The sequence below is a fragment of the Rhamphochromis sp. 'chilingali' genome (genome assembly GCF_963969265.1).
Source record: "Rhamphochromis sp. 'chilingali' genome assembly, chromosome: 6".
In the NCBI taxonomy this organism is placed as follows: Eukaryota; Metazoa; Chordata; class Actinopteri; order Cichliformes; family Cichlidae; genus Rhamphochromis; species Rhamphochromis sp. 'chilingali'.
The window spans coordinates 13,899,597-13,968,320 of NC_137933.1; the positions used below are offsets into that span (position 1 = coordinate 13,899,597).

At 40.3% G+C, this 68,724-nt stretch overlaps 5 protein-coding genes and 2 long non-coding RNA genes across 8 annotated transcripts; 4 read left to right on the top strand and 3 right to left on the bottom strand.

Annotated features, from left to right (window-relative positions):
- Positions 1–405: 405 nt before the first annotated feature.
- Positions 406–7,333, top strand: rlbp1a (retinaldehyde binding protein 1a). Its single transcript, XM_080884889.1, has 8 exons — positions 406–777; positions 1,126–1,166; positions 1,598–1,726; positions 1,821–2,025; positions 3,230–3,408; positions 3,492–3,650; positions 5,636–5,746; positions 5,838–7,333. Exons 2-8 carry the CDS (start codon positions 1,158–1,160, stop codon positions 5,982–5,984), a joined length of 939 nt encoding a protein of 312 aa, XP_080741015.1. The 5' UTR covers positions 406–777; positions 1,126–1,157; the 3' UTR covers positions 5,985–7,333.
- A 3,967-nt stretch (positions 7,334–11,300) lies between these two features.
- LOC308398166 (monoacylglycerol lipase ABHD2) lies at positions 11,301–29,300 on the bottom strand. Its single transcript, XM_080884632.1, has 11 exons — positions 29,127–29,300; positions 28,067–28,144; positions 27,192–27,407; positions 24,337–24,512; positions 21,262–21,429; positions 20,196–20,379; positions 18,407–18,499; positions 17,701–17,802; positions 17,465–17,534; positions 17,277–17,361; positions 11,301–13,811 (listed from the first exon to the last, which is right to left on the bottom strand). The coding sequence occupies exons 3-11, from the start codon at positions 27,398–27,400 to the stop codon at positions 13,603–13,605; spliced, it is 1,296 nt and encodes a 431-aa protein (XP_080740758.1). The 5' UTR covers positions 27,401–27,407; positions 28,067–28,144; positions 29,127–29,300; the 3' UTR covers positions 11,301–13,602.
- Positions 29,301–31,913: 2,613 nt separating this feature from the next.
- Positions 31,914–41,555, top strand: LOC308398623 (lactadherin-like). Of its 2 annotated transcripts, none has more exons than XM_080885372.1 (10): positions 31,914–32,172; positions 34,156–34,281; positions 34,362–34,493; positions 37,265–37,378; positions 37,570–37,751; positions 37,839–37,994; positions 38,727–38,871; positions 39,561–39,763; positions 40,243–40,395; positions 40,804–41,555. In XM_080885372.1, exons 1-10 carry the CDS (start codon positions 32,097–32,099, stop codon positions 40,945–40,947), a joined length of 1,431 nt encoding a protein of 476 aa, XP_080741498.1. In that variant the 5' UTR covers positions 31,914–32,096; the 3' UTR covers positions 40,948–41,555. The 2 variants fall into 2 exon arrangements, with proteins under 2 accessions (XP_080741498.1, XP_080741499.1); XM_080885373.1 differs by having other exon boundaries at positions 39,579–39,763.
- A 1,882-nt stretch (positions 41,556–43,437) lies between these two features.
- On the bottom strand, positions 43,438–46,058 carry LOC308398376. The gene is made up of 4 exons (XR_013971945.1): positions 45,561–46,058; positions 44,808–44,889; positions 44,455–44,634; positions 43,438–43,968 (listed from the first exon to the last, which is right to left on the bottom strand). It is a non-coding gene; the product is annotated as an uncharacterized lncRNA (long non-coding RNA).
- Positions 46,059–46,488: 430 nt separating this feature from the next.
- LOC308398738 (hyaluronan and proteoglycan link protein 3-like) lies at positions 46,489–51,273 on the top strand. The gene is made up of 7 exons (XM_080885520.1): positions 46,489–46,591; positions 46,720–46,775; positions 47,428–47,589; positions 47,668–47,890; positions 47,986–48,131; positions 49,304–49,606; positions 50,037–51,273. The coding sequence occupies exons 1-7, from the start codon at positions 46,536–46,538 to the stop codon at positions 50,330–50,332; spliced, it is 1,242 nt and encodes a 413-aa protein (XP_080741646.1). The 5' UTR covers positions 46,489–46,535; the 3' UTR covers positions 50,333–51,273.
- A 1,559-nt stretch (positions 51,274–52,832) lies between these two features.
- Positions 52,833–53,888, bottom strand: LOC308398607. The gene is made up of 3 exons (XR_013971974.1): positions 53,751–53,888; positions 53,046–53,223; positions 52,833–52,970 (listed from the first exon to the last, which is right to left on the bottom strand). It is a non-coding gene; the product is annotated as an uncharacterized lncRNA (long non-coding RNA).
- A 7,917-nt stretch (positions 53,889–61,805) lies between these two features.
- Positions 61,806–64,147, top strand: mibp2 (muscle-specific beta 1 integrin binding protein 2). The gene is made up of 8 exons (XM_080885096.1): positions 61,806–62,063; positions 62,457–62,547; positions 62,749–62,797; positions 63,022–63,211; positions 63,300–63,371; positions 63,465–63,571; positions 63,678–63,768; positions 63,857–64,147. Exons 1-7 carry the CDS (start codon positions 62,038–62,040, stop codon positions 63,761–63,763), a joined length of 621 nt encoding a protein of 206 aa, XP_080741222.1. The 5' UTR covers positions 61,806–62,037; the 3' UTR covers positions 63,764–63,768; positions 63,857–64,147.
- Positions 64,148–68,724: the final 4,577 nt, after the last annotated feature.

The following is a 68,724-nucleotide window of genomic DNA, read 5'->3' on the forward strand; positions in this document are numbered from 1 at the left end:
TGTGCATAAAGGAATAGCTAATGGTCCTCTCGCTCATATGACATTTCCTCCTTTCATGTCACATGTGCTGGGTTAACAGCACATGTGACATGAAAGGTGGGATTTCTCCTACATCAGTGATAGTGAAATGCATATTTCATGAGAATGTGGAAATAAGTGCTAATAAGAACTGTTGTGGAAGGTTTGGTCCAGGGTACGGTGGTCCTAAGGTGCAAAACAAAAAACACACCACTTTGTTTAATTCATGTGTTTTCTCAATGAAAGGGTTTCTTTTATTCTGATTTTGAGGGCAGCGCAGTGGTCACCTCACAGCAAGAAGTTCCTAAGCTTGATTCCTAAAGCCAGACCAGGCTCCAGCCCCCCCACAGTGCTGATTTAGATCAGCAGAAGAAAACGGATGGATGGCTCTTTTGTATATTTCTATGTACATCAAGAGCAAAAAAAGAAAAGAAGCCGAGTCATATACCTGTTCAATAAATCTTTTTTCATACAATTAAAATAAAAAATAAAAAATAAAATTTCACTTTTTAATTTCATTTAAAACAAATTCTATTCTTTGTCTTGCATGTTTCATTTTGGCACCATGGGACTCCATCCCAGCTCACGCTTTGCATCGCAGTTTGCATCATCTAGATTAGCCACCTGTCGTAATCCACTGTGTCATTTTAATCCTACTTTGAGTGTTTTTTCTTCCAGTAACTCCTCCCCTCGTGGTCCTCTCTGTCCCTGCTGTCTCCTCTGCCACTCGCTGTAGGTCTCTGATCCTGTCTGCTCGAGGTAAGGCTGCTCAGCTCTAAATCATTCGATAGACAGATAAACACAGACAAATAACATATGAGCACTTTGAGGATATATGTATCATATTTTGTGTAGTAACTAAAAATCACATTAAAAACAAAATATTTTCAATTAAAAAAATGCTTTCAGTCAAGCTGCTTAATGAGCAATACAATGTATTAAAGACCCACCTCTTCATTTTGAATGCTATTGCGTCCTCCTGGTGATGTTGTATTTGTGTAGTTCTCAGATTATGTCATACATCATTAATTGAAAGAGCGTCTGCATTGTTTCTTTTTGGTGTAATGTGGTCACCTTCTGTTTGTGCCAAATCTTCTTCCTCCACAGTTTTAGCGTCGCTGCTGTGAGACGCTGCAATCATGGCTACTGTAAGTTCAATTTCTCTGCAACAGTCCAGAGTGCTCCAGTGTCACTTTATCTCTGTTTACGGCAGTTAGGTCAGTTTCTGGCCTCAGTTCAGTGGTTCAGTGTGGGCTAAAAGCATTAGAGGGCTTTGAGGTCTAACTGTCAGCACATGATGCTGCTTAGTATTGTTATTGTGCCAGTAAATGCTGGCTCTGGGATGGGTCCTTAAGCTGTTTTTAAGAAATGGCCTTAGAAGTCCTTTCTGCAATCATGTGAAGCAGATTAACCAGACGTTCGCTGGCATGCATCGTATGGAGTCCGGAGGTCCTTGGACCCATTTTTTGCACAATTAATGCATACTTTTATTTTTATTTGAAAACTACTGAAGCCTGAAACGATGAGGTAAAACACAAACAATAAAGGAGGATTTTAACGTGGATTTTTTGTCATGCAGACTGGTACTTTTCGCATGGTGTCAGAGGAGGAGCAAGCAATGAGGTCAAAGCTGGAGCATTTGACAGTGAAGGATCATGGGCCTGTGTTTGGGCTGTGCCACAAACTGCCTGGACACACTGTGCAAAAGGTAAAGTAAGCATAGTTTCTAATGGCAGCAAATACACGAGTCATATATATGGTCCTTGGATGGCTCAGGGTTCGTGCTGATGTTACCCTTCCAGGCGAAGGATGAGCTGAATGAGACAGATGAGAGACGGGCATCATCACTGAAGGACCTGCGGGCCTTGATGAAAGAGAGGGCAGCCGATGGAGACGGCCTGGCCAAGCTGATCCTGGAGCGCTTTGGGGACAAACCCGACTCTTTGTTCCTGCGCTTCCTCAGAGCTCGCAAGTTTGATGTCGACAGGGCCCACGAGCTCATGAAAGGTGATTTCCAACCTACTAAATACAACTTTATGAGAAGCACTTTATTTCATTGAGTAGAGAGACAAAAAAGAGAGTTTTTTCCTTGCATCATTTTGGCACCCAAGCGCTTCAGTAATTGATGGTGAGGCCTCTTTTGTGCTCCTCGTATGCATGAATCCCAGGCCATCGCTGAGGCAGGGGGGCATGTGTTCATTAATTGGGAGCTTTGAGATTCTTCTGAGTGAGCTGACAAAGCTGTTCTTTGTGTGTCCAAATGGGACGGCAGGTTTGCTTCACTTGTGAGTCCGCCGCGTTCTGCTGGGAACTTCTGCTGCTCTGGGAGCGGGTTAAGATTAAAAAGAGCAATTCGACAATAGTGAGGACACCTTATGACTTGCCCTGCACACACAAAAACCTCTTAATCTTTTTTTCAATCCTCCGAATGATCAGAATGCTGTTTCCTAACCAGATTGGGTCAAAATGATGCCCATTTATTATTCCAATAATATAATAATGTAATATTCCATTAAACCTTGAGCTGATCTTAAACCTAGTAACCTTAACTCAAGCATCGGCATAATTCTGGAACCAGAATTTCTGAATCTTGGTGCTGCTGTTGTTGGAATACTCCATCCCCACAAAAACAAAAATAAACACCTGCACATTCATCAATATAGAAAAGTTGTTCCGTGTGAGACTGGAATCCATGCACATCCAGATGGACTGTCTTTCCCTCTCTGTCTCTCTCTCTCATAAACACATTTACTGTGGGTTAATTGGTGCCTTGCTTAGATGGACTGGAGCCCCACTGACACAGGACTATCATTGTGTGTGGGTGCATCAGAAATATGCAGTGCTGTGTACACTGTGGGGTTGTGAGTTATTAGTATCCAGTGAGAGAATTCAATTCAATTCAGTTTTATTTACATAGCACCAAATCACAACAACAGTCACCTCAAGGCACTTTATATTGTAAGGTAAAGACCCTACAAACCCAACAATCCAATAATCCCCTTTGAGCAAGCACTTGGTGACAGTGGGAAAGAAAAACTTCCTTTTAACAGGATAAAACCTCCGCCAGAACCAGGCACAGGGACGAGCAGCCATCTACCACGACCGACTGGTGGTGATGGGAGTAAAACGGGAAAGACGCGCCGTGAAAGAGAGATGGGGATTAATAATAACTAATGAGAATGCAGCTGATCTGTTGGTTGTGGTTCTCCAGGTTACGTACGCTTCAGGAAGGAGTATCCTGAGCTTTTTGAGAACCTGACCCCCGAGGCAGTCCGCAGCACAGTCGAAGCGGGATACCCAGTGGTTCTGCCCAGCAGAGACAAGTATGGCCGCGTGGTCCTGCTCTTTAACATCGACAACTGGGACCTGGAGGAGATCACCTTCGATGAGGTACCCGAAAAGCAGCCCTGCACAGCTGCAGCTCAGTCATCCAAGTGTACTCTGTGAAATATATGTCCTTTTGCGTGTAATAGGTGTTGAGGGCATACTGCGTGATCCTAGAGAAGCTGCTCGAGAATGACGAGACCCAGATCAATGGATTTGTGCTGATTGAGAACTTCAAAGGCTTCACAATGCAGCATGCCTCAGGAATCAAGCCAGCTGAGCTCAAGAAGATGGTGGACATGCTGCAGGTTAGGGCTGAGCGAAATGGCCTAAAATCCAAATCACAGTATAACATCACTGCCTCTTGGTGTTCTTTTACGTTCTTTTAATGTAGCTTTTCATTGTTACGCTGATGACCTGCAGCTTTATGTTCCTCTAACCATTGGAAATTGTGCTGAAGTCTCTAAACTAGAATCTTGTGTATCTGCAATTAGGGGCTCGTTATCGGATAATTTCTTGCTCCTAAATACTGATAAGACAGAGTTTACATGAGACTCGAAGGAGAGCACCATGTTGAACCACATGCCCAAGTTTTTTACAGCAGAGGTTCTTGTCCATGCATTTGTGTCTTCACGTATTGATTATTGTAACGGGCTTCCAAAGAAAAGTTTCAGAGGTCTACAGATGGTGCAAAATGCAGCTGCTCGTATTTTAACAAGAACTGGGAAATTTGAGCACATTACCCCTGTACTGAGAGCTCTTCACTGGCTACCTTGTCAGGTTCGAGCAGATTTTAAGATCCTGCTGCCCACCTACAAGGCTTTAAATGGATTGGCACCTTCATACCTCTCCGACCTTTTACACCTTGATGTTCGATCCCGTGCTCTACGATCTCAGGCCTTCTAAAGGTTCCTAGAGACAGAAAAAAGACAGTTGGAGAGCGTGCTTTTTCTTTTCGTGCCCCATTCTTGTGGAACAACCTCCCTCAAGATATTAGCCAGGCACGCTCTGTGGAGGTTTTTAAAACTAAGTTGAAGACACATTTGTTCACCCTATCTTACATGTCTTAATTCTATGTCTTTTAGTTTTTAAATTCTTACTATTTTTAACTTGTATTGTGTTTTTACTTATACTGCTATTTATTGCTTTTATTTATTCATCTTTTTAGTTTCAAATAGCTGTACAGCACTTTGTTTGAAAGCGCTTTATAAATAAAGTTATTATTATTATTATTAATTTGAAGCATGTGCCGTAACGATATATATCGCGATATATTCTCTTCTTCTGTATACCGTATTTTCCGCACTATAAGGCACATTTAAAATCCTTTCATTTTCTCAAAAATCGACAGTGTGCCTTATAATCCGGAATAATCCCCAGAATAATCTGGGTCCAAAACACCATCTGTTTCAGGTCCCAAAGTCAAAGGAACACTGCGGCATCACTGAGTTAAAAACTGTCTAAATTCTTTCATCTTTAATAAAATGATCAGTGTTGCTGCTTTACCAGGTGTAACAATTAAGTTTAACATCCAGGCATCCATGAAAACAGAATTTATTAAATTTAACAGAGTTAGACGTTAGCAGGAAGTCAGCTCGCTAGTTTCCACCTAAACATGATATTTTGACTGAGAGATTTCTAAAAGACTTAAAACGTACAGCTCTGCTATCACTTCCAACATAAATGAAGACAGAAAACGAAACAGCAGTGACTTTTTTAGGGTTACTGAAGTTGGGCTAGCTGGTATATAATGATGTGTTATGTGATCGCTAGCAACACAGCTATGTTAGCATAAACACAGTGAAGCTGGAGGATGAATGCTATCTTTTTTCCACTCAATAAAAGTTAATGCGAGGGTTCCCGATGACTAGGGACAAATGCAATCGCATGACAGGATGCTGTAAACGGACCAAACTTCAGTCAGGAGAACAACTGAAATAATCAGATGGGAATAGAGCAGCTGCAAGAGAATTCAGCATTAATAAATCAATGGTATGGAAGTGGAGGAAGCGTAGCTTTTGGCTTATTACTGTCGCCCGGCATAATTTGCAGATGATATTGCTTGCAGCCGCTGCAATGCTTTCAACCAAAACAGGCGCAGCTTGATGACTCCGTCAACATGCGCTATCATGGTAGAGCGCCTAGTCAAAATCTCTAACATTGACCAAATTCATATAATTTCTACTGTATACCGTTTATATCGCCCACCCCAACTGCAGGCCCAAACAGACTCAGAATGAAAGCTGATGTGGAGCCTCAAACTAGTTTTTGGCTCTTTTGTGTTTTTCTGCAGGACTCGTTCCCAGCCCGTTTCAAGGCAGTTCACGTTATTCACCAGCCTTGGTACTTCACCACTACCTACAACGTGGTTAAACCCTTCATGAAGAGCAAGCTGCTGGAGAGGGTAAAGATAAGGGACACAACTGACAGCAGCTATATTTTTTTGGTTTTAAATCTAAGCTACATCTTTAAATGCTGATTCTAACTTCCCTCAGGTCTTTGTTCATGGTGATGAATTGGACAACTACCTCAAAGAATTCGATGCAGACATCCTGCCTTCAGACTTCGGTGGAAAAGCACCGGTGGCCGACTACCAGCCCATCGCCACAAAGCTTTTTGGCTCTGAAGACACCGCTCTCTGAAGAAACAATCCTCCCATTTCAAACCCAAGAGTAGAGCCTTTTACCTGAAGTGCTTTTTGTGTGATCAGATCAGATATGTGGTCTGTATTAAGGCTAGATTTTTACTTTTTTTAAAAAAAAAAAAATTCAGGCAGTACATAGACGTATGTAGGGTTAGAAGCAGGGGATGTTTTGTGTTATATAAATGGAAAAGGTAAAGGATGTTGTTTAGATATATGAAGGAGAGAATAACTGATAGTAATCACTTGTTACTTTACATTGACATGTACTGACATTCCTCTCATGTATGACATGTATGAGTGGAGGAAGAATGACAGAGCTGGTCAAGACCAGACTGATTTGTGTTTGGTGTGCTTTGCCTCATAGATCAATCTGCTGTACACAGAACAACCTTTTGCTTACGACCCCGTGATACAGATTTCAACATAGCAAAGTCTCGAGGGGTGAATTTGAGATTGATATCCAGAGGGAAAACTAATAAGGCATGTTTTAGAATAAAGGGCCTCCTGATGCAGTGCCTTAAATAGGAACAGTTGCTTGCCTCAGTGGCCTTGTTTCAACATATCATGTGAGGCGTGATGTACCAAGAAGATGCATTCTGGAGGTTGCACTGGATTGAAAAATGTCAAATAAAATCTTTTTTGTGCATCTTTTTTTTTTTAAATTAATGACCATTTTTATCATTTGTTCTATATTTTAACCAGCTAAACCCACTCTAGGGTTAAATGGTTATACCAGGGTTAATTAATGAGTATATTTAAAATAATGGAGTTTTAAATTAGAGACTGAATGATGTGCGATTTTTTTTAAGGCCGATATCCAGTCCTTATATTTGGTGATTTTAAAATCTGTTATTCTGATGTAGTGGCTGATATATTTTTTTCTTTCAGACACATGAACCATAAACAGATTTCCCACACGTTTGTTGTATTGTTTTTTGTTTGTTTAATGCTCTGCCCAGGGCTGGACTGGGACAAAAAATCGGCCCGGGCCCCGACTAGAGACCGGCCCACCAGGAATTATAGGAAAAGCCATAAAGCCTTTGAATGAAAACAAATGCTGTTGTGATGGTGATGTACACTGTTATGTTGGTATATATGTATGATTACATTTTACATCAGATGACCACTTTGGTTGTAAGATTCAGATAATTATTTATCAAAAGCTAGACATTTTAAATGAGAATAAGAAAGAAAAGTATTTCTTTGTTTGTGCCCCCTTTCCCTGTTAATGCCCTACCTGGCCCCCTGGCAAAACTTTGCTAGACCCGCCCCTGCACAGATGTCAGCTATGTAAAAAATTATCCTGGTGTTATTTGTCTCTCAGAAACAGTTCATAACTTCTCTTTAACTCATTCATGTCACCTAAAAGGTAAATCTGTTTCTCCATCACCTGTTCAGCTCTGATGTTTCAGTAAGGACATCTCCTGGTTACATCTTCATGTTTCCCTCTCACCAGACATCCAAACCGATATCATTATGAGCAGCTTGTATGTCTGTGGCTCCAGCAAACATCACCTGATACTAGAAAGTGATATTAAATAAATTCTAACAACAGCTTAAACATGCAGTTTTCCTCTTTCTGGTGCAAAGTGGGCGATAAACAAACAAGAGAGACGGGACTTGCGACAGAAAAGTCATTGATCAGTTTCGTGATTGAAGTAGCAGCAAGAGAGGGAGGGGGAGAGAGTGAGAGAAGAAGAGGCAGCTGTGCAGCGTAGCTGGATGGCCAGTCCAGCTATCAAGTCAAGTCAAGTTTATTTATATAGCGCATTTAAAAGACATCAAGTGTCGGCCAAAGTGCTGAACAGAGAGATAATAAAATCAAATAAAAAAGAATTAAAATAGATAAGAAACATTGTAAAAACACTGTCAGACATCCGTATATATAGACACACAAAGCAGACTCTTATATACACCTGTTTGTAGAAATATAGATGTACATGCACATATGCAGATACATATACGAAAGTGTACACATTCACACACAAGCACACATACGTGTACATAAAATAGGTGTATACATATATACATGCATACATCATCCAATGAGATAAAAGACCAGAATAACTAAAGCAGAATAAAAGTGGTGTCAAAGAGATGCGAAAGCCTTTGGAAATCGGTAGGTCTTCAAATTTGATTTGATGACTTCCAAAGAGGAAGAGGAGTTTATGAAAGAGGGAAGACTGTTCCAGAGTCTTGAAGTGGCAATGGAGAAAGCCCTGTCACCTCTAGATTATAACTGGGAGCGTGGAACCAATAAAAGCATCTGACTGGAGGAACGCAGAGTTTGAGTGGGTAGGTGCAGGCTAAGGAGATTGTATCTGGAGCCAAGCCATGGAGGGCTTTAAAAACAAATAATAAATCCATGAGTCAACTCCATATTTAACTCGCAGCCAATGTAAAGATGCGAGTATCGGAGTAATACTCTCTTTCTGGTACTGATGCATTTTGGTTGCAGGCGGAACAGGCTTGAGTGACAGATGTGTAAATCGAGAGAGTTACAGTAGTCAAGACGTGATGATATGAAGGCATGGATAACGATTTCCAGACCTTCAGATGAAAGATATTTTTGAGTTTGGAAATGCTCCCGAGTTGGAAAAAACTGCCACGAACAACTGAATTTATTTGTTTGTCCAGCTTAAGGGTAGAATTGAAAATGAAACCAAGCTTTTTTACATGGGGGTGTACATTAGGTGATAGTGGGCCCAAGTCATTTCTTATGAGACTAACAGAGTCTTGCGTACCGAAAATTATAATCTCAGTTTTGTCGTAGTTTATTGTCATAAGAAACTCTGACTGTTATGACCTTTCAAACTACAGACCGAGCTCTAAGCTTTCATTCGTGTCCAAGATCCCGGAGAGACTCTCCCAGCTCCAGGCGTACTTGGACACGAACAATATTGCTGAGAAATTTCAATCTGCTTTTAAGCCATTGCTGGATAGCTCGCTCAAACTCAATAAGCAAGTGTCTGCTGTAGTGAGATCTAGCTTCCACCAACTGCGCCTTATCTCTAAGGCTAGGCATTATGTTCCACATGAGGACCTGGAGAAGCTTATTCACGCTTTTGTGACCTCCAGGTTGGATTTTTGTAATTAATTGTACTACGGTCTAAGCAGCTAGATCATCAGTGGGTAGCCACGTTTCAGTCATAAAAAGAAAGTCCAAGCCATGAGAGACAAACAGGTCATCATGGTATATGAAGGTCTTAGCTGTGGCTCTGCCCAGGCCTCTGTTGCCAATAAGGAAGTTAAAGACCACCCTCTGATGGACAAACTATGCAAGCTCAATACTCATGGTAGATGTTTCTCGCTTATATTTTCTATGCATTGGTTATTATAAACGCTAGTATCAATACATCTGCAAGTAGCTAATATCAGCAAGCTGTAGCTTAAATGAATCAGTGACCAATGTTACCTCATACAGATTTCTAGGTCAAGCTGCTTTTTTAGGCCTGGCAAAACTCCAGAGTTGTCCTATCTTTCTGAGTTTTGAATTTTGTCAGAACCTTTCACACGACTTGATCATAATGTGTACCTAAAATCTGGACTGCAAGCTATTAAATTGCACTGCATTTAAAATACAGATGCCCTTACAGCATGCAGCATTCCCACCAACTGTTCTGTCCTAAACACACCACATATTTGCTAATTGACAGCATAGATGGTGAAAAAACAAAACAAGGTTTGATTTAGTTGTGTTTTGATTACTTTTCCTGTGGTGTAGTACACATGATAACTGGGGAGGTAGAAAAGCTATAAAGATAAAAGGAGTCAATACATGAAGGCTCAATTCAGCACAATCTGTGATATACAAATTATTGTTAAATATTAAAGCGTGTTCTACAATATATTTACAAAGCTCTAATTGGAGGAGAAAAAAGAAACCATTTTTCTTTTGAGAAAATAATTTATTTTGGAACACAATAAGCACGTCTCCTCACATAATTAGTTCACATGCACACCACTGGTATTTCTTCAACAAACACACCCAGGGTTCAGTATCAGAGTACATTATGTTGTGTGACTGCATCCCCCCCTCTAGTTGTCCCAACACACCCTTTAGCCTTCATTCAGCAAAACTGTAAACACAAAATTAAAGCTGTATAATGATAATTGTAGGTTAACACACAGTGGGCTCCCATCCACTTGCCTGGTACTGACAGTTATGGATTCTACATTTAAAAAAATCTTTCTAGAAAAAAACAAAACAATAATATTAAGCAAATTTTACTCCAATCCAAGTTTTTCTTCCCAAATTTTTTGGACATTTTAAATTTACTCAAGATATCTGAGTCATTTAGTTTCCAAGCAATTAAATATGAGCCCATAAACTTGATGTTTGAAGCAGTGAGTTTAGGATAAATACAGGGGAACACAATTTTTTTATCAGTACAGTAAAATAACATTTCAGATCCCAGATCCATGAGAAATTATTACAATGAGTATGACATGTTTTGGTCTAATATACTTTGACACCATTTATTGTCACATTAGTGTTTAAATAATAAGAGAATCCCTTCTGTTTGGTTATTGCCTTTATTTTTCCATCCCTGGTCCCTCAAATCTAATATACACCATCTTTACATAGATGTTTTATTTTTGTTGTTAAAGTGAACAATATTGGATTTTTGGGGATCAGAGGTGGTGATATGACACCACCTCTGCTGTATGTTTACCTATCAACACTCACACTCTACTGCATTTACACAAGCAGATAACACAAGAAGTCATAAGAACAATACAAAAATAAAATTAAAAAATACCCCCAAAATAATTAACTAGAAAAAAAAAAAATCCAAATAATACATCCAAACTTGCATTTTTGTGCAAAGTTGTGGAGAGGCAAAAACATTTTTCTAAAAAAACAAAAAACAACAACAACAAAAACAACAACAACAACAGCAACAACCCAAAACACATGGCTCGTACTGCAGAAACTGGGTTTTTGCTGGTGTCATCGAAATCGAGCCCGAATAAACCCAAACGTGTAATTTTAAATGAGAGCTGTGGACTACAGATGAACCATTTACTATAATCTGACTGTGGGTGGATGAGAGGATGTTTGCCAGGAAGACTGGCAGTTGTAGTTCGGTTTCCCTGACAACAGATGGCAACAGTGATTTGTTGTTTGAGCAAATGCTGGTTGACGACCGCTAGACGTGAAAAGAAAGAGGGTGTTGGCAGGCCGACTGAAACACCAAACACAATTATGTCACCAATCACATCAAGTGCAGCCTCATTTCCAATACTGTTATAAAACTGAGGGTTTCCACTCAGAAGACAGGCTGATGACCACCTGCCACAGCGTGTCTCATTTCATCTTACAGTACATTAAAAACGACTCCAATGAGACGAAAAACAAAGAAAAAAGGGTTCACTGGTGTCAGACTGGTGCTTGGTGTTGACAGATGCCCTGAGTTAAAGGAGATGAAGTTGGATAAGAGTTCCCTTTTATCCCCACATTAGCCAAGCCAGCATTGGTGAGATTAATACCTGGATGTCATAGTATTTGCTCAGAAAGGTTTAAGGCAGTTATACCTCAGAAAATAACTGATAATAAAATTTCCAAAGAGCAAAAAGAGCAACAGATCAGATTCACAATTACAGCACTTTAAATACTACTACTGGTAACCAAGCAACTATTTCTAAAGCTAAGAACAAACTTTGGAACGCCATATATAAGCTTTAATATTCAATTCTTATTATCTGATATTTATTATTACTTTACAAGCTTCGATTGATTGACATTCAGTGCTGTTATATCCTGATATGGCAAACCTTCCAGTACTCAAACACTTCTACTTATCAAATACTATCAACCAGGTATTACAACACACAAACCACGGCCTAGGAAGCCTCATAAAATGCCCTGCTGTCAGTCACTTAATCATTTCAAACCACCCTTAGCGTCTCATCACAGTGTTCAGAAGCAGGTTTTAGATCACACATTTCTTGGCTTTATATTACCTTGGAAGAAGCTTCCTTAGAGCCCTTACAACAAGGTTTGAATTTAAATCAGGTTTTGAAAAGTCCAAAGGTCCCAGTCTTGCAGTATGATTTCAACAAGAGATGTTTGCGATCTTTTTTTCAGCAGTTTGTGCAGCAACACCCTTTATTCTCAGTGCAGTCAACAAAACAAGAACTGAGATTTTCGGCAAAGTCTTTGAAATAAAAAAATATTCCCTACGGTTAAAATCCATCTTCTTTCTTGCATGCAGCATTCTCCATCTAAATTACAGTTAAACAAACACCAGAATCATACGAACAAGCCACTAAAATAAATAGCGGTTGAGCTTTGGTATCTTCAGCCCTCCTACTCGTCAAACCTCACAGCTCAGATTATTACAAATGAAAAATTTGCTTCACATCTGCTGAACTTTCCCTTTTGTAGCACCACGCTCGCCAATCAGAAGGCTAAATTTTCAACATTTCAAAGAACCACATGATCATCTGCTGGAAAATGGAAAAGCTGTACTAAGATGTTCGCACCAAACCAGGTGGGTTGAATGTTAGCCTCAGCGCAGTGGCAGTAGGACTGTTGTGTGTGCAGTAAGAGACAAATATCAGAGACTTGGCTGGACCTGCAGCTGATCAAAGGCAACAGAAAGAGTAAGGAGGGCTCAAAGACACTGACAGACAGACAACGCGGGGAACATTTGATTCATCTAACGTTTCGTTATCATCCTCGCCCCTCCGTTAATAGTTTCCATATCTGCACTTTGACAAATAAAATGAGGAAAGGGGGAAAATATTGTGGTGTACAGTATGTAAAGTGCTGGAATCAAAGTGACAGAATGCAACTGTGGGAATGTACATGGATCCCATCTGAGGGTGGGGCTCGATCCCTGGTCACGTCTGGTAAGCACCAAAAACTTTGAGTGCCAAAACTATGTGCAGGATGATGTTACGAGCTGGAAACAATGTGTACAATCCTACCTTAATACTTAATAATCTACAGTACATTTACTACAAACAGCAACGCACCCAGAGGAGCAGACATAATGGCCAAGGGCTAAGAACAGAGAATTTAAATCAGACCAACCTCACAAAGACCACCATCCTGGGTCTTTCCCTCTTGGCCTACACAGTCTCACACAGACATACTCACGCACGCACACACACACAAAACGGTAACGTTTGTTAAGACAGCAGACTAGGCTATATGGCCTTGGCGGTGATAAGCAGTGAGCTTCTTACAGTTCTTCTTCGATGTAATACGAGGCTTCTTGTGTGCTCTTGTTTCTCACTCGACTACTCTAAAGTGGTGCTCTTGCTTTCCTTTAAAATGACAGCTTGACTTCATCGTCTGCCACTTTCGGCCAAAAAGAATCACTTAGCCGGGCGTCATTACTGTGTAGATGTAAAGAACCAAAATGTCCCTGCTCCGAGTCCTCGACATGGAAAAGAGCACGAAGGCAGTTAGTTCATTTTTTCACAAACTGTAAGGTGATTGTGATTACAAAGGAGGACCGGGAAAGATGGGTTGGTACTGGTGAGTCGCACAGGAGGAGAAGGCAGAGAAGAGATATCAGTTTAGAGTGTCTCCTCAGTGCAGTGTGGGGATAGTGGTGTTGGAGAAAGTGAAAGGTTAATGAACAAATGAGAGAGACAGAGGTTTATGCTTTCTCCTTTAAGCAGGAGCCCTCACTCAGGTGGTCACTTTGGCATGGTGGCTTCTGTTTCTCCCACTGACAAATGGCATTGGCGTAACCCACGATCACTTTGTCCATCCAGGTGAGAGGCTGGGGGAAGAGGACTGCACCCTCAAAGAAGCCCAGGTGGCCTCCATGAAGTGTCAGGGCAAAGATCACATTCGGCTTCTTTGCTGGAAGAGGACAAATCACACGGTAATTAGCCCTCTGTACTCTGCACAGTTTGTAATCGTCAGCATCGGAAGAACAATGTTCAACACATGCCCAGAAATGGGCTTGCAAGGGATTGTTAAGGGTGTGTTTGCACAGTCGAGCAGATAACAGTGCGATTACGTTTCTGGCCATTAGACACGATCAATATGTTACTCAGTTTGTTTGTCTGACAGCTGGCAGAAAAAAAAAAAAAAAAAACAACTTTGCTCCTTCAACCTGGAGGCAATTTTTTAATGACTTTAACAGTTGAAACAGGTTTGCCTCGACTGACAGGTCTCACAGATTGTTACACCGTCTTTTCATTGCTTGTTGTCTAATTGCTTAAATGGTCATCCAGAATGGAAAAATCTATTTTCATAGTATAAGACTCATCATTTTCCATACCTCTCTCTTAATAAAGACTGCCATGTTGACAATCTTCCAAGATCCTTACGATTACATTTGTGTCCACATACTTATGGTAAAATAATGCAACCATTAATAATTGACGAGATAGGACTCCAGGCCAAACTTTAACATTTTCCCTTAGGAGATGTGACGACCTGTTTTCTATACTCTGTCCATACAGAAAACAGTAGTTTTCACACTGACTTTACGTCATTCACAATACACGCAATATACGAACCCTGAATATCTCTGCATCTGTGCTGCCTAATAAAATATGAAGGACTGCAATTTCCTTTGCTGTTTTTTTTTTTTGGTTGGTTGGTTATTCTGCAGTTAAAAAAAAAAAAAATTATATATATATATATATATAAAAAAAAAAAAAACACCCAGCACGCCCCTGCGGGCGGTTTATCCTTCAAGCTCGGGTCCTCTACCAGAGGCCTGGGAGCTTGAGGGTCCTGCGCAGTATCTTAGCTGTTCCCAGGACTGCGCTCTTCTGGACAGAGATCTCCGATGTTATTCCCGGGATCTGCTGGAGCCACTCGCCTAGCTTGGGAGTCACCGCACCTAGTGCTCCGATTACCACGGGGACCACCGTTACCTTCACCCTCCACATCCTCTCGAGCTCTTCTCTGAGCCCTTGGTATTTCTCCAGCTTCTCGTGTTCCTTCTTCCTGATATTGCTGTCATTCGGAACCGCTACATCGATCACTACGGCCGTCTTCTTCTGTTTGTCTACCACCACTATGTCCGGTTGGTTAGCCACCACCATTTTGTCCGTCTGTATCTGGAAGTCCCACAGGATCTTAGCTCGGTCATTCTCCACCACCCTTGGGGGCATCTCCCATTTTGACCTCGGGACTTCTAGGTTATACTCGGCACAGATGTTCCTGTACACTATGCCGGCCACTTGGTTATGGCGTTCCATGTATGCCTTGCCTGCTAGCATCTTGCACCCTGCTGTTATGTGCTGGATTGTCTCTGGGGCATCTTTACACAGCCTGCACCTGGGGTCTTGCCTGGTGTGATAGACCCCAGCCTCTATGGATCTTGTACTCAGAGCTTGTTCTTGTGCTGCCATGATTAGTGCCTCTGTGCTGTCTTTCAGTCCAGCTTTGTCCAGCCACTGGTAGGATTTCTGGATATCAGCCACCTCCTCTATCTGCCGGTGGTACATACCGTGCAGGGGCCTGTCCTTCCATGATGGTTCCTCGTCTCCCTCCTCTTTCTTGGGTTTCTGCTGCCTGAGGTATTCACTGAGCACTCGGTCAGTTGGGGCCATATATATATATATATATATATATATATATATATATATATATATATATATATATATATATATATATATATATATATATATATATATATATATATATTTATTTATTTATTTTTTTTTTTTTAAAATGTGTAATTAAAATAATAATAATAATAATAACAATAATGATGATAAATAAAGTCTGAAATGTAAACTAGGTCATCTCCACACACTCACTCTGCTTGCAGCATAGTGCTGCTGCAGTGAACAACTATGGTGGGGTTTCATGAAAAGGACTGGCCTGGATCTCTTTGGTCTCCTGGACTTAACTGGGTTAGTGGGGAAGCCTGCTGTAGCAGACTAGTGACTAAGATCCCACTGGGCTTTGAACACTGTGCACTATTCATGACAGCTGCTGAGTTGCCCTTGGACAACTGCGTGCTCACCCAGGACCGAGAACTGCCGCCTCACTACGAGCTGAGCGACAGGGGCCCGGAGACAAGCTTGTGGTTTAAAGATTTTTCTTAGTCCCTAAATGCATCATTTACCAAGTAATTACTGAAACACAGTTGCATCAGTTTCATGATCTTATTTTGATTAATTATATTATTCAAATATCATTGCAATAAAGAAGCACCAACTATTCTTTGTGTTCTTTAATTCACCTGTAACATTTTTGCTTGAACAGGAACAGTCTTACTTAACAGTCTGCTGAAAGCTCTTATCAAACACTTCTAGTCCGAGCTAATTCCAGCACCAGCACAGCAAGTGTATTTCTGTCAGTCTTTTGATGGTAGTCAAGCGTCTGAGCAACTGTCTCACATTTTAGGTCATAGGGACAGCTAATCCACTTTTCTGTAAGTGTTGCTCTCTGGAGACATATAGGATACAGTACCATTTGCTTCCAGTAAGGACTCCTCCTACTCTCCCTCTTACACGCACGCACACACAAGCAATATTCCTTTTCCAGTAGAGTTAAAAGTGGTCAGTGAGTAAAAATAGCACAAAGTGAGAAGAATGGATGCTTGATAGACATTAAGTCATGTGTAGCCAGATTTGCCTGCTTATGTTTATTTATTATCAATCACCCTGCACCATATACGGGAGGACAGAAGGTTTTTTGGGGGGGCAGGAGACCAGTGAACCACTTTATCCAACTGGAGGAACACTGTGTTATATTTATGCGTTACAGCCGTTGCCACACAGCAGAAAACATTAGTCACAAACTGTGTGCCCCACCCTGTCCCGGTTGGGGTTGGATGCCAGCTCATCATAGGCCTGCTTAAGGCTGCAGACATGTTTTTGTTTGTTTGTTTTTTTAAAACTACTGAGATTCAACTGAGGCCAGTCTTTAAGACATTAACAGCTTTTTGTATCAACCTGAAGGAGAATTGTTTTCCAGCATTTTTAGAACTGTGGAAAATATAGGTGTTACTAATAATCTACAGTGAGTTATTTAAAGTTACATAATACTACAGTGGAAGCAATATTCAAAGAAATTGAACCCACCCTTTTCTTTATTTTTTAATTTCTTTTTATTTTGAGCAGGAAGGTCCAGGTGGGGTTTTTTTGTTTGTTTTTTATTCAACACGTAATTTTACAGCAGGATTCTTATTTAAGGTCAGGAGCTTGATTTTTTTGATGCTACTGCAGCCACGCTATGACAGCAAGTTGATCCTGATCTGCACGGACCATTTAACTGCAACTCTGCCATCTAGTTGATAAGGTGATAAAAAAATATTTTAGTGCAGCTGCTGTTGCTATGCAACATGTTGGCAATTACCTGCTAGCGTGCGAGGGATGGTGAGCAATGAGTCATGAACCAGAGGATCATCCGCAGAGTTCACTAACAGCAGTGGCACATTGACCTGGAAATTTAAGAACAAAATGCCATCCATCAAAAAAAATACACAAACAGACCAAAAAAGAGAAAGATGGCATTTGTGAGTCGTATGCAAAAGCAGTTCTTACATTGTGAATATAATGTACACAACTCTCTTTCTCATAGTACTCTTTGAGAGACCGGTGGCCGTGGAATTTTCTGTTGAAACCCAAAAAGATCAGGTATTATTATTCAGTCCCTAACCCTTAGAGGGGTTTGATAGAAATGACAAGAATATCTGATATTTTTCAGATTCTAAGCACTGACAAAAAGTATCACCAGGAGCATCAAGAACATGGAAGAGCTGCAGTTTACTAGAACACACCTCATGATGTTGTCGTCAATCTGCATGAGAGATGTTGCTGTGTACAACCGACTTAGATCAGCATCAATCATTTTGAGCGAATGTCCTCCAAACAGACTGTGCCTGTAACATACAAACATTAACATGAACACAAGTAATTTTAAAAATCAATTAGTCCACAGTCATAACTGTCAGCTATGTACCAACTATTCCCTCTATTACACAGAGTGACAACGAAGACCAAGAATGGTAAGAACTATTCATTTATTTGCAGATTAGCATTTAGAAAGTTACTTTAGATGTTCTTTTTAGTAGGCTAGTGGCTCATTTAGTGGCTTTTTTAATTTTATTTTACATTTTTACTTAGTTTTGAGTAGTTTATAGTTGGCTTTATTTATTTTATGGGCACCTTAGCATGTTATAGGTAGGTAGGGCAAGAGCAAGAGAGGCAAGAGGAAGGTACCATTTCAGGCAGTTCAACCTACTCAGATCTGTGAAAATGATCATTGCTCAAATGAACCCACCATGGCTGTGGGTAATCTACAATTTCATTTATAGGGAAATTAGGAGGTTAGATTACTGACTGGGTTGTCTGATGAAATCACTGTCTTTGGCAAACACCATAAAATTTTCTCCCCAAACACTAAACATGTCAATTAAACTTTTCAGTGATTGGAAACAGAAGGCACACAATGTACTAAAATTTATAGCTGGGCAACAGTGGTACCTGTGTGAGAGAATGATTTTCTTCATGTTGTCGGCCATGAGAAAGTTATAAAAGCGCCTGAACTGATCCCACTGCAGGAATGTTTCCTGGGCCCTGAGAGAGAGAGGGGAAGGCAAACACACAGGAAGTTAGCTTTGTACAGACTGTCTGCAAGCTAAACAATACATTGAATGTCCTGTGTCTACTAATCCACTAACACAAAGAGTCACACTGGTTGAGAGTAGCAATGGTGTCAGGCATCAATATGCAGCTCACTGACAGTGACAAGGTGACTCAAAACAAGAGCTCAAGAAAAACAGGTTCAGCAGCTAACTGCTGATTACAAAAAACAAAAACGAAAAAGGTTTCTTTTTTTGTGGCTTTTTCATACAATAAGGCCATAATATTAAATGTGTGTTATTGTAAGAAGAACATACATCGATCAGCCGCAACATTAAACCAGTAGGCAATAGTGAAAAACATTGATCACTCATTCCACTGCAAGCCTTGGGTCCTGGTATTCATGCGGTTGACACTACAATATGTACTGTGCCACCCACCTAAACATTGTTGTAGCCCAAGCACAACCCACTCGAGGCTACGATACTCTTCGATGGTAGTGGCCTCCCCAGCAGGTTAATGCACCCCGCCATATCGCAAAAACTTCCCAGGAATTGCTCGAGGAACCCCGAAAAAACAGAGCCAGCCTCCAAATTCTCAATCCGATTGAGCATCAGTCTGATGCTAACAAACGAGCCCGATCCACAAAGGCCTACCCCGAACCCGCAAAGCCCAAAGGATCCAATGCCGGGTGCCAGACACCACAGGACACGCCAAGGGGTCCCATGTCCATGCCCCGACAGGTCAGAGCTGTTGGGCGGCACAAAGGGAACCTACAGAATATTAGGCAGGTGTTTTTAATGTTGTGGCTGATTACTGTACAGCTTCAGCTCTCGAGGTACACTGACAGGAGGGCCAGCTTAAATTTTGGAAACAGATTTTAAATTAAAATTTTTATTTTTATTTTTAAAAAGAAAAAAGAAAAACTGCAAAGCCAATTTGACAGACGGCCAGTCTCGACACACACCCATCCCCTGCTGTCCACACTGAAACTTTAATAGACCCGGCCTGTCAAGTCTGCCAAGAGATGCTGTCTGCATTTAAAAACACAGAATCTGACAAGAACACAGAGTGCAGACACCCGCATGCACTAAAAAGACATATACATCATAATCTATTTGTAAATATTGTACTTTCAATACATTTATCTGGTTACTAGTTACTTTAAAAAGTAAGGTTTTATTGTTTTTTAAAATCAAACTATTAACTGATTGAAAGACAAATGACTAATTGACACTAGTCATTAGCTGGTAGGACTTCTACTCCTGTACTTCAGCAAAGAGCCATTGATAATGCCCAACATTATCAATGGTCCTGTAGACATTCAGAGTAAACTGTGGTAGGTGAATGAAGGGATCAGACAGGTCCTCAAACAGGTTTTTAAATGTGTCTCATTTCTTACATTTTGGGAGAAATTTTTTTTTTTTTTTTAAGTGGCAACTTTACCAAATTGGTGCAATCCATCAATAATTATGGTAAAAGGAAGAGCAGAAAGGGTAACCAGCTGACTGGAGCCGCTTTGCAGACTCATGGATAAACATGTGATTATATTATGCAAGCGCTATTCATTTTGTAGAATTATTCTGAGCTTCATTTATATTTAGAAATGTGAGCACATAAGTGTTAGTATTACAAAGCCGGTTTGACAAAACAATGCATGTAATTAAGAAATGAGACCACAGCAACCCACCTCAGCGCGCTGTACCCCTGACAAACGCTGACGCAGCACAGCACTCGCTCCTGGTTAGCCTTGTTCTCCCCCAGGAACTTACAAACGATGTTTCCACCCAGACTGAAGCCCACAACAATGAGCTGAGTGTTAGGGTATGCCCGCTTAATGTAGCCAACCATGGATGCAAATTCCCATGTGCATCCTGTAAAATGAAACAGTATAGTGCTATAATCAAAACACAGAAACATACTTTATTCTACTCGGCACTTCTGGCTGAAGATTTCTTTAATTCAGGGTATCAGATTTGAGTGTCTAAGATCTTTTAAACAGCACAGGTCTCATCATGCCCATAAAAAAGCCTTACATTCTTCTTTTTCCATAATTTACCGTTTACCCTGAAATAATGCTGTACAAGCAGGGCAAAAAAAAAAAAAAAAGGATAAGCTGTTCGTAAGTGCACACTTTCACCAGAAATGCTTTAAACTAATACCTTCACTGTGCTCACCCCTTTTAATGGATTTTGGAGAGGATAGGTTAAGCCTAAACCACAACAGACAATTGGATGAGAGCAGCAGGCTGAGCCAAAAGCGATGACACAGCATTACTGACAGGACTGAATTCTTTTTATCATTGCAAATAATGGTTTTCATTCTTAGATAGACCTCTGATGAAAAACTGACTGGTGTTTAACAGGGGTTCAGAAATTATTAGGGGTGGGGGGATGAGTCATCACTAGACTAGCTCTGCATGATTCACAGTCCTCTACTACGGCCTTTAGGCAGCCCATTTCATTTTTTCAAGCCCCTTTCCTCACTTTCTTCTCATTAGCTGCCCCTCACTGTCATCCACAAACAGATGCAGGCCTTATGAGCCTTGTTTGCTTACACCATATGTAATCAGTGCCAAACTGATACCACCTAAGCAGCATACAAGTAGAAAACTTTTGGTCCACAGACATAAATTGTATATAACATTTGAAACTGAACATTTACAATATAAACATTCAACAATGACAAAAATTATATGAAACACATTTTTTCAAAAGCCAAATAGGTACTATTTTGAGTTGGCTCACTGGTCTTACCATAAGTGAACATGCGTGGAGAGGTAAGCTCGATGTTGGGAAGAGCTCCGAGGTGATTCAGCACAGCACAACGATAACCATCCTTCTGTGCATAATCCACAAAGGTCCGGATGTAGTGCTTCTCACTATGGTTACCGATACCGGGGCATATCACCATGGTGATGTCATCTGGTTGAACAGGCAGATGGAGCAGGGCAATATTTGCAAGTGAGAAAAATGTAAGCAAAGATAAAGAAAGGAGAGTGTTACTCTCCTAAACAGCAGATCATCATAACAAAAGGAGCAAGGCAAAGCCCGGCAGCCAATCCAAGATAAAGGATAAGGCTGTCAATTATAGCTTTTCCAAACACAGTGGAAATAGCAACACTACTTTTGTCGGGAGTAAAATGTCATGTGAGGCTCAAGCTTTTTGAGAGGACTAATAGATCCAAGTTAATTTGATTGGATAAGCTCAAGCCTTCAGAGAAACATATGCATCTTTTAAAGGGTCCCCCCACAACTGAATTACACACATCTTATGCGTGATTTAAAAGAACAATAATGCAGCAAAGTCTCTTTAGTAGCTGACTTGCAAGGCCTGGCACAAATAACCAAAGTTGGACATGACACCACTGACAACGAATTTCTTTATTCTCCAAACATCAAACTTGTTTTATTTAGCCATATGTTCTATATAAAAACTCCCAGGGGCCAAAGTTTCTTGTGATACCCTCTAACTATTCTTGACCCTCGAATCGAATAATGAAGAAATTTATCAGGAACAACAAAATGGGAGAAACCTCAAGAAGATCAGCAGAGAAGGGATAAATGGTAAATGGCCTGTATTTATATAGCGCTTTTCTAGTCCCTAAGGACCCCAAAGCGCTTTACATATCCAGTCATCCACCCATTCACACACACATTCACACACTGGTGATGGCAAGCTACATTGTAGCCACAGCCACCCTGGGGCGCACTGACAGAGGCGAGGCTGCCGGACACTGGCAGCCTCGCCAGTGTCTGTTACCCACTAGCTCGATAGCTAGCCGGGGGCTAGGTCACTAGCGCCGTGAGAACACCGGACTCCCGGCAAATTGTTTTCAAACCCACCGCCGTCTTTCGCGACTCAGGTTAAATATATATGAGTCACTTAGATAAATTAAAAATGTTGTTGTTTGGCTTTTTTTTTTTTTTTGTATTTTATTTGTTCCTGAGTAAATCGGTTTGGCTGAGATTAAAGTTATAGTTTTTACACAGCTGAATAAACGTCAAGCAGACAGCTGATTATCAGAAGTGTGAGATGCTGGAGAATATACTCCGGTGTCCTGTTATATTTTAGATAGCAAGGAGTTTATTAAACTTTACCGAAACAATCTGCAAATTTCATTAAAATTGAATAAACTATCATCTTGTCTTTATTTTTAGTTAGCACCTTAAAAGCTTAAAGCTGTAAGCTAATGATAGTTATATAAGAGCAGATGCTGCTGGTGCAATAAGCTGTAGTTTTACGTCCAGTGGATGATGATCTGATTAGTCGACTAATCGCATAAATAATCGGTGACTAGTCGATAGGGCTGATATATCGCATTTGCGATAATATCGCGACATGATCAAGTGCAATTTTCTAACCGCAAAGGCTGCGATTATACTCTGGACATGTCCAAATTCATGGGCTGCATCCTCCTGAGGCCGCATTTGTAGACCGATTACGTCACAGCGACGTGCCGAAGGCTGTCCAAATTACTACCATATCCCAGAATTCATAGCGCGGCCCAGCCAAACTCCAGTTTCCAGCAATGGCGGCCGCTACTAAGTTTTAAAATTACTCATACTAATCTTTCTGGGTCACGAAATAAACTTTTAACATATTTTCAGGTGAGAAAGTAGTTGTGTAAACATCAAATATCTGCTCGGTTTATCAAGATATCCCATATTTGCAAAAGTGCTTCGACGTTTTCAGAGGCGTCTGCTACCCACCAGCTCGACAGCTAGCCGGGAGCTCGAGGGTTACTGATGCGGCCGAGAACGGCACAACTCCCGGCACATCATTTTCAGATTACCGCGGAGTTTCGCTGCTCGGGTTAAACGTAATATATAAGTCACTTAGACAACCTAAAAATGTTATTGTTGGGCTTTTTTCAGTGTTTTGTTTGTTCGTGAGTAAATCGGTTTGGCTGAGATTAAAGTTATTAGATTAGATAAAATAAAACTTTATTAATCCCCCGGGTGGGTTCCTCCTTGGTTTTCACACAGCTGACTAAACGTCAAACAGAAAACTTATTAAACAGAAGTATGAGACAGTCGAGAATTTACGCCAGTGTCTGGTTATATTTTAGATAGCAAGAAGCAGACGGCCGAGTTTAATAAACTCCACCGAGACAGCGGTGACGCTAATCAGAAGGCTAGACCGTCCAATTTCACGCCTTTAAATTTTAAAGGCGTGTTTGTGTGTGTGTTTATACAATTGCTATTATGTTTGCACTTTATGTGTAATGTTACTGACTGTAAAGATCAGTAAGATGTGTGTATTTTTTATTTATTAGTTTTATTTATTTAATATTATTTTTTAATTGAATGACTGTCTAGTAGTTCACAGATGTCGAAAAACTGAGTGTGGTAAAGCCACTGATTTTTTTTTTATGTATATTTCTGCAATCTGCACATTGTACTGACTTTCATTTTAATGTTTACACCAGGGTTCCTTGTCAGCACTTTATGCTCAGATGTTTGTAAGCTAAAAATAAACTATTGTGTATGTTCAAATATACTGTTGTAATTGAAGAAGTTAAATAAAAATGTCAGTCATCAATTCATGCATCACCTCATGTCATCATAACAGAGGTCTGTCTTCCAGGAAAGAACAGTTTAAAATTAATGTAATATAGTATTGGCCATACTATATGATGTATTGCTTGTCTTTGTTTAATAATACAGAAGACAAAGACCTTAAAAAAATAATCGCATCGCAATCGCAATATTGGGGCAAAAAATCGCAATTAGATTATTTTCCATAATCGTTCAGCCCTACTAGTCGACTATCAAAATAATCGTTTGTGGCAGCCCTAATAAGAAGCAGATCCTGATCAAATGCATCACCTCCTGTCCGATGATCCCCCAGCGGCTCGAAGAGGTCGAAGGTCGCAGTCGCCCCATCCTGCATGGGCAAATATTTTCTGATTCCACTAGGGTGAGGCGAGCTCACCCGACCAAGTTTACCATACAGTGCCGTCTGGAGGTGACCACTCTTACCCCACAGTAATGGAGGAATGTACCTGGAAAACACAAAATTGCATTCCTTTGTTAAATTTGGTCTCGAAATATGAGCCCTCAGCCTAATGGACAGTACAAGGGCAGGGCAAATGCTCAGACACAAGATCAACACAGTGTTATCTGAAGCACATGCCTTTTGCATTTCTGGTTTATGACAGAGTTTCAAGCACAGAGTTTGCACACAAAGTCACATCTCTTTTCAAGACATTTAAAGATTGCTACGTGGACCCAACAGACAGCAACGTTTCACTAGTGTGTAGCTATGTTTTGTAAAGTTATTCGCAGAACCAGCGCTTGTATTCCAGTGACACTTCTGTAGGAGTTAACTGTAGGAGTTGAGTCTTTAGCTTATGTAACATTCCTTTGAGACACCGGGCATTATCATGAATCACTATCACATTTCCACACCGAGAGCAAAATAGTGTGAACTAACACAGAGAAACGTCTTCAACTTGCCACTGCAACTATTTCATCACATATTATAGGTAAAATATTAGGTTTAAAATCACGACAGTGGCGACAGGAACAGATAAAACACCGTGCTTTTCATATAATGCTTCAGCCGTTTAAATGGGATTGGCTGACATAAAAGTATTATTCAATATGGAAGATTTTGAAGTGACTCAGGAAGATATTTAGGAACATTTGAGTTAAAGACAGGCTAGATCTCCAAACGCAGCGTTTCGACAGTGATAACTATATTGGTTGAGTGCTTGTTAATAACACTTTAGTGAGCATTCAAGGCACTCTCTCACTTCTTCAGCTATATAAAAGGCTGTGTGGAATAGTTTCGTGACAAAACTCGGTAGCGAGCTATATCGGATAAACAAGACCAGCATAACTCTGAAGCACAGCTGCAGTGTGGACACTAACTGTGTGTACAGCACAGCCCAAAACACGACGACAGTCAGCGACTGCCGAGAGTCGAGGCTTCAGTTACATCAACAGTTGCACAAGCTCTTTAACCTTATGTTTCCTCAACTCTTACAGTGGCTCTAACAATTACTTAATTAACAAATACAGTCTTACATAAGAGAATTATCTACCACAAAACCGACTATTGCCATTTAGTGATAATGTGATCGCCTCCAGGGTGCACTGTAGTTAAAGTTTTACCACATGGTTCTAGAAGGTACTCTGCTGGCTTAATCCATGGCTACAGGAAGAGGATGACCTCACTGTTATAATGTGGACAGGAAGCGCGACACCAGAGTAGCTGAGTTCATCAAGACAATAAAAAATAAAAATAATGCTGTTATCAGTTTTCCTTTGCTTTTAACTGATAAAGTTTGAGAAATCCTTTTTAATAATTCTATATCAAATGTAACAGGCTCCAATCTCTCTTTGAATTGGGATAACTAGTGTAACCTTCTTGGGGTATGTACAGTGACTGTGCTATTGTCCTTTGTAGCTATTAGATAACAGAAAAAAGGAACTGGATGTGTCTGTGTGGCTTGATAAAACAAAGACCCGAAGTCCTGGTCAAAGTCCAAAATGACTCATGTCATTTATGGTAATTGTATTAATCTGCATGCTATCAGTCTTTACGTTCATTGGGCTTTTTTTTCTTTTCTATACACCACATACTGTCAGATGCTAGCGACACACACACATTCACACACACGTATAATACTGGCCAATAGGAAAACAAGCTCTACAATGTTTTGCAATATCCTGGACAATCACCTGAAGCAAATCAGACTGCGACTTCTGCCAAATAATGAAATAATAAATAGCACGCTCTGTCATTTTGCATGTTATCCTAAACCCTATTCAACTGTCTCCAAACACAGCCAAACAAAAAGGCTGTTCACCTCACATCACCCCTCTTATACTTTCCACTGTGCGATCGATTTATTATGCAACAACACAGGATGTCACGAGTTACAAACGTGACTTCACAAAAATGAAGATAAAAACATCTCTGCTAAACTACACACTGGGACAGACATCTTCCTATTCTAAGCATAGAGCATACGGCTGTTCAGGAGGGAATAATAACAAACTAGACACAGATGTAAGCATCAGTGCGGCCTTATGATTCAATGACCCTGCAGCTGAAAGGCAAAGGGCTCAGTAACCATCCGTTATGTAAGCTGACACTCGAGGGTGCTTCGAGAGATTCGCCCTACAAAGCTGAAAGTTCCTGTCGAGTGTCAAAGCAAGAGGTGGAGAGATGCTCACTAAGGAAACACAACTGAGTATACAATTCCCACTCAAGGGAGTGTGTTTCCAGCAAAATTACAGGAAGTTTGAGGCATAACCTGGTTTAAAGCTCACAGCAAAGCCTTGTTCTGTTATGGTCCAAGAACGACTGCTTTGCGTCAGTTATTATGAGCTCAGATGAAACATTCAAATTATAGCAGTCATCATAGTTACCCTGAATGTGAGACCAGCATCATCATGAATGCAAATCCTCTTACCCTGCAGTGAATGAGCCTTTATTTATAATGCAAGTGCAACAAACTCCGTGCACCTTTGAGATAACCCCAAAAATACAGACTCATGTTTAATTCATGCAAGAGCCAACAGGAAGGCTGTGGTACAGACGTGTGGCACACTTAGGAGCACTGACGATAGCTGGGACCGCCGCCAGACAAACCGCTACCTTCACTGCTGCTGCACCGTTGCCGTGGCAACCTCCAAAGAGACATGCACAGAGAGAAAGGAAAGCAACTCACTCTTTGGTCAACTGAGAGCAGGACTTGAGGAGGAAGCGGTTGACAGCAGTGTCCTGGTAGATGAGGTCCGGGGGTGCTGTGGGGCTCTTGAGGTTCAAGCAGCGGACAATGATGTAAAGCACCGTGGCCACCGCCGCCAGCTTCATGCCATCAAACATTGCTGGCATCTCGGGAGAGATGGTGTGCACGTCGGATTCGTGGGCGCTCATGATTATTCTAGAAAACAAAAGCAGCCAATAAATGCAGAACTCCATTTTTAAACTGAATTTTAATATAAAAAGACATCGCTTGTACAAGTCAATGTTTTTTTTCCCCAGTTCTAGGGATTAACAATGGACTTTAAAGAAATAAATTAATTAAATATTCCCGAGGTGTCCTGCAGCAACACATCTGTGGGAATATAAACTCAAAGGAACTCAGATAAAGCAGAGTCAGATAAGACAAACCTGGTTATTTAATACACTCCCTGTAATTACATTACAGCTTAAACTGTGCCAATAGGAAGCCTTGCTGCATAGAAGATAGAGGTGCTGACAATGCTTTAAATAAATCATTACATATAGCAGACACGGTGAATCCTGACTAGCATTTCTCCCAATGTAATGTGCCAGCACAAATTTACATTTTAGCAGATTTATTAAATGTATTAATGTTCACAGCTAATAAAGTCTCCACAGGTGTGAAATTATAGGTAAACAAACAGAAACTATAAAGGGCACAGAAGAGGCTCAATGCCTTCTATTGCAAAGAAAAAAGGAAGTTCTGATCACTGATGTGCAACGCAAATGTTTGTGTGATGTTACCAGGCAGCCACATCAAACTGACATAAACAGAAACAGTCATAACTGAAAGCTAAAATAAACTAATATACTTACATTTTATGTTCAAGTTTGCCTCCAATGAAAATTCGTTTCAAAAGGTCCAAAGAAATGTGAAGTCACAGTGATGTGGTCCTGAAAAGCACATAAAGCAAAACACACACAAAGACCTTCACTGTACAGTATCAGAAAGTTATCTTTTTTCCTTAAACAGAAGTTTCATCTAAAATTAAGTAAGAATAATGACACCACTTAATTTGCATGGTAAGTAACTGCTGAACGATTACACATCCTCTTTTTTTAAGTTTCATGAATCTAAATATTTTAGTTTTGACTGGTGTCCTAAGCTCTTTCAGACACCTGTCGGCTGTACTTATTTTCTAGCATGTTCCTGTTGCCATAACCAAGACTGTCAATATCAGACAGGAAGTTATAACGCTGCCTCCAGAAAACCTAAATGTAACACTTACGAAAAGTCGGCCTCAGACTTATTAGACCTTATTAAAAAGTAAGGCAATTAAACAGCCATCACGTGTAAACAAACTTAACACCAAAAGGCGTGTAAAAATAGCTTCAAAAATAACCCCACTAATACCCGTGTCTTTCACTGGAAACCAATCCAAAGAGTATATCTGACACATTAATACAACTAATGCCAAGAGACGGGGTGTAAACAGCTTTAATTTTACTCTCTGGTCTTTGTCACGACTCACAACAATCCTGAGACGCACCTTAACAGCCACAAGGGCACACAGATTCCATCAAGTAGCTAACCCAGTGAGAAACGTGGGCTTTTCTGGACGATAAAAGCTTTCTAAGAGCAGGCCAACGGTCCTCCTCCCATACTCTCGATCCTGAAAATGAAAACCGTGTCGCCTTTTGGACGAATTAGCTACCCACCCACCAGAATTTGCCGCAGTAGCTCCACATTAAGACCCCGCTTCGCCTTGCCCCTTCCCTAGCCGTAGTTTGATATCGTTTTAGTCCTTAAAAAAAGCAGCGGAGCATACATGTTTTTAACGGCCTTCATTTCTACCGCTAATAATCGATTTAATGTTGCAGCATCACTTGAGGACCAAACCGGACATAGCAACAGTCGCATCTCCAGCGTACTTACCTCAGCAGGAAAACTGTGGGTCAGTTGCTTGCTTCTTAAAAGCGGCAGGCCTTATTTATGTTCGCAGGTTTTCTTTTGTTTAACGTGTCTATAAAAGCATGACAGCCTGATGTCCAGCTCGCCCTCACAGAGCCGAAGATAGCTGAAGTAGCGACTGCAGCGATGGGATCCCACTTCCTAGAAGAATCTGTCATTTGCATAACGAAGCCCCCATTGGATAAAATTGCGATGACGTTTTAAGGCCAATAACTTTCCACGCCCCTTCAGCGGTGTAATTTTCCACATTACACTACTGGTGGTTTATATATGTCCTACATATTAGCCTAAATACGCGTTCGGACATCTCTATCAATATTTGACCTCTTTATATGATTTTCTGAGGAGATACATCTCTGCTAAGAGTATCTGACACACAGCCAATACCGTCCCTCCCGAACGTGATAAAAACGTGAACTGAAACCGTTATATAAAGTTTCTTCTGCGCATGTCTCGGTCTATTAGCAACATTAGCATTTAGCTGTTGTTGACAGCTAAATGATGTCAGCGGATAGCGGATAACTTTGGGTTACTCGTTCTCTAGTTCTACCAGTATTAGCAACGTGAATATTTATTTTCAGGAAATTTGTTATTCTATAATTTAACTACTTAATTCCCATTTATTCTGTGATGGTTATTACAGCATCCCCTCAGCTGTCACGCCCACCTTTGCACCTTTTTGTATCGTGAAGCTTTAAGCATTCGACAAGCTGTAGCCTATATAACGTAAGCGTAAAATTCACAACAACACATTAGGCTGAAATACAACTATACACATTACATTTAATTGTATTTCAGGTAAACACGGGGGATGATAGACCTAAATGACCAGGCTTCTATTTACAGGTCAAGCCCTCGTCATAGATACGCTGAAGGTCAGTGTGACAGGACAACATAACATTCCCTGTCAAAGAGCCTATGAAAAAGATAATTATCAGGAGGACATGTTAGGTGATTGGAAGATCTAGAATGGTCATTTTTTGCTTGCCAATTAAACACAGCCAGTCTACAACTTTTAATAGCTTTAATTTATCACTTTGAATCACTACAACTCCCATGCCTTCGCTTTAAATTACACCTGTACTGCGCTATATATATAACATAATGTGTCGTACTTTAACACAATTTCTTCTAAAATTCACTATAAAGCATAGATTGTCTGCATTTACAAGATGCTATTTATATTTGCTTATGCAAAGTTATATATTTGTGTTATTGATCGGATCTTTGGGATTACGAGTCTAAATGAGTCCAGATAATTTCATAATATTAATAAGATTAATGTCCCCACTGCAATTGCAGCTTGATATCCACTAGATGGAGACAGAGTTTAATCTCCTTGTGGCGTCTATTAATTTGGCAGGCAACCGAAAGAGGCACTGGCTTTAATGTAGTTTGTCACTTTAGTTTTAAGTACCCTTAGTATTAAGTACTACTTAAAAATAAATAATGGCTATTATATATTTGGTAATAATCAGATCTGGATCAGTTTGATTTCTGCAGTGTGACTGCTCTGCCACCAAACAGTCGAGTTTTCCCACGAGGATTTAATTTAGACTTGTTAAATCCCTTGTTAAATCCCTCCGTTTCTTTTATGTTGGGGGAAACAAAAGATCCTGTCAGCAAAATGTTCCAACTGCATGTTTACATGTAATTTTACAGTACTGTGCAAAAGTCTTGGGCCCTCCCTAATTTCTTCACATTTTTCTGGGAAAATTAGAAATATCTTCCAACTGGTTTATTGAAACATTTTCAAAGATACATGGAAATACAGTATACAAGGCAAAAACTGGAATATGTACAATTCTAACCAGCTTGAAAGTTTATATATGTTATGATCATCTTTGTTCTTCAACACAGCCTGAACACTCTCCAGAAATACGTCACCAGGCTTCTTTAAGGACATTCAAAGCTCTTCTTTGGATTGTTTACTACATTTTGTAATTTATAGCTTTTCAGTAATTGCTGATTTGGTACAAAAATGCTGTCAAATTGTGCTATCTTTGGTTAGATTCAGCTAAAGAAATAGGAAGCAGGCTGCTAGTAACATAAAGATACGATTAAAATTGCTTATTTACTAAGTTGTATGTCGTGTGTAGACACAACACTGGCTCATCTCTTGAGTTGGAGTTTTAAATACTTGAATGATTTATAGGCCAGTGTTAAAGAAGAATTTAAATAAAGTCTGGCTCCTTAGAAGGGAAATAAAAAGTGAGGTGTGGCTCAAGACTTTTGCACAGTACCCTATGCTACAGGTGTTTTCGTTTCCAGTATATAATCCCTGGGGCTAATTCAAATCTCAGCCTAACCTGTCAATCTGGCCAAGGGGAGGGGGTAGTGGTGCATTCACATGCTCACAATAAAACAAGTTATTCAACGCACAAATATTTTAGGGTGCACTATGAAGTTGAATAACAGGTAATTAAGCTGACTGATGCCTTTCAACGACTTTCAGTTAATTTTAGATAAAAGTTAACTCACGATGAAGAGACAAAATTAAAGTGGAAAATGCCTTTAATGGTAAGGCATATTAGAATGCATAAAGTCAATTTAAAAAATTGACCAGCACCATAGCACATAAATACATTTGTTTTCGTTCTTTGTTGTTTTGTTTAAATGTAGGAGTAAGTAAGTTTGAAGTCAACAAGAAGTAAAAAAAATAATGAAAGAAGTGGCGAACAGACTGCCATGAATGAATATCAGAGGACTTCCTCCTCACTTCTCTCCGCCCACCAGAAAACGTCACACGTCGTTAACTCGGGTATTAGCGAAAATCTCAGCTCTCCCATTTATCACCCGGCTCTTCATCTGCGTTTTAGTCGGAATTGCGATATTTCCGACTGCATTTCAAAGCCGCATTGGTATTCAAATTTTAAAGGTAGCGCGTCTTTCCGGACAAACAACCCCCCGGGACAAAGTAAGGCTAAAACAAATATGAAACGTCCTGGAAATGTAACCCCAGCGTATGTAGGAACATTTGCTCTGCTGCTTTGCCTGCATTCAGTTACAGGTAAGTTTCCTTTTGAATAAACGACACGAATCAAAGCGGAATATTGCGTTAACGCAGAACTTAAAAGTTTACTTTGTTGACAGGTCTCTGCCTCTAACACTAGACTCCATTTCTCCTTAAGGGGACTCTGGTGCTGTTTGTTGTATTTTCCATGGCATTTGCTTCCCTTTTCCCCATTATATTGTCAATTCACTGTGAAGTGACCTACTTTGATTGCTTTTTGTTTTTCCTTTTCACATAAATCAACGTAATGCAGGGCGAAAAGAAAACAGCAGATGTACAACAGTAGCCTAAATATCTCAAGTATTTTTACTATTCTTACTTAAGCATTTAGGATTCAGTTTTGTGCACTTTTTTACCCCCTGAAAGCAGTCAATGTAGACGTATGCCTATGATAATGTGAGCTCATTATTGTCCTGGTAGACTAGGTGATTAAATGTGAGACCGGTCTGTTATTACACGTGATACTCTGTTATTACTAAGCTCTATTCTGAGCAGTGATCATTGTACAAGAAGCGATACTTGCAGTAGTGAACAGTTCTCGTGGTTGTTTTCCCCTTTCTCAGTGGACAGTGTTTCTAGAAATGTCATTATTCTCACAGGCACACTTACAGGTGTCCCTTTAGTTGTCTCTGTGGACATCTACCTGGACTCACAAGGATTTGATGCAGATGGAAAGGAAATTAATGCCATCTGTGCTCCTGTCTGGGGCCATCATGAAGCAGCTGTCCACACATCTAAATTTAGTTCAACATGCAAATGTGATTTTGTTCTCATGGTGGTTGTGTACATTCAGAGTCCCACCTGTCTGTCAGGTGTGGTGCATATCCTGTCCCACCCCTGAGCTGCTGTATTGTCATGCTGTGTACCTAGTCTGTTATTCAAAGATCCGCATGCCTCTGGAAAACTCAGCTAATCCTGGACATAAACACATTCTGCTGTCAGAGGTTGGCTCATAAAGACAGTGGCTACATCATAGGACCAGCTGTTTTCCAGCTCACACAGCCTTAGACACTTTCCAGCATTTATTCGGGATACACTTTTTGAGAATTTAACCACATAAAACTTTATATTGAGTCACATTTCCACTGTATTTTGGGCTATTTATTTATGTGTTTATTCTTCTGATCCGTTTTCATGGCGAATAGTTTCGTAAACATAGATTGTGCTGTATTCAAGAATAATTCATGTAGGGTTTTGGCCTCACTGCCAAACAAAATGCCAGTAAATTGCAGTTTGTTGTACCTGGAGCTGCTCACAGTTTGAATGGTGACTGCTGCTGTTGAGTCAATAGACTGGAAAAAGAAAACAAAGATAATGAGGTAAAGGTTTTGTAACTTTGAGAGATCTCGTATGACTCATAAGCTTTTGTCCTGCCGCTCCCACTGAGGTCTGAGCCATCATTTCACACAATCCAGGCATGATGTGTGACTCAGTGCCTCCCAGCAAAAACTGCAGGAGCACTGATCAGGGCAGAAACTCCAGCAACACCAGGGAAAGATCTCTGTGTTACTCTTTAGATACACCTGATGGCTGTACCCAACCATTTACCATACATTATCTGCAATAGAACTGAACTTTGGGAAATGCAGTGCTATATTGAGTTGGTAGTGCTGAGCGATACCATCTTTTAGACCTGGGGCATCAAACATAATGCCCGGGAACTAGAATTATCTGCCAAAGACACCAATTTGGCCCACTCTGCAGGTTTGAATAATGTAAAGGAGGGCATATATTTTGGAGGTTTGGAGCTTCTCCTGCTGATTAAGACATCTCCCGGGCCATTCATACTACAACAAGTAATTAATTAATAGATAAACAATTAAATGACAAGTTTTTTTGTTTTGTTGTTTGTTGTTGTTTTTTCACTATCTACTATAGAAATGTGTGCTTTTTGCAGTGGATGCATGCATGTGCAGCCGCGGTGTGAATAGTAAATACTAATAATCGTTGCACTGCCTTTCCTTTATCTCTTTCACTCAGCTGACTACTGTAAGGTAAATCACTGCTACAATGGAGCAACATGCGTGACTGGAGTAGGAGAGGAACCCTTCATCTGCATCTGTGCCGATGGCTTTGGTGGAGACAGCTGTAACCTGACAGAGACAGGTAGAGCTGAAAAGGAAAATTCTGGTGGGAAAGCACCGAAGCACGTACCGAAATTAACACCTTTCTTTTTCCATCTTCAGGACCTTGCAGTCCCAACCCCTGCAAGAACGATGGGTCCTGCGAGGTCATCGCTCCGACCAGACGAGGAGATGTTTTCAATGAGTACATCTGCAAGTGCCAGCCCGGCTTTAAGGGAGTGCACTGCCAGATCAGTAAGTTACTTCTGGCTATGAGTCAAAAGCCTGAACTGAACCCTTTTTGTCTTGTGCATCTATAAGACTACTTGCTGTACTCCAGAGGACATCTAACTCCTTATTCAATGAATTTTAAAACAATTTCTGGCCACTTAATGTTGACATAAAAGATTTATCGTTTAGGAATGGGTTGCATTCTAATTTCTTTCAAAGTAGTATTTTTTAGAGAACAGCTTACCCAAAAATGTGAAAAACACAGTAGCAAGCTCCACTTGCAGCAGATTTCTCTAGAAGTTTTAACACAAGGAGTTTTTTCTTCCGTTCACATCTTCGGCAATGAAAGGGATGTGTAGTCCGCTCAGCAGCTTCATGAAAGGAGCCCATTCAGTGGCTTCTGTGGTTATTCTCTTTGGCTAATTAGTAAAAGACCACTCCAAGTCTCTTAGCATGCAGATGCTTCTCACACAGGGTCAACATTGCATCTATTTTATCCCAGTCAAATGAATAGTGAATTCAGTCATATCCTCATAGCAGAATCCAATACAAGTTTGCTTGTAAAATTAGCATTAAAACATGAGGATTATTAGTGGAGCAAATGCATGAGAAAATAACAAAAAGGAAGCCAAACTTAGGATGGGTTTTGTTTGTGTGTGTGTGTGTGTGTGTGTGTGTGTGTGTGTGTGTGTGTGTGTGTGTGTGTGTGTGTGTGTGTGTGTGTGTGTGTGTGAATATTATTCCTAGACACCTCTGAGCAGTGGCTGACATCCTGAACTGTGAGTTTGGTAGCAAAAATGATGAAAAAGATTTAATGTATAAACCTTCTGATTCAAAATCTTGCATAACTTTGTGAAGAGGCTTTTTTTCCCCTCTTTTTGTGGAGGAACAGCTCACCCTCCCAAAGCCCATGCTCTGACCACCAATTGTAGTGTTGGTGCAGTCTGGTCGTCTACTCCCATATTTTCTAATTTTGAACCAGGCAGACAATATACGCCGCACTATATAATATGTCCAGTAAATGCACGGAAATAACACTCCACAAAAAACAAGTGATGTGATAGTAGGTAAAGAGCCTTTGAGAAGTCACTGAGGTGAAGCCAGAGCGTGTGAAAATGAATTCCACTTGACAAAAATAAAATGTTCAGTACAAGCCAGATCTTCAGGCTTCAGATTTAAGTAGCAAAAAAAAGCAAAGGCTATTTCACAGTCTGCCTCTTGGTAAGATCATTTGTTTCTCAGTGTTATTAGCTGTGCTGTGCCCGTGCTGTTGTGACCAATCCTCTTAGCATTAACTGGAACAGGAATTAAACAGACCCATGTGGCATTACGTCAGCCCTGCATTCATTCTGAAGTTTCTTGGCGTTACTAAAACGGGTGAAATAAGGCATGTGTGATGCTTAGGTGTCAGTTACACAGCTTTCATCAAGTCTGAACTTAATAACGTAACAACGTTTTTGGACTTTACCTTTAAAAAAAAAATCGTATTAGATTTTGTCACTGTCACTATAAAAGTTTGCACGTAAACTCCTCCTACACAGTTAGAGTTAAGCAAACAAAATTGACACATAGGTACATTAGGACCCTAAAGTTTCTTATCTATATACAATATTATGCCATCACATTGCCTAGCAACCACCTACCATCTAGCTAAAATGACGCATTTGTAGCATTTATGCACCTATAACACCTTATAAAAGCACTGTATCATTGCAATTTTACAACAGTTAATTTATATTCAGATTATAAACTATATATTATGTTGTATCATCATATGTCATATCCCTGTATTAGCCAGTGCGCATACTATTTCTCACACAGAGATGAAAAAGCAGAAGACAGTGTATTCTGCTGTGTAGATCATATAATTCATTGATGCGGCTGAGATTTTCTGCTTGTGGATTTTTCATGGAGCAGGGAGTGGGGCTGACCTCCTCTGGCTGCGGGTTTGGGAAAACATCATAAACATGGTACACACTGGTTTTCAATACAAACCAAACACAAAGACTTAACATAACCTACTATTATTACAAAGCAATCTATATACTGGTCATTTAGTAAAACAGCACCTTTTGTCTTCTTAGCTGCTTACTTTCAGTCACATTTTGCCTTTTAAAAACTGAAGGAATATTGTTTGGTGTGCAATCTCACTGCTTGGTTTAAAAATGAATAGGTTCTTTTTCAAACAGTAGAGAAGAAAAATGTGTAATCATCCCAACTGTCTGTAGTCTTTATGTTGTATGAGTGTGCCACCTTGTGGAGATTACCAAGCATTACCTAGACAGTGGACCTTCAATCAAAACTGGACCTTCAATCAAAGGAGAAACATTAATGATACTTAATGACAAATTTCACTATTATTTGAAATACCTTCTTTTTTTTTTTTTTTTAAAGAGCTCAGTTTGTGTATACTGCTGTTGAGCAGATGTTCTAGCTTGTTGCCAGAATAGTTGGTGTGTAAGTGTGTCAGGTGACACGACAAGGATATAACTTCAAAGTTTCCGCTGTTCCCACCTGTTCACTTTTCCTTCTTCAATGACGCCATGCCTCAGGGCCACTTCTGTCAACGCAATAAGATTGAAGAGTAATTATTTGTCACCAGCTGAATGCTGGAGACACAGTGAAATTATTATGGTCATTCACCTGCTTCAGTCCTCCACCAGTTTTCCCTCAGATGTTTGTGCTTGTTTGACAAGTGTGAACCGCATCTGAAGCACTCTTTGTTTGTTTTTGTTTTTGTTTTTGTTGTTGTTGTTTTATTTATTTGTTTTGTAATTTCTGAATTTGATTTTCAGATGTAAATGACTGTGAAAAACAGCCTTGTAAGAATGGAGGGCAATGCCGAGATCTGGATGGAGACTACTCCTGCCAGTGCCCCTCACCGTATGTTGGAAAGCAGTGCCAGCTACGTATGTGCACCACCATTAGACACACACATTTCAAACAGCCTGACAGCCTGTTGTTACTCGCTTTGCCTCAACATTTTTTAAAGAACTTAAAAACTGATGAGATATCCTTGTAAGCGTGGCTCACTCAAGCATGAGAAAAAGATCTAAAGCGTGGCAAGAGTAACAAAAAATCCCTCCATCTCATACCCCAGGGTGTGTTTCTCTGCTGGGGATGGAGGGAGGAGCAATCGTGGAGTCCCAGATTTCTGCTTCCTCTGTGCACTATGGCATTCTGGGTCTTCAGCGCTGGGGCCCAGAGTTGGCTCGACTGAACAACCAAGGCATCGTCAACGCCTGGACGTCAGCCACACACGACAAGAACCCCTGGATCGAGGTGAGAGAAGTGAATGCTTTTGACGAGACTGAGCAGTGCATGACCTGTCCAGATGCTCACTGACCCATGGCGTTTTGGTTACAACAGATTAATATGCAGAAGATTATGCGTCTGACGGGCATCATCACTCAGGGTGCCAGTCGCCTGGGCACAGCTGAGTACATCAAAGCCTTCAAGGTGGCAAGCAGCCTTGATGGAAACTCCTACATCACTTACAAAGTGGATGGCCAGCAGAGGGATAAGGTAGACACAACTTTGTACTACATATGTTATTTTCTATTGTGTTTAAAGTGGACCTGTTAAGCTTTTTCTCATTTTCTAACACATAGATACTCTTACAGTGGTGGATGTCGATATTAAGGTGTTAAACAATCTAGAACAATGAGATGAGGTGTAGAAGTAATCCCAATGAGCCAGACTTTTTTTTTTTCAACTCATGCCTCTCCCTGATGTTTATTTAGAGCTGTGTTCCTGAGATGACAGATGATATCTGCTCTCACTGACGAGCTCCACCCACCTCTTGTTTGAACCCTCTGTTTGTAAGAGGCAGCCAATCAAAAAAAAGCTGAAGGATAGGCAGCCCAGACCGCCCTGTTGCACCAAAGTCCAGTGCAGGACAAATAAGGATTATTCTCTTTGTCTTCAAACTTCACAACTATATACTACCCTTGGGGGACCTGGGTATCTAGGGTAGCTAAGCATTTGACCTTGACCTTCAAAATCAACAAGATCATAGTTGATCTTGAAAAGAATTTAAAGAAACCATATTGAGTAATCTATCATATGAAAGGGCATAGAGAGAGCTATAAAACACACCGTGACGCCATTACAGGCTGACATCATCATGTTGTAATAAAAACATCATAAAACAGTTTTAGTATAGCCCTTGCCCTTTGGTGGGAGTTAGTTGTGCTCTCTGAGTGTTCTTGTTGACTTTGTTTATTCAGTTTGCTCACCTGTGTTTGTTTGCTGCAGGTTTTTGTGGGCAACATAGATAACGACCGCACAAAGACAAACCTTTTTGACGTTCCTATCGTGGCCCAGTACATCCGCATCATCCCCGTGGTTTGTCGCAGGGCCTGCACGCTGCGCATGGAGCTGCTGGGCTGTGAACTTCACGGTAAACACAATAAACTTCCAGCACAGCCGTAACACTTACAGCAAGGTCAGCGAGCAAAAGCAGTTAGATAAAAAAGATAGGACAATAATGAAAAAGGACAGGTGGTGTACGCTAAGTCGAAGTCAGGTCACAGCCTCTGTGAACCCTTAACCTAAACTGCATAACTCCTCGCAGCATCGTTAGTGTGTCTTGTGCTACTGTGTTGATGTCTTCTTACTGTGGTCTTGCTGACAGGTGAAATGACAGACTTTTGAAATTTAATTGCACCACATCTAGCCTAGTTTGACCACATAGAAGTTATCCACTATAGCTCTGTGGGTACAGTCCTTATTATGAAACAACAAAAGAAGCCATTTCAAGCACTCAAGAATAAAAACACTGCCATCTTCAGCTTTTGTCTTATTTGATCTTAATGCTAAAAGGTTTAAAGAAAAACAGCTCTGTGTGCTATGTTGCATGCTTTCTTCTGCATTGTGTGGCTCTTCTGTTTTTTTCCTTTCACTCGGTCACTGGTGGGTATTTGTGATTGTAATCAGTCACTCGCTTTGTGAATGTTCGTCATTCTTAAAATGTTGGGTGAAGTTGATTCTTCTTTTCTGTCGGGTGATTTCAATTTTTCCCCTCTTTTCTCTTTCTGTTGCTTTGGCTTCCCCCTCCCTCCGTCTGTCCGTCTGCCTTTTGATTCACAGTTTATTCAAACACGGCAGGTTGCTCAGAGCCTCTTGGTATGAAGTCTCGGTTCATCTCAGACGGGCAGCTTTCAGCCTCCAGCTCTTACCGCACGTGGGGCATTGATACTTTCACGTGGCACCCTCAGTTTGCCCGGCTGGATAAGGTGGGGAAGACTAATGCATGGTCTCCTGCTTACAACAACCGCTCAGAGTGGATCCAGGTGAGGGAAACCGCAGCAGTCACCTTTTTTAAAAATCTTGTTTTCTTTGAAGTTACTAGTTGGTAATGCCATTTTTTTCCTGCTCCTTCCCCGGAGAGATTTCGCAGGTCTTTCCTCCCCACTGCTGTCAGACTCCATAATAAAGACTTTAACTGATCAAGCACACACATCCATACATATGCAATAATACTAAGTGCAATAATCCTTTCTGTCATCGTTGTATTTTTACTCAGTTGTATATAGTATTTGTATTCTATTTTTATCTTATTGTATATTTATTTTATTTTATTCTACTGTATATAGTATTTTATTTTATTCTATTCTGTACAGTTGTGTACTGTATTTATTCTTATTGTATTCTAATTTTTGCCTCATAACTTTTGCACTGTCCACTTCCTGCTGTGACAAAACAAATTTCCCACGTGTGGGACTAATAAAGGTTATCTTATCTTATCTTATCTTATCTTATCTTATCTTAGGTTGATCTAGAGAAGACAAAGCGCCTCACGGGCATCATCACACAGGGTGCAAAGGACTTTGGAGTAGTGCAGTTTGTATCAGTGTTTAAAGTTGCTTACAGCAATGATGGGGAGTCCTGGAGTACAGTGAAGGAGAACACCGGAAATGATAAGGTCAGACGTATGTGAATACCTGAAATGCCATTTCCTCTTTTTTTTTTCCATATATGTCAAAGCTAAGTTAAAAATAAGGTAAGATATACTTTATTATCTCAAAAGTTAAGAAATTGCTGTGTTGCAGCATCCAAAACATTAAACAAAACGTAATAAAATACAATATGACAAACCAATATTTTGATTCAGTAAGGTAGAAAAACAGGAGCAGTATTAAAAAACCTACACAAAATCATAGAAAATTCCACTTCACCTCCACTTCAGAAAAAAATTGTAATCTAACAAACAAAACACACACTCACACACCCACGCATGCACAAAAACAGTCACTGACACGTGTAAATGGGAGTAAGGTGTGTTCAAAACAATGTGTTTTCATTTAACAGTAACCTTAACATGTTTTTGCAGCTCTTCCAGGGAAACACTGACAACAACACCCATAAGAAGAATGTTTTTGAGCCTCCGGTCTATGCTCGATACGTCCGAGTCATCCCCTGGGAATGGCACGAGCGCATCACTCTGCGCATGGAGCTGTTGGGCTGCGATGATTAGAAACTAGTCAATAACCATTTATCAGCACTCCATCCTCATCCTCAGATGCTCCGTCTGCTCGCACCACAGCAGAGGACGGATCGGAAACAGAATCATTTGCTTTGTTTTTTACTCCATGGGAATCATATTTGCTGAATAGCTTGGACTTTAACACTTGTAGCACTTTGACTGTAGCAACCCCCCCCCCCCCCCCCCCCCCAATGTTTACATTGCTAAAAGTTTGTTTGATGCTGCAACATTGAACTGCTCACAGATCCCTCACAGATTGATAATTTGTCCTTTAGGAGCTTTTTTTTGCACAGATCTTCTCTTAGTCTGTCTAAGAATGCAAGCCCTGAGATTTTCCCGGTGTAATACAGAGTGTATTTATGGCATTTTCAACCACACAGGACAGGAACGCTTGTCCAGAGCAGGAAAATGATAACTTTCACATTTTGACTCCACGGATGAGTAGGGTTTTCTGTTTGTTTGTTTTGGGGGGGGGTTAAACACATTTTGACACCTTTTTGCTTTGTTCCTAAATTTAATTTCATGACCAACTAATTCTTTTTACAAAAAATGTGAAATATGTAGAAAACAGCAACGTTTTGCATTGCTTTTTTAATTCACTGTTGGTTAACATTATTAAATGTTTTAAAAAAAAAACTCTTTCTACACTTTGTGTATCTTTTCAGCTGAGACACAAAAATCCATTTTTGAGCTGTTAGAGTGCCCATGTTAGAGTAGATGCTCACAGCTGATTTAAGCATGAGCTGACTTGTTAGCAGAGTCATGTACACAGGGTACAAAATGAAGGCGTAGATAAAGAAGACAAAAGTGAGCATTCTTTTGTACAACTCAGCATTTAAAAGGAGATAAAACTTAAAAGAAGGTGCAGTTTTTGAGCAGCCTGGCGTTGGCTGCGTTCCTCTTTGTTTCGCAAAGAACAAACTGTTCTAACCACACAAAACATGATGTGAGTCTTCATGCTCAGCCTGGTGATGGTGAAATTGAAGCTAAGGAATTCAGGAAATCATTTCTTAAACACTGATATACAAAAACTCATCCTTTAACTTACTATTATGTTTACAATTTTATGTCCTTTTTATAAGGTTTCAATGTGATTCCACTTTTATAGCAGTTTTATTTTACTCTCACATCCAATGGGAATCTCTACCAAACAGTGGAAACGTGGACGTCAAATTTGAGTGAGTGACACGCAGTACAAAAGTACAGGAATCACTCTTAAACTGTTTTCTAACATCCAAATTAGGTCAAACAGCCTGTTTATGTAATAAATGAATACATGATACAGCAATAAGAAAGAGACGTGGCAAAAATGGCATCCATGGGAGAGTTCAAAGAGAAAACCACTGCTGACTCTACATGTGCCAAAAAACATCTTGATGACTTTGGGGAAACTATTCTGTGAACTGACAAGACCAAAGCTGAACGTTTAGGAAGTTTTGAGTCTGTTACATCTGCGTAAAACTAACAGCATTTCATAAAAAGAACTTCATAGCAACAGTGAAACATGGTGGTGGTAGTGTGATGGTCTGCGGATGTTTTGGTGCTTTCCTGAAGTGCTAGCACACTTGGATATTCCAAAACACACCAGCAAGTTCATCTCTGAATGGTTCAAAAAATAAAAAATTGAAAGTGGCATAATTAAAATCTGGACTTTGATCTGATACTTAACACACCACTCATGCTTGAAAACCCTCCAGTATGTCTGAATAAAACAATTCTGTAATAAAGAGTGTGCCAAACTCCTCCACAGCAAGAGAGACTCGTTGCCAGTTATCGCAAACGCTTGAATGCAGTTCTTGCAGAAGACTTCAGCTTGCTCTTTACACCAGTAATTACACCTTGTTAGCCCATAAGCTCACAATCCTGGCATGTTTGGCCTCTGGCAACATCTTTCATCTCTGTAAAATAAAAGCAGTGGAGGTCAAAGCATCTCTAACGGTGTGTTCACACCGAACGCGATGGGCGCAAGAAAAAAGCCCCAAACGCCCCTAACTTGACGCGTGTACATTCGCACCTCTACTCGTGTCCAAGAAAAATCCATCGCGCCCCAAAATATCATATTTTAACGCGCGTGAACCGGAAATGTGGGAGGGATGTGGGAGGAAGTTTTGCCAGACCGGTATCTTTGCAAGATGGCAGGTGTCGAGCTAGCGCTTGAAGAGAGAGTCTCCCTTCTCTATTTACTGTGGAGAGCAGAGTAGCGGCATAAAGGACATCCTCGCCGTACCTGGGTCCATCAGGTCCTCCAGAGGTGTGAGCAGTTTGGTGAGTTTCACCACTTGCTCCAGGAGCTGCGCCTGGATGACGGCCGATTCCAGCGCTATCACCGTCATTCACTCGGCCAGTTTGAGCATCCTTTATTAAAACAGAGTTAGATAAAACTGAACAGTTTGGTTCATCTTTAGTTACATGGTTCTATCTTGATAAGCTATGTCTTATCACGGATTAATTTTTCAAAAATATTAATGATTTAAGCAAGGAAAGGGCTACATGTCAACACACAACTCTTTATTTCTATTAATGTCTCACTTCATTCCTACCTGATTGACATGTTTAGGAATTATGAGTGATTGGCTCACTGTAGTTGTGAAAGTTGCTACCAATCAAATTATGATATGTTAAAGTTAAAATAAAACACAACTGTTTTAGATATTATCTAATATACGTTTGGAATTATCCTTATAATTACAAAATGTTTTATGTAAGATTTAAGTTTTGTGATTTATATCTGACATCACAAAAGTATTTTGGAATTTGAATAATGTATTTTGTAACTGCAGTACACATAATACTGATTTTGAACAATTTTGTCCAGGTTCCTTGTCACCGCGGACTCCTTCAGCACCAAGCGTTCAGTTACAGAGTCGGTGTGTCAGATCACCCCCCCAGGCAGCGACGGCCATCTGGGACTGTCTAGTGGACGACTTCATGGCTGTGCCTTCACCTGGAGACTGGCGGTCCATCACAGAGGGATTCCAGGAGCGCTGGAACTTTCCTCTGTGCTGTGCAGCTCTGGATGGGAAGCACGTCCAGACAAAGGCACCCCATATATCATATAGGAGACACACACATTGATATACACTAAATATTTATTTCATTTCTTTTTTTGTGGTGCCCAAATTTATGCACCTGCTTGATTTTGTTTAAACAATTATTGCACACTTTCTGTAAATCCAGTAAACTTCTTTTCACTTCTCAAATATCACTGTGTGTCTCGTGTATGATATTTAACTGACATTTTTTATTGTAACAACCAACGATTTATAAAGGAAAATGATGTCTATTAACAAGGTTGCCCAAACTTCTGCATCCCACTGTATTAGTATATTTTGTCATTAGTATAATATGAAATAAATTCTACATGTGTCAAGTCATGTGCCAACATTTGCTGTGTAGTAGAACTGAGACATTAGTCATTATAAAAATTTATTTGAAATAATATTAGAATTCTCAAACAGAAAAACATTAAACATAAATATATAAAATATAAGTATTTACAGAGAGACAGGAATAAAAAGGACCAGCTGCTCTCCAGAGCAGGAACAAGGCTGAGGAGGAAATGCTCCATTGGAGACTGGTGTGGCCTCTTCAGGGACACCAGGGTGGCCAGCTCCACCACCGATGGACCGTCCTGGGACCCGTCCCTCATCTGCCTCGGAGCCGTCCTCCCCTGTGGGCCTGTAAAACAGCACAAAACACAAAGAAATGAGAAGGCTGCTACTAGATTTTAATTTCAACATTGAGAAAAAAAACAAAAACAGGATATAATCAGATTGGTTGTAGATATTTAGTAAAGGTGATCACAAGGGAATCCCACCGACTAAAAAGGTATCAGTGCTTGCTGTACATACCTGTGGGTGCAGCAGCAGGAGCTCAGGGACTGGGGAGCCAGGAGAAGCAACAGGGGATGCTCTGCTGCAGAATCAGTTGGTTCTATCAATATAGTATTAAATGTTAACAGGTTGAATATAATAATCATAGAGTAGACAGTGGTCCCTCATTTATTGCAGCAGGGGTTGTCAGAATAACTAGCCCCTGGCCACGCACTTTATACACTTTTTTCCACACACACGAACATTGGTCACAGTTCTCACAATTGATTCTCAAAGTGCAAACCTTTGTAGATTGCAAAACGTAAAAGTATTATTATGCCGCCGTTTGTCTTCATCTGCCTGCCACTTTCGTGCGCCTTTTCCCCTCGCGGTGCAGGTGTCTATTTCCGAATGAGGCTCATAGTTATGGGTGTCTTCGTGCTGTTTTTTCTATTGGACGTGATGGTTATCAAAACCAAACATGATAAATTTGGCAAGCGCAGGAGACGACACGGAGCAGATTTGTCAATCAGGCTGCAGAATGCAATGCTGTACGGTGCAATAAAAAGAAAAAGAAAATTAAAAAAAAGAGGCAGTGACGGATGAACAGCGGGACCACTGTGTGCTGTTTATTAATAAACAATAAAATATATTCTTAAATGACAACATGCCTAAAAGCAGAACGGTATTTGTACGTCAGTGGGAAAATAGCGGTGGCTTGCTAGCTTTTGTGCGGCTTCCCCGGGTCAGTGAAAACTTTAGAGAAAACTTAAGAAAAATGAATGAACTTACCAGGTTGCCGGATCTCTTTACATATCTTCCTCCAAGCTCGGTCCTTTATATTCCTGTCTCGGTCCAGAAAGCAGCTGGTGTCGTATGGCTCCGGGTTGTTTGCTACGGCATTGATTAGCCTTCCTTCTATTGAAGAATAAAGGGCTTTGGCTGGATCTGCCCCTTTGAACTAGGTAACAGCCACGTCACCAGGCTCCTGATTGGTTGTCGCGGCGCGATTTGACGCTGGAGTTCAGATTTTTCCAACTCGAGCGGGGGACGCGAAACGCGTGTATGCACAAAATGCAACACATAAACTCACGCGCGTGGTTTTTTTCGCGAGTCAAACGCCTGAAACGCGCTACACTCACGCGCGTTTCAGGCGTTTTCGCGTTTCGCGACGCAAATCTGCGTCCGAATTTTCGCGGGAGCCGCAATCGCGGGTCATCGCGCCTTTCCATTGACTTTACATGTAAGCCTGACGCTCTGCCTGCCTCTATCGCGTTCGGTGTGAACACACCGTAACACATGATACTTCTTCACTGTTTGTGTCTGCTGTATGTGACTGTGTAGGTCATGTTTTCCACACCATAAAAGGAGCTCTTTTTAAAGATTACGGTGTTTCTAGTGTTTCTAGTAAATGCTGCTGCCCTCCATAACAAGTATCTGCTTTCAAAGAGTTTTCCTCCACAAACAGCCGCTCAGCGATCCCATGTGCCGTTCCTGTTGAAGTGTATTACTGTGGTGACCTTAATATTTTTTATAGAGCCTCCACAAAGACTTTACCCAATAGTAGAATAATATGCGTAACATAAAAGGCTAAATTTCCATCAAAATCACGATGATCTTTAACTTTCCTTTAAAGCTATAAACCACTGTAACTGCGCTTACTTTGCGGGGGTGGGGGTAATTTCTGTAGGTCTTCTTGAACCGCAGATGCCCTACCTACCACAGCTTGCACAAAGAGACACACACGGGGATGTTTCCAGCAGCTTGATGACTGTGCTTAAGAATCAGAGCAGCGGTACGACCCGACACTCCTCGGGGAGAAGGTCAGGACATTCTTCATCATTATTAACTGGCCCATAGCTGCACCTGTTTTTTATCATCGACAGAGACCGAGGGGAAGCTAAATGCGGTATTAATATCCTGGGAATATTTTTGATCACTTTGCCTCCAGCTCTCCAACATCAGACCTTTCACACGAGGTGGAAAAACCACGCAGACAATTTCGCGGTAAGTGGGAAAGAAAGCCATCTAATAATAATTATTATTATTATTATAACAACTGTACGTCAGATATAATTTGTTAGCTTTAACCTCCTGCATTTTTAATTTCTCTTTGATATTTGGGCTGATTGGGACCTGATGAATGTAAAAACAAAGAATTACCAGATTTTTTTTTAACGAGAAAACTACTGTGACGAACATTAATGGCTATTGTTACATCTAAACACTGAAGTCACTTTAAGTGACAGTCCCGCAGTGTGAAAACGCATTTTCCCTGTATAAACACAGCAAACTATATACAGTGAGGTCATTACATTTGGCACACCTGCTAAAATTGTATCGTGCTTTCCTTTACTGCTGCTGCTTTATTATAACATCCAGTGTTCACAATACAGCAAGCAGAGTCTTCATTTTTTTTAAAAACCCTCGAGAACAAATACTTTTTTGTCCTCCTCCCTGTCATCTCCATATTCAACATCTTTTGTCGACTATATCCACTATCCCGACTCTGCACATGCCCTAACCACCTCAGCCTTGCCTCTCCTTGTCTCCAAGCTGCTCAGTCTGAGCCGCTCCTCTGCTGAACTCATTTCTGATCTTGTCCATCCTGCTCCATGACCTTTAATGATTAATTAGCTAATATTTTTTCTCTTCGCAGGTTTGAGGATTGTGCAGACACTGATGATGATGATTTGGTGCTTCCAGACTGTATTGTTGTTCATAGCTCACCTGGTTCTCTCAGACTGGGCCCCGGCTGCCCCCCCAACCCAAAACAGCTTCTTCTACGGTGACTACCTCAATGAAAGCGGCAACAACGAACGTATGCACATTATTGCTCAGACCCTAACCTTTTAATATAAAATTAGTATGATAAGTTAAATCTGTATTTATTCTGCAGTTCATTTTATTGGTATGAAACTCTACGTGGACTCTGCTGAGCAATCAGTGCTTTCGGTCAGAGGGGGTAATGCGACCCTACAATGCAGATTTTGGTATGAGCCTGTGCCGAGCTCACCAAGGGAGGTCCGGGTCAAGTGGTCCTGGCTGCCCGCCGCTGGGGGACAGGAGACTGATGTGATCGTGGCTTTCGGGACTCGATTCCGAAGTTTTGGAGATTTCAGGTTAAAGATATGATCAACTGAATAAGATAACCTGATCGCTGACTGTTTGACCATGTTTTTCTTTAAACTATTAACATGCACTGTCTGTCGGGCAGGGGTCGTGTGCAGCTCCGACAGGATTTCCCAGGAGATGCTGCACTTGTGTTGAATAAACTCTGGCTGAATGATACAGGTCGCTATCGATGTACTGTGGTGGATGGACTGGAGGACCAAAGCGCAGTGGTTCACCTAGAGCTACAAGGTACTGCATTTACACCTTCAGCTATCCTGTTTGCTTCCGTGAATGAAAGCTGCGACATGTAGAGTCTAGATCAGCGGTCCCCAAACTTTTTTGCACCACGGACCAGTTTAAGTCCGACAATATTTTCACGGACTGGTCATTAAGGTGTCGCGGAGAAATTCAACAAAATAAAACCGGTACCAGTACCAAAAAGAAGATGATTTATTCATAACACAAGGGAAAATTCCCAGAGAAACAGAGTTAACGATAAAAACGTCAGAAAAAAACCCTCTGACAAGCTAAAAACCGATAAAAATGGGGCGATCGTGGCTCAAGAGTTAGGAGTTCGCCTTGTAATCGGAAGGTTACCGGTTCGAGCCCCGGCTCAGACAGTCTCGGTCGTTGTGTCCTTGGGCAAGACACTTCACCCGTTGCCTACTGGTGGTGGTCAGAGGGCCCGGTGGCGCCAGTGTCCGGCAGCCTCGCCTCTGTCAGTGCGCCCCAGGGTGGCTGTGGCTACAATGTAGCTGCCATCACCAGTATGTGAATGTGTGTGTGAATGGGTGGATGACTGGATATGTAAAGCGCTTTGGGGTCCTTAGGGACTAGAAAAGCGCTATATAAATACAGGCCATAAAAACCCTGAAAACCAGAAATTTCGCATCCGAGCCTCATCTTTTACGGCCGTTACCAAACGACTTACGGACCGGTAGCGGTCTGTGGCCCGGGGGTTGGGGACCGCTGGTGTGGATATCCATTATAAAAGCAGACTGCTTACATTTGCAAATAAATAATCAATTTAAAAAAAAGAAAAAAAAACCCCTGCAAACAACTGACAAACATTTTACTTTCCAAATTGAGTTGCCATAGAAAACCACACAATTAACTTTAACCACTCATCTGTTTGGTTCAGCTGACCCAGTAGCCTGTGATTTCCCACTGTTGCAGATCAAAGTGTTCCGTTTTGTAGTTTGTAGTAAGAGCAGATGATTGCAAACCTACTTACTGGAATTTAAAAAAAACAAAAAAACAACAACAACAACAACAACAACAACAAAAACCCCACAAGCCAGTGGTAGTATCACCTGGTAAGCAAAGTAGTAACAATAGCTGAAATAACAATAGCAGTGAAAGCTTGACACACTTTGAAGTCCACATAGATATTCTGATGTCTGATTGAATCTTCCACCCAGGTGTGGTGTTTCCCTACCAACACCCTCATGGTCGTTACCATCTGAGCTTCCTGGGAGCCCAGCAAGCCTGTAAGGAGCAGGACTCGACAGTGGCCACCATCACACAGCTCTTCCAGTGTTGGAAAGAGGGAATGAACTGGTGCAATGCCGGTTGGCTAGCTGATGGGACAGTCCAGTATCCGATCACGCAGTCCAGGGAGCCCTGCGGGGGAGCCCGCCTCGCCCCGGGTGTCCGCCGCTACGATAGACTTCACCTCTACCCTAATCACTACGATGTCTTCTGTTTCTCCTCTTTGCTCCAAGGTGAGGCGAAGCAGAAGGTGATGCGAGGTCAACAAGGCCACAGAGAAGCTAAAGTGATATTGAGTGGCCATTTCCTGATGTGTAATTGTGTTTTCCTTACTGTGACATGTCAAGATGCCCACACTGACAAAGATTAGCAGATCCATTACTTAGCAGTTTCACACCCTCATTTCTGAAGAGCACAGTGGCACAGATTCCCATTATCCCTCTCTTTAAAGGTGCTAAGACTCATTACTTGAGCCTCCATTTATTTATACATATAGTGTATGAATAAATGACCTAACTGAATGTTCTAATTCATCATAATTAATTTTACAGAAACTCAAGTACAAATACACATTAGCATTTATGGGTGATAAATCGCAGCTATATAGCAGTCTGAAACACGTCTGTGCAGCTAACTGTCAAAATAAATGTGTTTTATTCTAAGGGAGAGTCTACTACCTTCAGTCCTCTCACAAGATGAACCTGACTGAAGCTCAGCATGCGTGTCAGGAGGACGGAGCAGAGATTGCCAAAGTTGGACAGCTGTATTCTGCGTGGAAGTTCACGGGGCTTGACCGCTGTGATGCCGGCTGGCTGGCCGATGGAAGCGTTCGCTATCCCATCACCAGACCTCGAAGTAACTGTGGTCCGTCTGAGCCAGGGGTACGCAGCTTTGGTTTCCCACCTCCGCAGCACAAGCATGGAGTCTACTGCTACAAGTTAGATACTGAAAGAGTGTAGATCTCCACCCATCCTTGGTGGGCCATAACATTTAAATATTTTTTAAAATTGTTATTATAGCCAACAGGATGCTTAACACTGTAGACGAGTGCACTTCTGCAGTCTGCAAAACATCTACAGGTTCACAAGATGATGAACAGAAGAAACTTTAATGCTACAACATTTAAAAAAAAAAAAGAAAGAATCTAAACTCATATACATTTCTTTCCATGTGAGCTACTACAGATTTTACTTATAATTACCACTGAAATTATTCAAGTAGAATAAAACTACTTTCAGCTGTTTCTTCATTAACAAGGGCTCACCACATCAGCTAGCACTGCACATTTGATTTAGCAGTTTTTGTAGAGCTTTTTCACTTCTTGGATCCATATGTAAACCACTACGCTATGGAGCTTTAAATACTCCAACAGAATAGTAAAAAGAAAATCCCTCGTTATATTTGACACGAGGATTCAGAGCTCAAATACTAGCATTCCTGTACTTTTTAAACATTTTTTTTCCTTTCACTTTTACTATAGCTGAGAGACAGCAGCAATATAAAACGAAAACCTGGGGAGAAGGAAAATAACATTCAACAAAGTTGCTGTCTGATTTCCTCTTTCATATATGAACGTAAAGCATTTACTGTGATGTCTCACCAAGTTGTACTTACATCGTATCTGAAGCACATGACAATCAACTCAAAATCTAGCAAAGGAGCCGTCTAGTTGATTTTTTTTAATGGAAATATATATCCTATTTATTACAAATAAAGATCCTCATACAGAACATCTGGTTTTGTCTCTCTGCTGCTGCTCAGTGTTTGAATGTATAACTCAAGCATGCCACCTGTCCTCAACAAATAAGTCTGTTAATTGTTAAACTAAAAAAAAAAAAGTGTTTGAATTCAACTATCCTGCTAATTCGCACACATTTATATTAAATACTGAAATGTTTGAAATAATTGTCATGTTGTAAGTTTGCATTTGAGATGCAGTAGCCTGGCACAAAGACACAAAACACTCCAGGCTTTGTCCACAGTGAAAAAGAAAACATATCACTTCCACTTCTTTAAGTAATTCATGTGCAATCAAAATAAATAAATCTGTATATATATATATATATATATATATATATATATATATATATATATATATATATATATATATATATATATATATATATATATATATATATATATATATATATATATATATATATATATATATATATATATATATATATATATATATATATATATATATAAAAAAAAGACGGTATGCTCTTCTCTATGTAAATTGAGCTTCGAGAAGAAGATGCTCGATTTTCATCCTGACCCCTGCCTTTTTCTGAGGAGCCAACTTCTTAAACACTTTCGTGAGGGTCATAAAGTAATACTCATCGCAGTCTTGTGGTTTTGGAGTGTCTGTCTGTACTCCTTTGTGACATTTAGAGGAGTCCATCTCTGTACTCCTCTTCATTTTCCTCCCAGTGTCACATTTGCCTGATCTGGTGAAACTGTGAGACACAGAATGGCCGCCGCTGGCTCTGTGGCTGTTTTGGCCCTCTGAATCTTGGCCCTCTGAATCTGAGACGATAGTTATGCCGTTACCGTTCACATCCCTCTCCTGTAAAGATAAAACATTTTTTAAACCAATTAAAATCTCTTGGATGACTTTCCTTTTTGTTGGTTTGATGCTCAATTGGTAGAACTGGTTCCACATCAACAACGTTGAAAGAACACACTGAAACATTTGGAGCTATTAAGCAAATAGCTTAAATATGTGCAGGGTTCTTTCAACAACGTTGAAAGAACACACTGAAACATTTGGAGCTATTAAGCAAATAGCTTAAATATGTGCAGGGTTCACATCTCGCCATAAGGATTGTGGTAATCAGTGGGACCTTCAACCGATGTTAGCATATTTAAATTTAGCAATGAAACAGAAGCAGCTGGTTGAAGGTAATGGGTATTAGGTGACTGCTGCTTGTCTGATATATGGCTGGCAGTGCATGATTTTATTAATATAAATAGAAAGGTACTCTGCTACAATTAAAGGTCTGTAAAAATCTTAAAATGAAACCCATTCTCTCAACCCCCTCAGCCCCAGTTATCATGAATGTTGAATATCAGAGACATCCACTCATTCTGGGCCATCTCTTTTTCCTTCAGAGAAGGGGAGCTGTGCCCCATCTATAAATTTCTTGGATGTCCCCCTGATGTTTTTAATAAATGCTGGTTTGCTTTGTTTGGACAAGCTGACCAATTGGAAGTGACTGAGTCTCTTTCTAAAGTGGCTACAGCTTTTCCACTAGACCACACACAAAGTATTTAATAAAACTATAGACATGCACACTAAATATTTAGGAACATTGTTAAGAGATAATGCATATCTGCTTTAACGTAGAGCATGTGCAGCACTACACCATCACACCCTCACCATGTCATATGAAGGGCTCCCTCTGTCATTTTGGAATCTTTGTGTCAATTCAGCCTGTAGTTTGGATAATTTCCGGACCCTCCTCTGTTGTTGCTCACTGCAAAATGACAGATGACTGTGGAAAGTTTTCCTTCTTATCACTGTGGCTTTGCAGTACAAACAGTGGTAATGCGCCTGACTTCTGCACTGGAGTCTACACCTGTGGAAGGTGTATTCTGAAACAGAAAAGATGTAAACATCATGATTAGGAATGAGTTGGTTTAACTTAAACTTAAAGTTCTGAAACATACTTCCAGTTTCAAAGGCTTCCCTTTGATGGCTGTCCAAGTGGATCCTAAGACTGGGGCGGTTTGTGGGTTTGAAAATTTCAGGTGAACAAAACGGACAATGAAATTTTCCTGGAGAACAGCAAGTGTTGCATTTTTGCAGAGCAGGAATAGAAGATCCCTTCCGGATAGACACGTGAAACTGGAACAGATAATAAAGTCATTAATCCGAAAATATCAGATGCACGAAGAAGGGCAGCCAATAACAAGTCCTGATTTCTGCTGGAGGTACGACAGCAAGGAAGCTTAGTAGAAATGCAATTACTTGGAAACAGCAATGTGGAATTATAAAGTTTTAATTTGTGTTATTTAATGTGTCCAATGCAAGGGAAAAAAATGTGTAATTCTGATTGCAGTTGAATCACTTTTAATGACTCTTAGACTATGTTTGTCAGCAACTGCTAGCCTTTTTCAGAGTTAAACTTACTCCTTTGCATCTCTTTGTTTAAGAGATGCAAACTGTTTGTTTGCATTTTTCTTTTTTGACCTTGTTTAGGTCAAAAAAGAAAAATGCAAACAAACAGTTCCTGTGACTAATGACTAGCTTCATTGTTAGCCACCTGCTAGATAAGCTGAATGACACTTAGTTAGTTGCCAAATAGAAAACAGTCAACCTGCTATGAAGGCAAAAGACTTATAATCAATGCTGCCTAGAATAAAAATACTTACATTTAACTGCTTGGGACTGTCCATCTTTCTCACAGAGCTACCTGAGGCCTGCTCTTCTTCTTTGGGGAGCTCACTGCAGTTTTTCACCCTTTATATTGCTTTGCTGCCTCCCTCTGGTTTTGAAGTGTCTGTCTGTACACATTAACATTTTTGTACTCATTTTCGTCATCCTCACGTTCACCTGACCAGGGGAAGCGTCGGTGCTCTGAAATGATAGTTATTTTGTTACAGTCAAAATCTTTGATGTAACTCGCCTCTTAGTGTGATGCTCAGTTTGTAGTAACATGCAGGTAACATTATTCAGCATGCCCACATCTTTCTAAAGGCTTATAAACCAGCTTTGTCACCGACTGCTAACCATTTTTAGGGTTAAAGTTACTCTTTTGCTTCTCTTATGTTAAATACAAATATAAGCAAACAATTTCCAGTGTTATGATAGCATACATATCAGCCTATCTGATATGTTGCCTGTAAGCCAATTAGCTACCAGACAGAAGAGTTAACCTCCTATGAATATAAAAGGCTCATAATAACTGTTAGTTGCTAGCTAAAACAATATTTGCATTGAACTGTTGGTCACTGTCCGTCTTGCTCACAGAACTACCTGAAGCCTTTTCCAGTCTTTTCTATGAATATAGCAGCAATTGGTTATCCTTTAAATTGCTTTACTGCCTCCTTCTGGTTCCTGTCAACAATAATTTGAGTCTTTTAATTGAATTTTACAAAACCTTTAACATTAATCCCCCCCCCCCCCCCTTTACTAAGTCCACAGCCTAAAGTACATGTGCAAACTTGATCGTAACTTGCACCAGTTCTGATGTAAAACTGTAACCACTGCTACAGTGGGGCAAAAAAGTATTTAGTCAGCCACCGATTGTGCAAGTTCCCCCACTTAAAATGATGACAGAGGTCAGTAATTTGCACCAGAGGTACACTTCAACTGTGAGAGACAGAATGTGAAAAAAAAATCCATGAATTCACATGGTAGGATTTGTAAAGAATTTATTTGTAAATCAGGGTGGAAAATAAGTATTTGGTCACCTCAAACAAGGAAAATCTCTGGCTCTCACAGACCTGTAACGTCTTCTGTAAGAAGCTTTTCTGTCCCCGACTCGTTACCTGTATGAATGGCACCTGTTTGAACTCATCATCTGTATAAAAGACACCTGTCCACAGCCTCAAACAGTCAGACTCCAAACTCCGCCATGGCCAAGACCAAAGAGCTTTCGAAGGACACCAGGAAAAGTATTGTAGACCTGCACCAGACTGGGAAGAGTGAATCTACAATAGGCAAGCAGCTTGGTGTGAAAAAATCAACTGTGGGAGCAATCATCAGAAAATGGAAGACATACAAGACCACTGATAATCTCCCTCGATCTGGGGCTCCACGCAAGATCTCATCCCGTGGGGTCAAAATGATCATGAGAACGGTGAGCAAAGATCCCAGAACCACACGGGGGGACCTGGTGAATGACCTGCAGAGAGCTGGGACCAAAGTAACAAAGGTCACCATCAGTAACACACTACAACGGCAGGGAATCAAATCCCGCAGTGCCAGACGTGTTCCGCTGCTGAAGCCAGTGCATGTCCAGGCCCGTCTGAAGTTTGCCAGAGAGCACATGGATGATACAGCAGAGGATTGGGAGAATGTCATGTGGTCAGATGAAACCAAAGTAGAACTTTTTGGTATAAACTCAACTCGTCGTGTTTGGAGGAAGAAGAATACTGAGTTGCATCCCAAGAACACCATACCTACTGTGAAGCATGGGGGTGGAAACATCATGCTATGGGGCAGTTTTTCTGCCAAGGGGACAGGACGACTGATCCGTGTTAAGGACAGAATGAATGGGGCCATGTATCGTGAGATTTTGAGCCAAAACCTCCTTCCATCAGTGAGAACTTTGAAGATGAAACGAGGCTGGGTCTTCCAACATGACAATGATCCAGAACACACCGCCCGGGCAACAAAGGAGTGGCTCCGTAAGAAGCATTTGAAAGTCCTGGAGTGGCCTAGCCAGTCTCCAGACCTCAACCCCATAGAAAATCTGTGGCGGGAGTTGAAAGTCCGTGTTGCTCGGCGACAGCCCCAAAACATCACTGCTCTCGAGAAGATCTGCATGGAGGAATGGGCCAAAATACCAGCTACTGTGTGTGCAAACCTGGTAAAGACCTATAGTAAACGTTTGACCTCTGTTATTGCCAACAAAGGTTATGTTACAAAGTATTGAGTTGTATTTTTGTTATTGACCAAATACTTATTTTCCACCCTGATTTACGAATAAATTCTTTACAAATCCTACCATGTGGATTCATGGATTTTTTTTTTTTCACATTCTGTCTCTCACAGTTGAATTGTACCTCTGGTGCAAATTACTGACCTCTGTCATCATTTTAGGTGGGGGAACTTGCACAATCGGTGGCTGACTAAATACTTTTTTGCCCCACTGTATCTATAAACAGTAAGTACAGTTATCAGTAAAGAAGTATGCACAAATCTTGAGTCACCGCTCTTGTCTTTATATTTTGCTAGAAAACTGCTAAATAAATGCAGCGATTTTTTGAGTTTGTACAGTTCTAATGAACATGACAGTCAATATTTATTATGACCATCTTTATCCTTTGACACACCCTGAACTTTCTTAGACAGCTTCCTTCTTTAAATAGTCTTCAGGAATAGTTCTTTAGGCTTCTTGAAGGACATTCAAAGCTCTTCTTTGAATGTTTTGCCTTTTGTTGTGTTCTCTGTCAAATTTCTCCCACACTAAGGTTGAGGTCCAGGCTCTGTGGAGGCCAATCCATGACTGATAGTTTTCCACTATGTGTTTTTCTATCTAGGTGAGCTTCCAATGCATTGAGAATGTGTTTGGGATTATTGTGATGCTAAAACAAATGCGGTTCCCAGAAACTTTCCAAATGGTATTTCATGCTGGATTAAAATTTCACAGCACTTTTCTGTGCAGAACAGCAGTTGCTGAAATGAAGCCACAAACCCTCGTGTTTTACAGAGGCTGTAGGCACTCACCTCACTCCTGACCTCCTCTATACTTGCTGATGATGATTTTGAAGCAAAAACCTTACATTTGGATTCATCACTCCATAAGACTTCTTGTCACTGATTTTTAGAACAGTTTTTATGTAACTTGGCATGCCTGTGCCTTTTCTCCCTGTTTCCTTCCTTGAGAATGGTTTCTCGACTACCACCCTTCCACTGTGAATATTTCTGATGATGCTTCAGTGAACAGTGTAGATGGAGCAGGTCCTGTCAGGTCTTTGGTGGATTTTGTTCCCCTGTTTTTTAATAACATGACTCTCGGATACTTTTCATCTGCTGTAGATAGTTTTACGTTTAAAGATATACCTGGAAAAAAAGATAATAGGGGAAAAGCTGGGAGCCGAGGATCAAGATGATACTGACAACCTTAAAGCTGCTTAAAAGGGAAAAACAATATTTTACATGATGTTTCTTTACTGTTAATGCTGCTGTTTACTCTATCTGTACCAGACTTTAGACAGGACATAGTTTTTATTAGGTGAAGTTTTTGTTATTGAACTTCCCAACATGATCCCAACCATACTCGAGATGCTGACTCACAGTCAAACCAAATATTGCACTGTCTCAAACACAAATGCCTCATACACCTGAAAGATACCGAGGGGTGTGTGAATGTACACTGACGTTTCTGCTTTCTTCTCACTGTTCACACATAATATTTCATTTCAGATTTTCAGAGGTCAAAGCTTTGCCACCCAGAACTCCTCACGCTCAATTAAGTTGCCTTTGAAAATAATTTTCTGCATGATATTCACGCTGAGTTCAGGAAATCAAGGAAATCTATTATCTTGCCTGGCTGTGTGATGCAGATGGGGGATCATGTGAAATTAAGGCATGAATGTCATGTTGATAAGAATTTAAAATGCTTTGTTTTAAATAAGTAGATGCTACATATATCCTTGAGCTCCACATTACAACCAAAACATATGACTGTCATCTGGTGGATTTAAAGGTTGTGGTTCTCATTGCTTACCGAAAAGCCTCCATTTCAACCAAAGAATTGTCCGTTTATATATAACAGAAATAAAAATATGATGTTTTCAGAGTTTCGCTTTAATATAATAATATAAAACTGTCATTCAACTATAAAACTTTATGGGTGATTCAGTCCCTATACAACCACAGTGAGAGCTAAAGCAAATAATTCCTTGAAGTACATCCTAAGAAAGGCACAATCCCACCACTTGGAAAAGATGGTGAGCAAAGAGGAGCTAATCCCACTCCTCGTCCTCCTGCCGCCCCTTGATTCCAGATAAGACACTTTGATCCTCAGGTGTCCCAACAGGTGTTGATTGTATCTCCGGTGTTTGATCCTTTGAGGAATTTCCTCTGCTTTGCCACACGGTGGAGTCAGTGTAATACAACCCAAGGACTTTTGCAGACAAAATAAGCAACCCCAGTCATCTCATAAACTGCTCACATAGGAATTGAAAAGGAGAAAAGAAAAAAAAGGAGGAAATGATCGTTTTAGATCCCAGACAATCAGTGAATCAACAATCAGATATAAGTCATTAAATGCTAGACAGAAAACGACCTTCAGAGAGTGCCACCTTCTTACTGCTTTTCTTTGTGAAACTACTTTCTCTGTACACAAACATCCTTTTTATGAATCTCTCGTTAAATGGAAACAGGGCATCCTATTGTGAGTCATTTTATACAAATTGGTTTGTTTGTATAAAATGATCTAAAACCTGTTTTTCTGTTGAGTAACTGGTTCCCGAAACTGACCCGAAAGCAGAGCACTGTGTGTTTGGCAAGCTATGGCATCTGTGTTTTATTGGAAAGGAAAGACACAAAGAGTGCAGTTTTACAGCCATGTGTAAAAATGCCTCGAAATAGAAACAAAACAAAGGCGGTGGATAAAATTTGACCAAATATGAGGCTGCCAAGTACACAAATGTTTGGTTTGTTGGCTTTACAATGTGGACTTTTAATAATCTACCTTGCATAACAAGTAATTCTTCACAAAAACATGCATTAGGTGGATTCATTCATTTTGTTCTCACATTAGAGCCAACAGCAGAATATGCAATATAGTTCCACTTCATGGTCCTTTGTAATGGCTTTATAGCAATTTTGTTTTAGGGAAAAAATATCCTGTTTCCAATACAGGTGCTAATTGCCTTGCAGGTCAGGTTACGGTAAATTGTAATTAGCCAACATTATACAGCAATCTGCCAATACAGCAATGTGTGAGAGATTTTACAGGACTCTGAAAACCTAAATATACACCATGCCTCAGTAGCTTGTAGAACCAGCTTCAACAGCAACAACTTGAAGTAATGGTTTTCTGTATAACTTTATCAGCCTTTCACATCACTGTGGAGGAATTATGGCCCACTCTTCTATACAACACTGCTCCACTTCATTGAAGTTTATTACCATTAGTTATGCATGCCTAAGTCTTGCCACAGTATTTCAGTCGAGCTGAAGTCTGGACTTATCATTTTCAGCCATTCTGTTGTAGATTTACTGCTGTGCTTGAGCTCAAGTCCTGTTGAACGACCCCGTTCTTTCCAACCTTTAGTTGTCACACAGATGCCCACATGGCCTACAGTTGAGTTTGTGGTCAGCTCAATGACACCACCACCATGTTTAGTTGGTATGAGGTGTTTGTGCTGATATGGCGTCTTGTTTTGTTTTTTGTTTTTTGTTTTTTTTTTCAAATATGCTACCGTGCATTACAGCCAAAGATCTGTAATCTGGTCTCATATGTCAAAAAGACATTGTTCCAGAAATCTTGTGGGTCATTGTCATGCAACTTTACCAGCTCTAGTGTCGTGTTCTTTTTAGAGAGAAGCGGCTTTTTCCTGGCAACCCATCCAAACAAACCAAACAAGTATTTTTAGTGAATTTAGATATTGAACTTGAACATTTAACATACAAACCAAGGGCCTGTATAGTGTGAGATGTAGAATTTGCCAGAATTTGTGTTTCTGTAAAGGCGCTCACACTTTCTTATCAGCTAATCAGTTAATTAAGTGCATTTAATTATCAGCACCTGGCTGCTACTTGTCCACCTAATTCCTGTGGAAGCACCAAAGACGTACTTAGTGTCTTTTTCATGTAGAGCTGTTTTTCAGAGCACAATAATGATACAAAACTAACAAATATATTTAGGGTTCTAAACTTATGCATAATTTAACAATTATTATTTTACCTAATTTTTAGGTTAAAGGAGCATTTTTATATTGTGCTACATTTGCCTAGCAACATGAACTTTTGTTTCACTACAGGCTGCTTTTGTATACATGAGAGGACTGTAACACAGAAGTCACACAGCTAGAAGTGACTTCTTCAGTATTCTAGTTATCTATATTTTGTCAAGTAATACTGTGTAATACTCAGAGAAATTTTTTTATGACTTTTGGTGCAGATGTAGTCTCAGTATCAGAGGTGTTGATTATTTGACTGTTGACCTTGAAGAACACAATTACACCATAAAATGAAGGCTTTGTTGCTGATTCTTCTTCTTCAAGAAATTCATGAAACTCTCAGACTACAAGCTGCCAGAATATAGCTCTGTCAAACTATAAATATAAGTCTTACAAGCCTAACTGAATTCCACACTTGGCCACTTGCTCTTCATAGTTGAGGTTGTAAGGCCTAACACAGGCAATATTTTGGTGCAACCTCAGGAAACAGTGTCATGGAGTTGGTTGGGAAGTTTCAAAACAAAACAGAAAAAGGTCAGCAGCAGACTGGCCAAAGTAACACCACAGCAATGTGAGTGTGTAAAGACACACTCACATTGCACATTACACACACACACACACACACACACACACACACACACACACACACACACACACACACACACACACACACATATATATATACATATATGCCACAAGGTTATGAAAGAAAATCTGTAAAAGAAAGCGGGAAATGGGAAATAATTGGAGAGTTCATCTTCCACCAGTTGCCCTAAAGTCACGCGTCTGTCAGCCCCGGTTACTCAAAGAGCCTCTGTCTTCTCTGATTAGATAAGTGAAATGCTACCAATGAGGCACTTTCTGTAAAGTGCTTTCTGTCTTTATGGTGATTTTACACCTTCTATAACTCAGTGAAGTGGCATAGTGTGCACTATAGGACTCTGTCTATCATATCTTAAAGGTGATGATATTGATTATACCATGGTGCTCATGATAAAAATCAGGAATTCAGTGGAAAGCGTTCATATGACTTGTAGCTGATATTATATTACAGTACTGTGCAGAAGTTCATCTAAGTTAAAACTCTTTACAACTAGTGCACATGTGATGCATCAAAAGGTTATGCTGGATAAAAAAAAATGTATCACTTCTGTTACCTCATTGTTACTATGACCACTTATTTTAAAATAGTTTTTTGTTATTTTAATTTTTGGTTTTATTGTCATTTCATTGTGCATATGTTTTTAAATTGCTGTACTAATGTAAACTGCTTTTGGGCTTTGAAATGGACCTAGAAATAAAACGTATTATTTTTTTATTATCTTTATGTAAAAAAAAAATGTAAAAGGGGCAGTAACATTAAAAAGGTATGCTTTCCTGGGTCCTGTAATAACTCTGTAACTAACTAGACTTTCCTGGTTTGAGATGTTTCTTCTCGTGATTAAAATTAAATGGCACTTGCCTTGTAAAGTTCAAAACACTAAAAGAATACATTCGAAAAACCTAGCGGCAGTGTCTATTTCCATAAAATAGGGATTTGAGAGAAAAAAAATCCTTCACCAAGCTTCACCGAGCAGTTTCATGTAGGAACCTTTTCCATCGAAGTTGACAATATTAGCGGCTCGCATTCATGATGGCTGTGACGTCATGTAAACATTAATATAGCTGGTTAAATTAAGATGAAATAGTATAGTTTAATCGTATACTGCAGACCAGAAACAGTTAAATTAAGATTAAAATAAAGAAGTTGACGCTACCTCTATTCCGCTTCTGATTGGCTGAGAATAGAAGTACTTACGCCTCCGGCCAACTCGAAGTGTTTAAATAGCCAATCGCGTGGCTCCCTCCGGTATGTGTAGAAGCGACAGAGAACCAAGGTCCTCTTTGGTGGAAGACTGTGTGCGCGTGACAGCCCGTCTCCTCCGCTCTTACCTTACTCACTCAACTCAAGTACCATGGAGGAATCAAGTAGTTGACGTTTCCTGCTGCAACCTTCTCTTTTTAAGCTTCTTCTCGTCTGATCACTGTGCTCCTGACCCGGTTTTATTGACGTTTTGACCTCTCGGCTACTTACGGAAACATGAAGTACATCATCGGTATTGGCGGGTGAGTACTAGACGATGAATGGCTAAGCTAAGCTAAGCTAAGCAACCTTGTAGGCCTTGTAAGGCCGTCACACGTGGGGACGGCGGTCATTACATCCGGTATGGCTTTTTGTTCGAACCGTAACGTTATAACATTTCGATTGCCACTCATTGGGTTCTGTAAATATTAAACTAACCATGTGGTAATTTATGAATAATAGCTAACGTTGTAAGCATGTAATATAGCCGAGTACACCATGCACCCGGCAGCCCTGACATTACACGTTAAAATGCATTAGATGAGTAATTAACGAGGAAATATGGCTGCCTACTACCTTAAAATGACCCCGCAACACATGCCCTATTTTACATCAACCACACTTCATTCATTTTAATTCCTTTTCTTCCCCTGTAGTGTAACCAACGGAGGGAAAACCACCCTCACCAACAGACTGATCAAGAACCTGCCCAACTGTTGCGTGGTACATCAGGATGACTTCTTCAAGGTGAGCCACATGCATATCTCCATATCTTTACATTTTGGATTTAGTTCACCAAAGAGACTGCTCTGGGTAGCAGTTTGACACAGTGTGTGTATTGTTAAAAAAAACAAACAAACAAACAAACAAAAATCTAGCGCCTTCCATATAGCAGAGTGTAGCATTAGTGGAATGTACCTGGGTACATCTCATCAATGTATGTTTCAGCCCCAAGATCAGATTGAAGTTGGTGAAGATGGCTTTAAGCAGTACGATGGTAAGCCTGGGTTTTTATGAAGGGCTTTGTGTGTGGGTGTCTGTGTGTGTTTGTGTTTTGCGTGTATGACTCAACCTTAATGTTGTGTTTCATTCCTAACGTGCATGCAATGTAAACGAAATCTGGGAGTTTGAACATGTGTTTCTCACTTGTTTTCTTTTTGCAACTTTCTGCACACTTCTGTTTTTTTTTTTCTTCCTTCTCCCCCTCTGCCATCTCTTCAGTCATCACTGCTCTGGACATGGAGGCTATGATGAGTACCATCTATGCGTGGCTGGAGAACCCGGTGAAGTTTGAGAAGTCTCATGGCGTTAATAACACCCTGGATTCTGAGATCGTGCCAAAGTCTGACCGCAAGGAGGATGAGGAGACTCACATCCTTATTGTGGAAGGCTTCTTGCTTTACACCTACGAGTAAGAATCTGTGCTTAGATTAGCTACATGTGAGTTAAGTGCTTGTTCTCGAAGTCAAATGACACCAATTCATCTGTACCTGTTGCAGACCTTTGATCGACGTGCTGAACCAACGCTACTTTATTTCCATCCCATATGAAGAATGCAAAAAGAGGAGGTGGTAAGTGCTCTAGTGTTGTTCTTCACATGTGTTTGCCATCCATGCAGCTGTAGCTTAATCTTTTTTTTTAACTGGTCTTGTGTCATTCTGCAGCTCAAGAAACTACCTGGTACCAGACCCACCTGGCCTTTTTGACGGCCACGTCTGGCCCATGTACCTGAAACATAAGAACATCATGGAGGCATCAGCTGTTGATGTTGGTAAGTTGATTCCGTTTTTTATTATTGTAAATGTTGTAACCATGTGTGGTGCTTTGTCACATAAAGGCTGACCACACTGATTAAATGTGTGTGTATCCTCTTACAGTGCAGCTGGACGGAACCAAGTCAAAGGAGGCGCTGTTCAACTTTGTCTATGGCAACATCCTGAATAACATCCAGAAGTCTCTCTAACAAAAGTATTAAAATCCTGTAATTATATAGCAAAAAAAACCTGTTTTATATGTAAACTTCTGTTACTGATTTTGTGTACTTTCTGTATTGCAGATCATCTGATTGGCTAAAAGGATCATATAATCAATCTGCAAGCTGAAGACCGCCTTGCCTTAAGTTTCCACCTGGCAGCTCATTTATCAGAGTGCTATGTTTTTTTTTTTTTTGTTTTTTTGTTATTTTGTAAATGTTTACCTTTCAGCATATGATGCTGGCATGATTTTATATCGATCGTATTTATTGCTTTGATACAGAGTACACTCCAAAGAGAATTGATGGATTTGTTAACAGGATGGTTGCACTCAAGTTGCGTATGTCAATAAATGATCCTCCTGCCAATTACAACGTGTACTGATTATTTTTAGAACACGACACTCCCACTTCAGCTGTTGCAAAATGGAACTTTGTGAATTCTGAAGTGTTTAACTTTAAATTGGTTATTTAAAATATACACCAGGAACATTGAGTAGCTGCTTAGATGGGCACATTTAGCTTTCTCTATCTTGCTCCCAGGCAACAGTTGGTGTAAACGATAAGAGGGACTCTCCTCGTGAGTACAGCTTATCCAAATTCACACACATTTGGACTCTTCTTTCATACAGATTAAACTCAATTACATAACTTTGAAGTTTTACTGATTAAATGGGTTCGTGTAACAAATCGCATGAATAAACGGCTGAAAACAGTCTCATTTAGGAAAAAACATGCAGTGTCAGATTGGACAATGGTGTAAGGCACACAGATCATGTTTTTGAGTATATGCTATAGTTTGTTTCTTAAGCACATTAGTGAGCGGAGGTTGTTTTAAAAGTGTTTTTGATTATTAAAAAAAAAATGCACTATATAAAAAGCACTATGCATTTTTTTTTTTTTTTTTTTTACTTATGTCCTACTAAAATCTTAAACATCTACGGTGCTTAACAAATGTATTAACCACCTGTCATAAAAAGAAACATCTTAGGAATTAAATATTTTAGAAATGTAAATACCAGTAATGTTATTTATTAGGAAAGCAAACTGAATGTATCTTGTGTCCAAATTTGAGGCGACACATTGGACGCCTCATAGAAAAACTGGTAATTGCCAGTACTGTTAATTTAGATCCTGTATAAACCTTACACTTAGTGATCAGTAATTGGGCCCATTCACTCATTTTTAACGTTTTTATACCTTATCCTATAAACAAACTTCAGTTTTCCCCCATGTTTAGCAAATGTAGGAAATTTGATGTTATTTTCCAGCTTTTATAGACGTGTCAAAATTATATTAAAAATCCAACAAAGAATAAAAACCCATGACTGAGTTTAAACAAGTAGTGCTAATTACACATTTACAGAAACATCGACCTTCATATAAAGACCCCTACAGACTGTTAGCTAACACAGACCGTTAGCCACGTTTAAAGATTTCAAATGATACTTATTTAATGTGCACTTTGAATAATAAAAATAGGAATAATAGAAATTGTGTAGCCACATATGGACTAAACCCACATCTTTCTATGTAATTTTTTTGAAGCAAAAAAAGATGTTCCCTAAAAGTCTCAGAAAGTTTTCCTTTTGCTTTTGAAAATTGAAAAGGAAAAACTTGAGAGAAATGATATGAATCATTTCCCTAATGTTTTATAAACAGGCCTATATAATGTGCACGAGTCAATACAGAGTGTTGTACTTCTATTACAGCTGATGAAATCTAATTCAGCAGAAGAACTATCTGAGCTGGGTGTGTCCTCTGGGCCTCTCTGAGTCACTCCACACGTTATGTAATGTGGCTGAAGGAATGTATGGAGGCATTATGTAGGTCAGAGAAATGTGAGAAGTGCTTTTTTCCCTCTTTGTCAGTGTCGAGTCGTCGTCTCATCGTTTGCAGTTATTGTGCAGAAAGCTCCTTTTCAATATCCTTTGGATTGGTTAAAAAATATGACTCATTGTACAAGAGGAGCCGTTTACCCTGATGTTAAACTAACCAGCCTTTTGAAACAAACTGAATTATATTTTTAGATCTGTCGTCATAAATCTTTTCCCTTTAGTAGTCACTGTTTCCCCAGTGTCCAGTGTGTTATTGTGGAATGAAACAGACATGTTGATATTATACTACAAGCATGCATGAAGGCCTGAGCGCATGGTACAAAGCAGCTTTTATGGTTTTTTGAGGTTAAAAAGCAGCTGCACTGAACAACCCCAGAGGAGGTGAATTAGGCTCTTACAAGCTGTGTGTTAGATTTTATTATAGATTTCATGTTTTATTGTTGTATTTATCGACATCGATGGCCTCCATACACTCTTCAGTCTGCTTAAACTTCCCCTCATTTTGGTTTTGATTGTTATGATTTTTTTTCAGCGAAAAGCTTCATACATTCATTTAGAATATTTGATTTATGCTTGGCCTCGGGAGTAATTTTGTATCCTGGATAAAAGTATTGTACTGTGACCCTGTAGCGGCCATTCGGACCAACAATAGTCTGTCCCCCTTTTTTCAGCTTCAGCGTGGCACACGACAGGGGTGCCCTTTGTCACCTCTCCTTTTTGCAATTCTTTGTTCAATAAAAAGACCTTGATCAAAAAAAAAAGAATATTTGATTTATGCCATTTAAACTTCAAAAATAATCTCTGCTTCAATTCTTCCTCCTACTAGAAGATCAGTGCATTCAAACCAGTATGTTCAAATGTTCATTCATGGGCATTGAGGGGTCAGAGAGAGAGAGCAGGAGAGATAGTGAGTGGGAGATCTTATTACAATCCTACACTTCTTGGGAATTTCCTGGTTTCATGCAGGGCAAAACCCATAATAATTCATCCCATCCATTTACAATGCAATTCCTTAGCTTGGACCAGACTTTCTGAGGCAGGAAGTCTGACATTGTGTGCAAAGTCACAGGCAGAGATATCAGTATTTGAAAATTCTCTGTGTGAGAGTCTCGCTGTGAGTGTACTCTGTGTACTAATGTCCTCAAATGGGTCAGCCTGGCACGAAATGATGCCAAGAATCATTTCATAGATGGTGTCAATTTCCTCAAGAAGTAGCAAACCTGTTTTAGAATGGGTGTAAGTGAGTCAGTCTAGACCTGGCTGTGGGAGATAAGCAGTTACATAACTCTTGATTGTTGCGGGCAGGGCCTGCCTGGGAAAAAATGAGACGTTTTCTCAAATCTGAACTGAGGCATGGTGGCATTTCCATTTCCATGGCTTTCCTTACTTTACAAAACAAAGTGGCTGGCAAGTCAAGGACAACCAAAAACTAACAAGCTCTACTGGTGCAGAGTTGGGCCCCCCTTTGCCTTCAGAAGTGAAGTTTGTAGTGAGCTGATTTACTGTTATACTTCTTTTTACTTTAAGTGCAAAATCTCAGGTCTAAATTTGGACTGTTTATGGGTGACAAAAATTTTAAATAAAAATTAAATGCGGAGAAAAAATTGTGTCTGAAATTTTGACACACAAAATCAGTTGGAGGACTTTTGTGCTTATCTTGGTCCAGGACACTCTCACAAAAGAGATTCTTACTCTCAGGAAATACATTTCCCAGTTTATGTTATACATTGTTGCAATAATGTGAAGTACAAATACACTCACTGGCCATTTCATTAGGTACACCTTACTAGTACTGGGTTTAACCCACTTTTACCTTCAGAACTGCCTTAATTCTTCATGGAGCATATTCTAGAAGGAGATGGAAACATTCCTCAGAGATTTTGGCCCATAATGGCATGACAGCATCACACAATTGCTTCCGATTTGATGTGCATTCACAGATGACCTTGTGCTTGGCTCTAACAAGTAGCCATTCTCCTCTGACATCAAAAATGCATTTTCACCCATAGACCTGGCCCTCACTGGATATTTTCTCCTTTGCTTACCATTCTCTGTAAACTTTAGAGATGATCATGTGGGGAAATCCCAGCAGATCAGCAGGATATAAATCACTCAGGCCAGCCCATCTGACAACAACAGTTCGTCTTGACCATGTCTACATGCCTAAATCCACTGAGTTGCTGCTGTGTGATTGGCTGAACAGGTGTTGCAAAGTGAAGTGGCCAGTGAATCTATAACTTACAGCTGCAGTGAACTCCTCGTATTCAGATACAGCGCTAATAGAAAGGCTGTGTGGGGAGAGAGGACATCATCTTCTGACACTCCTACTGCCGTTGGACTGCAACACACCCTGGAGTTTTCCAAACCACACAAGCCACCGCACAAAAGGTTAGGAGGGTTGCAGTACTGGTTCTTGCTGGATTTTGTTTGTGCGTGTGAGTGTGAAAGTTTTTGTATGCCTGCTTTTCTGTCTGGGTGTGTGTGCGTCTTCTGTACCCGTCACTTGCTCTGTCTCCTTACGCACCTCTCCAACGTGCATCCTAAAAGCAGAGGAAGCAGCAGACGTCTCTGGTCGACTCAAATAGAGCATATAAAAAACCCTATAAATTCCCTCCAGACCTCTAACTTCAGGTTTGTATTATCACATCTCCACCTCACACAGGTCAGACAGGACACAGCCGTCCAACCGCTAACCACCCTGCCAGAAGAGGTGACTGTAGCTCTGCGGCTGCCTGTCTCAAAACTATCTCTTTGTCTCTCTCGCAGCGTTGTTGCTCTATTCCCAACCAAAGAAAACAACAAGAACAGGGCACATTCATTTAATCAAATCACCCTTTCCCTTCACCACAGCTTCACTGTTTAAAGCCTTATTTTCAGCCTACCAGTTGTTTCTATATTTACCTCTTTTACTGCAGTCTCCAAGGAGCCCGTGAAACCAGCCATTTGTGCCATAAACCCTTTTAGTGGCATTTGGGATTGTTGCAAGCATTTGTTTTGAAAATGTGACCAGCGTGGCAGCGAGCTGTTGCTGCAAGGTTCAAGTTGCACCTGAAGGCTTGAAGTGAAAACATCTACTGTGGTTCAACAACTATGTCTGTGTTTACACTGAGCAGA

Coding starts and splice junctions, on each gene's coding strand:
- LOC308398738 (XM_080885520.1), top strand. CDS start 46,536: ATGACTGTGCTTAAGAATCAGAGCAGCGGTACGACCCGACACTCCTCG. Junction 47,891..47,985: donor CGAAGTTTTGGAGATTTCAG/GTTAAAGATATG, acceptor TCTGTCGGGCAG/GGGTCGTGTGCAGCTCCGAC. Junction 49,607..50,036: donor TTTCTCCTCTTTGCTCCAAG/GTGAGGCGAAGC, acceptor TTTTATTCTAAG/GGAGAGTCTACTACCTTCAG.
- rlbp1a (XM_080884889.1), top strand. Junction 1,727..1,820: donor CTGGACACACTGTGCAAAAG/GTAAAGTAAGCA, acceptor TTACCCTTCCAG/GCGAAGGATGAGCTGAATGA. Junction 3,651..5,635: donor AGATGGTGGACATGCTGCAG/GTTAGGGCTGAG, acceptor GTTTTTCTGCAG/GACTCGTTCCCAGCCCGTTT.
- LOC308398623 (XM_080885372.1), top strand. CDS start 32,097: ATGAAACGTCCTGGAAATGTAACCCCAGCGTATGTAGGAACATTTGCT. Junction 34,282..34,361: donor CTGTAACCTGACAGAGACAG/GTAGAGCTGAAA, acceptor TTCCATCTTCAG/GACCTTGCAGTCCCAACCCC. Junction 40,396..40,803: donor AGAACACCGGAAATGATAAG/GTCAGACGTATG, acceptor ATGTTTTTGCAG/CTCTTCCAGGGAAACACTGA.
- LOC308398166 (XM_080884632.1), bottom strand. CDS start 27,400: ATGAGCGCCCACGAATCCGACGTGCACACCATCTCTCCCGAGATGCCA. Junction 17,803..18,406: donor AAAATCATTCTCTCACACAG/GTACCACTGTTG, acceptor TGTATGTTACAG/GCACAGTCTGTTTGGAGGAC. Junction 17,535..17,700: donor ATTGACGACAACATCATGAG/GTGTGTTCTAGT, acceptor GGGTTTCAACAG/AAAATTCCACGGCCACCGGT.
- mibp2 (XM_080885096.1), top strand. CDS start 62,038: ATGAAGTACATCATCGGTATTGGCGG. Junction 62,548..62,748: donor ATCAGGATGACTTCTTCAAG/GTGAGCCACATG, acceptor TGTATGTTTCAG/CCCCAAGATCAGATTGAAGT. Junction 63,212..63,299: donor TTCTTGCTTTACACCTACGA/GTAAGAATCTGT, acceptor TACCTGTTGCAG/ACCTTTGATCGACGTGCTGA.